The sequence below is a fragment of the Paramisgurnus dabryanus genome, chromosome 10, assembly GCF_030506205.2.
Source record: "Paramisgurnus dabryanus chromosome 10, PD_genome_1.1, whole genome shotgun sequence".
In the NCBI taxonomy this organism is placed as follows: Eukaryota; Metazoa; Chordata; class Actinopteri; order Cypriniformes; family Cobitidae; genus Paramisgurnus; species Paramisgurnus dabryanus.
In genome coordinates, this window is record NC_133346.1 from 12,153,025 (window position 1) to 12,208,196 (window position 55,172).

The following is a 55,172-nucleotide window of genomic DNA, read 5'->3' on the forward strand; positions in this document are numbered from 1 at the left end:
AGAAACAAAGATAGAGATGGTTGAAGACCATATTAATTATGAACAGCCGTAAAGACTTCCTGTCTAGAGCATCGGAAAATATTTGGCCACCAATGCATTTGATAAGGCACCTGCAGCCTTTTCAAGGAAATGTGTCACAAAAAATAGGCTTTAATTGATAATGCATTTATGAATTATGGAAAACAGAATTATAGACAGTAGATCGCAGGAATGGTACTCTTTAAAAATTATGCCCTATGTCCTACCATGTAGGCACAGATGTGCACCTTTAAGGGACCAATATATGACATTGAGGTATTAATATGCATCCTGCAGGTACAAAGGTTAAATTATTTTAACATTTGACTGAGCTAAGGCTCTCTCATGTCATGTACTTTGTTAAGCACCTGTGCTGTGGCATTGCGAAGTGGTGTTTAACTGGGGTAATAAGATGCTATAGGTGGGGTTCAACACTGCTGTTTTTGGCTTGCGAACACCTGTCTTCAGGGGCAGCCCCATCTGACAATGCAGAAGGGTCCATCACCTCGGCTGTGACTGCAATACCACACTGAGATTGCATCAGCTCATGATGTGCCTTACTTTCAAAAAATGCTGATGATATAGGGAATTTCTTACGAATCTGTTTTTCAATGAATAAAAGCCTCTCATTTTGTCCACATGATGTTTTGACCAAAAATAAGGTAAAGGGAATATCAGCAGATTTGTGTTATTTATGGACTTGTTTTTCTCGAGTCGTAATACAGAGAAATTGAGATGTGTTCGAGGAACTGGTCCTGATTTTAGACGCGTGTTTACCATGTTATTACTGTTTATCTTCTGATGTCCTGTTGTGGTTCTACTAAGTACAGATGTAGATATGATGCAACTTAAATCTGTGTGCGTGTGCCTACTTAACAATCCTTAGGGGACTGTTTTGTTCCAAGACGTCTTTTGGGGACATTTGGGATATCTAGTGAAAACACTTTAAATAAACTAAATAATATTTTTCTGTTATTTTTAGGATGTGGGTTTAGGTTGAATAAGTGTGAAAAATTTATGTTTAGCTTTATTTAAAACAATAGTGTGTCCCCATTCTGTGTGTGTGTGTGTGTGTGTGTGTGTGTGTGTGTGTGTGTGTGTGTGTGTGTGTGTGTGTGTGTGTGTGTGTGTGTGTGTGTGTGTGTGTGTGTGTGTGTGTGTGTGTGTGTGTGTATAGAGATAAAATAGTTAAATCTCTATTTTAGTCTTCTGAATGTTGTGAAATCCTTTTGGGACCTTGAAAAAAGGAAATGCATAAAATTAAGAGAAATCTTCATCACAAGGTTTATACTCTGTTCAAATTTTCCTACTTTCTTTTTTAATATAATTTTTCCCAGAATTCTTTATTCGTCAAAGGGCCTTTACTCATAAACTCCTAATATTTTACAAGTCATTGTTTGGTCCCTCAACCAAGGAAATTTTGTTTCTCATGATCGTTCGTATCTTAGATTTTGGCAGAGGATCCCAAACTCTACATTTGGTCAATCGTACATGTTTACATTTTCTAGCATTTACATCCAGTGCACGAATAATCCACATAGAACCCCCTTATTTATACAAAATTATCTAAACATCATGTCATCACAGAGAAATAAAACACTGTTATTTCTGGAATATTCGTGTCGTAAAGTTTCTAAGGCTGTAAATTTAAAAAATTTCGTCTTAGCCTAAAGAAAGGCATGTATAGGTTTCCTGTTGCCGGCCTGGATTGTGTTACAGTATTCTGTATTTTATGACACAAATGTTAATGTTTACCCCTTTTACTACCTTCTAGCAATGAACTTTATTGCCCCGCTTTGCTCCTGGTATCATCTCTATGATTTAATAGGCGTGTGGTCCTATTACTGTGGCGTGAAAAGAACCATTAATAATTAATGCACTTTATTCAGGTGCTCTTTGCACACCTTAATAGTGTTAGTCTTTAATACATTTATTTCATTAATTTATTAAATAAGACAATAAACGTGTTGGGTGTATTTCAGTGTATCTTTTGATGTATTTGAGAGAAAACTGCAAAAATCGATGTATCTGTTATAGTACAAAATATGCAGTTTAGAAAAATTCAGGATAGATGTTGTGCGTGTGTGTGCAGTACATGGGTGTTTTTTTAAATATAATTTTGGTGTTATATGCTTTTGATTATTTATTCTTAATGCCATTCCAGCATCCCTGGCTATATTCATGGTGAGACCGGGTTTTAATCCGTATGATTGATGTAATAGGCGTGTTATAAATGTTACTTTGGATATACTACTAAGCCATTTCACCATAACTCTAAATGAACTACTTGTGTTTGTTTGCTTTTTTTAAACAAAGTTATTACCCAAATGAATTCATAATTTATCTGGCCTGTGAGTCGATGGACGGACAGATGGAGAAATATGACAATTTTAAAGGATTATTATGGCCAAATTTTAATTGAAACATTTATTTAAGTTGGTACAATAACCATGCCATATTTTAAAAAATGTTGCATGATTGGAAAGTTCAAATGAAGACGTTAGTTGGAATGATGCAAATATGGAGAACACTTTCAGTTCTCTTTCCCTAAACTGTATAAATTCTTCATTTCTTTTATATGAGGTTACAGTTTTCACAGGGAAACTGTGGCTTCATTCACACATGTGACACATGGCTAAACATTACATGAAGTCTGAATTTGTAACAAACTGGATGTTGACCCTAAAAATGGAGAAAAACAGTTGGGCTTCACAGCATATGGAAAACAACACTCTGTTCTTAGATTCACAATCTAATATATAAAATAAAATAAAAATATAACAGATATTTTATTATAACCTACTTAAGGTTAATTATGTATTTAAATCCAAGTATAGTGCTTTCCATAAATATCTTTTTTTTAAATGACATCACATGCTTGTGTGTATTCTAGTGTTACTCTGAGCATATGCATTTAATCTGAAGAAAGGTATTAACAATGTATTATTATATTTTAAATATATTTTTGTATTTATTTACTTAGGGTTAATTTTCTGAATTTGAAGCTCATATTAAAATCAACGTTTTGATGAACGCACAATAAATTCATAAAGACAAAACATTATACACTTGTACAGCTTTCAGACAATGGTAAAGTAAAAATATGTATAGCTATTTGTTCTGTGGTTAAAATGACTATACTAAACTTTAATTTCAACACATAAAGTCAGGGTCTCATGAGAAAACAAAAATAAAGAAAAATTAAATATATTGTAACGGTCAAAAGAAAAATGGCTGTATTTGATACATCCCATCTGTGACATTGGGCAGAGACAGACACTTTAAAATGTGTTTTTGTTTCCTCTGCCAAGAATTTAATGCAGCCTATGGTTTCTTTACATATTGCATTTCATGACCAGGTCAGTGGTTATGAATGGAGTAAAGAGCTGTTAAATTAAGAATAAACATACGATTACATGATGGATGCATATTTTTAGGATGGTCAGTGTGTGTGGCATTTAGATTTACAGATATCACTGTAAAAAATAAGATTTTTTGTCAAATTAACATATGAAGAGTTTGATTTCATAGCGCGATAAACATAATTTCAAAAAAATTAGTAACCGCCAAAATCAGTTTTGTAATCAGGTGAATATTAAAAAGTAAATTCTTAATTTTACGCTAAATCCGATATCCGCCGTGTTATTCTGTCATCTTTTCTCTCTTTTTTCCAAACCGCTACAAACAGCAGTCCTCCTTCTTTGCAGAATGCAATAAATCCGCTTAACCAATCACAGCGCACCATTCCACGCATTGTAAACAATAATGGCGGCGCGTTGAATACACACAGAATCCTAGTTTTCCTCATCTACTTAGTTCTTCATGATCAACAAACAAAAAAAAACAAAATAATACTTTTAAAGGCATTGATAAGATACTGGGAAGAAACGTAAGCCATAAAAATCGAATAATTTACATTGGAGGCACTCGGGCGAAGGAAAAATGCCGGCTATTGCTTGTTCTCACACGATAGCTTCAAGCTTCTGTCATGCTAACACATTGACCCCAGAGGATCTTATGAAAAACTTTCCATTATTTTACTCAAAGTCAAAGAAAATCGAGCAGGACCAAAACATTTTACAGCTGATCACTGTCAAAAAAGTTTAGCGACGACGTCCCAAGTATGACAGCAGCAATGACAGTGTTCTTAATATGACAAAGTAAGTGTTTTGGTTAATGCCATTAGTGTTAATAATAATCAGTAAATCAGTGTATACCACTAGTCTAATCACTAACTACTGTTAATAATAATCATAATCAGTGTATACCACTAGTCAACTAAATGAATATAACATGGCAAAGATGAATGCACATTTATATATTGATTTAATAGATTTAGAGCATTTGAAAAAAAAACTTCATGGATCATTGAAGATCTTAAGTGGATCATTGGATCATGGATCATTCATGGATCAAAACTTCAAATAAGTCATGGATTTATTGCATTTTGTGGAAAAAATTATCAGTTTTTATGATAAATCTTTGAAAATCAAATTATGGATTTGAATGTTTAATGTTATTATAACCTAAAGATGCTATGTGAACGAAAAAAGTGGTTTTCATCTCGTCACTTTCTTGGTATAGGAAACACATTTTACCCTAATTAGTTCAAATTGATTTATTGCGTTTAGGAACCAAACTCTTCATTTTTATGTTACTTTAACGTAAAAAAATAAGTTAAACAATTTCAACTTGAATTTATAAGTTATGTCAACTTTGTTAAGCCAAAACTTAAAATAGTAGGTTGAATTGACTTGCAAAACCAAGTTGTTTTAACTTCATACTGCATTTTTTTTATTTTACAGTGTGTCTTGTCCTCAAACTGATAACTACACATTAGCATGCTAGATTTTACAATATTTCCTGATTTTTCTGAAACAATCCAGTGCAAAAAAATCTTAAATACATCAGTGGGAAAAACCAAGGACTTGACATTGCAAGAAGTGCATCTTTGGAGAATTAAATCTATAATGTGCTCTATCTATGATGTATATCCATTGCGTTTTCCCTATGTGAAGTAAATAAACACATAAGTTTTCTAATATATAGTAACCATGTCATTTTAAAGATATGTCCTCTCATGTTTTTTTTGTAGGTAAGTGAGTGTAATGCATCTGCGTACACCCAACTTTATGATAAAACCTTGTTTTCTTGTTAAAGTGCAAATGTGACTTATATTGGGAGGGTGTAAACATTGTGCTAACTGTCCTTTAAAATGGGATTGTTGATGACACAAGTTTAATTGTAACATTTTAATAAAAACATACATGTTAACGTTATTTACTGTAATTTTGGTGAAGTGTCATTTATGAGGGCATTGACTGTGTTTGATGTTATAGATCTTTAAAGAGTTAATCTTTATTTATTTACTCATAACCAGATTATCTATAGTGTATCTATAACATTTCACAGTATGTCAATGTAAAACACAATGCAGAAAACAAGGCATTACTGGAAGAAAATCTTATCATCTTATCAACATGTGCATTATTTGACCCGGCTATTGTCCTAATACCCAAAAGCCTTTGATTTCCTGCTAAAGCTGTTTCTTTGTCTCACACGGAGTGTGGCTTATTGTTCTGTCTTATATTAAAGCAATTTATTGTTGTTATTTCCTGATTTGCGTGCTAATCTTGAGCGAGATCTCAGAGCTAATGCCTCGCCACATGCGGGCATGGGTTTTGCACAGCTTCATCTATACAGGCCAGCTTTCATGTGGCGTTTTGTTGAAAAGTAACTTCAGCGCATTGTGTGTCGTTGCAGATAAATCATACCGAAACAGTCTGTGGTCACACTTCAGTTAACCCCTCCCATCGATGATGTTACATCAATACTGTCGATTGGTTGACACAGAGCAGTTGTTTTCATTCAAAAACTCCTTTCGTGTGTGGCTCATTTTGCATTTATTCAAATACAGTTTACTGTAAGAGATTTTAATGTGTGTTCTCTCAGTGAAAGATTTGTATTGATAGTCATTGGGCTTAGTATATAAGGGCTGTTTTAAGTGAATGGCAGCTAGATAAGGAAAAGTACATGTGCCTTTTGTACTCCAAACACCAGCATGCATTTCCATCAGAGAGCATCTCCCACTCTCTTTAGTGAATGGTCACATTATCAATACAATACATATGCAGATGACCTGTTTTTTAAGACACAATAAGACACAAAAGTGTGACTGATGCTGACAGGCTAAGTTAAAATGGTGTGCTTTAGAAAAGGGGGATAAAGGAGAAGTCAAATCAGAATTGAAGTAATCGGATTGGCCATTTCTTTGCCCATGTTAATAGGTTACATTGCTAACTGACAATTCCTGACATTTCTGGCACGCTCATTCACTGCCTGCTGTTGTTCTGTGTAATCCGGCTGAAAATGGTTGGTAAATGATGAATTATTTTGCTGTCGATTTCCTGGCATGGAAGACAAAGTCACCTGTTTATTGGGAATGATTAGACAAAGACTTTATTGAGTTAATGGTGTCATTTCCAGCTCTGAAGCTCAGGGTTAAGTCTCCATGGACGGTGACTGTGTGTTGATAAAGCTTGTCACTGGAATGCTTGTAAGAGTTGTCTTACTAATACTGACTGTAATAATGTAATCAGGCTTTTTTTTCTTGGTATCGTATTTGTGGGAAGACAGATACTGGATCAGTCACAAGGTGATGAATACGCTGTTAGTGCGCTAATCTGCATGTTACACAGAACGGCATGGTATTAGATGAGGAATTGCAAAACATTTTGGTAACAATTTACAATAAGGTTGCATTTGTTTACTCTAATTATCTACATTAGAACTATAAACAATACTTTTAAATAATTCAGTTTGTTAATTAACAACATTTACTAATACAAAGTTGCATAGTTAAAGGATTACTCCACTTTCATAAAACCTTTCAAAATCACCCCCTGTCTTCCAATTCGTTTGTCTTTCATTGTTTAGTCTAGAAGAAATTAAGTATTTTTTGAGGAAAACATTACAGGAGTTTTCTCAATTTAATAGACTTTATTGGACTTCAAAAGTCTATCGTTTCAATTCAGGTTAAAATTGCAGTTTTAACACAGCTTCAAAGGTATCTAAACTAGGGATGCACCGATAGGATTTTTTGGGCCGATACTGATTTAACCAGACAACTTCTGGACGATGCCGATACCGATATTAAACACTTGTGTACAATACTATACAGTTGGTCTATTAGCTAGTTTATTTCTGCATCAAATTATTTTTACTGAACATGGATTTGATCTAATTAACATTCAACTGACCAACATAATAAAAGAGGCACAAATTAAGCTAAAACAAATATAATAAGACAGCATGACAACCTTCAAAGGTGGTTTTTGCTATTCAGCATTTATTTTATTAACAAGATTAACTTATTTTTTTTTTACATATAATGGATTTTTTTATGCAGTTAATTAATAAACAATCGGTATCAGCCTTTCTCGTGCTATTGCCGATATGCCAAAGGTTTCAAATTCAGCAAAAATCGGCCGATAAATATCAGCAGCCGATAGATCGGTGCATCACTATTCTAAACTAATGAGGCATGAGGCGTAAGTCTTATCTAGCGAAGCGATAGTCATTTTTTGACAAGGAAAAAATAAGCACTTTTAAATAGTGCTGTGGTGGGTCGCAATGAATGTAGAGCAATGAAAAACAACATAACCTTTTTATGCTGCGCCGTTTGGAATTCGCCATCCGTCTGTGTGTGTGTGCGCGTGTTTAAGTGCACTCAAAAGTGCACAGACCAAGAGACGCATTTCAAAAAGCTAGTGAACATAAAATCTTTCTGTTCTTGTCAAGAGCACATACAAACAAAATGATCTCCACAGTATTCTTTTTCTAATAAAAACATTTGTTTATGTCTTAAGTGTATGTATAGATTACAGTCAGAAACCAGTCTGTGCTTATTTGGTCTTAAAGAGACAGTAACCTCAATTAACCTACTTAAAGAGTAACTAAACCCCTGGTCAGAGCCTGACTCCACCCACTGGCAATATTTGAAAAATGCAAGAAAAGTGGGCAGATCCCAACGAAGATAGAGGGGACGAACTAAGCTCGTATCAAGTGTGTGGTGAGATCGTAACAAGGGCGTGGTGATCTTGAACCTGCTTACGTCACGAGTCATTTTTTGGACCCAACATCCAATGGGAAAATTCAACTGCAGTAGCCACCGTTCAACCTGAAGAGGGCAGCAATCAGACGTTTTTACACCATATATTGTAGTATTGAAACACTTTATATCCAAATGTCAAAAAAGTTACTAAAATCAATGAACAGCACTAATAAAACCCCATTCTTACAGATCATTAACTAAAAAAAGTTGGTTTAGGGTTTAGTTACTCTTTAAGTCTGTGTCATTAATGTTAATCAAACAACCAAAGACAAAGAGAAAAATCACATCTGTAGCTCTAAAAAATAATTATATTTAATTCATAGAGTAAAGACAGTGTATTTATTCATTTGATTCAATTTCTGTACCTAATGCTAAATTTAAACCTTACGTAATGTGCAACTTTGTTCATTTTTATAAATGTTTGTAATTTCTTTTTGTTATTAGATTTTTTCCACACCTTTTTTAGCTGATCCGAAAAATTAACCGATCCATCCCCCAATAAACGTATTGTGACCCGAACCGTGACTTCCGTCACACCCCTACTTTTAAACCACAATTTCTCGTCTTGTACTAGCCGTGTGACGCGCCAGCACGACCTTGCGTATTGCCTAAGCACGTCGAATGGTCACACGTCACATATTTGAAACGCACATTTTGCAGACCATTTTAAACAAAAAACTGTCACAAAGATATTAATCAGTATCAATCCACATACAACAACATCTGAATGGTCCTCTTTTTTCATACTTTCCAAACACTGGGGCGGTATTTTCGCATATTTCATGCGTGACCTTTTGACGTGCTTACGCAATACGTAAGGTCGCGCTGACGCATCACACATCTAGTGCACGACGAGAAATTGTGGTTTAAAAGTCCATGACAATCGTTTTGCTAGATAAGACCCTTATGCCTCTTTAGGGATCATTTAGACCCCTATTAAGCTGTGTTGAAACTAATTTTAAACTGTAAACTGTTGAGGTCCAATAAAGTCTATTAAATTAAGAAAAATCCTGTAATGTTTTCCTCAAAAAACGTAATTTATTCTCGACTGAACAAAGAAAGACATCAAAATTTGGATGACATGGGGGTGAGTAAATTATCTGGATTTTTTTTTACGAAAGTGGAATATTCCTTTAATGCACAATGAATTAACACGAACAACCAATTCATGTTATGTCTGGTTGTATTGCTAACTACATTAACAAACATTAATAAATACTGTAAACATATCATTCTTATTATTGGTTAATGTTAGATAATTCATTCACAAATATTAAACAAAACCGTGTCGTAAAGTTTTTCAGTTTTACAAATCAAAATCCTGTAGGTTGCAATTAAAGTTTTTAGACATTATGTGCACATTCACTTAAGTAAATAAGAATTCGGGGTTGCCAAAAAATGACAAATTAAACACCACACTAAACCCAGCGTTGGGACAAAAAGGGACAAACCCAGTCATTGGGTTAACTTGGCCTAAAAATGTTTTATATTCGACCCAACAATCGGTTGAAACCAATCAAGCGTTAAATTATAACCCAAAGGGTTGGATTCATCCCTTTTTGACCCAACGCTGGCTTGAAAATAACAGCATATTTTTTTAAGTGCATAAATGTGTCTGTATCCGATATATTCTAAATGTACCGCCTGAGGTCATTTCATCACTTGAATATTTGCAAACGTGAAGTTCTCACACAAACAATTATGTAAATGGATTCCTCTCAGGGGTTTGACTGTCGCCTGTTAACATTCACAACATTCATTATACGAATAATAACAGTGTTAACATTCTGCTAAACAGTCCTTTTGTGCTCTATGAAAGAAATGAAATGATACAGGTGTAGAGCAACATACGGTTCAGTAAATGAACATCCAATTAAAATTTTTGGTGAACAGTCCGTTTAAATATCGGGCAAAGGTCTTTAATTGTCTTCTTTGACCCATTACAGTTCTCAACAGAGAGAAAAAAATAGTAGGATCGATCAATGACTTGTTTCATTTGAAATGAGGTGAATGCTTTATCTGTTCTCACGATTTCCATGACTTGCTCAAGGTCTCTTGACGTGCTGCTTGTTTAACAGTGCGAGTCATCACAGACCCAGCCAGCCACGTATCTGAGTCACGGGCCTGTATTACCGGCCTGTTGCAGGTAGACGTGTTTAAACTGAACAGGGTCCCATTGCAAGGAATTTGGTCAAAAGGGGGATTTTTGGCTCTTGTGTGACCATGATAAGTTTTTACACAGAACTTATGAGAAATAAGTTTGGCACGTAACCCCACACAAGTGTAGAGAGAAATGATGAGATTTGCATGTTTTTTAACAATACAAGCTGGAGTTCACATTACATTGTCACCTGAATAGAGAGACAACAGAATACAACTCAATCCACTCCATTTTGTATATCAAGGGGAAGGTCAAGATGCTCTTGACGTGTAAATCTGTATGTTAATTTTTCCTATTAGCTAAGTTTTGTAATTAATAGACTAAGTTGCATGATGATGTTGGTGTGACAGGAATGTTGTTTTTTTTGTTAAGCTTTTTACATTAAAAACAGTTTCATCTTATTTCTAGGGTTCATCTAGTTTATTTTTTACCTAAAAACTTTAAATCATTTATTTCTGTAATGAATGTGACTTGCTGTGACTCTTGTGTATTTTAAACTTGAAGGCAACTCATAAGTGATAAATAAGCAGTTCATTTGTTATCAATAAATCTATCAAACAGTCTCCCCGATTGGTTTGAATGAGTCAATAGTGAAAGTTTTTTTTTATACTAATTAATATTTACTAGCAATTGGAAAGGTCATGGAATAGTCATTCATGTGAAAGTGCGTGTTGCATTGCTAGTTAAATTGAATGATTACTTTATGTGTGACTTTTTGATCATTTGCGTTAAATCAATAAAAAATAAAAAACAATTGGCATTGCTTCCCAAATATATGAGAATGAATTATAATGTATAAATGTAATGTAAACTACACCTCTGCACAATTTAAAATGAACTGTTTATAGTACGAAATCTTGCATGATATCAGCTTTCATTGCTGCGTGTCTGTTGGGTATTAATGTCATTTCGGGTCAGGTTAGTTGGTTAAACAGCATCCTGCTAAAGGTAAGCACGGTTTACCCGCAGACCTGCAGTTCGCCGAATAACTCACCTTAAACTGCTTCACTGTATGACTGTACACACTACACCGTTCCTGTGCGGTTTACAACTTTGTAGGTGTGTGAAAGTATTAGTCGTGCATAACTTGTCTGTATTAGTTAGTTTATGTGTGAGCTAGTAAAATTTATATTGACAGCTAAAAAATTGGCATTTTACAAGCACTTTGCATGTTTTTTTATTGTCTAAATTATGAATGATGCAAGAAGGCTTATCTTTATTCTTGTTTTGATATATGCACTGCGTGTGAGCATTTCCGGCATTAAAACTCTTCTTGTTATTAATCATCAATGTCTTTTCAAATACAAGGTAGTTTGTGCAGAAATATATCTCGCTTTTGAAGTTTGCTACATCGGCCGCGTGGCCGCAAATGCGTCAATATTGGATGCCTATGTGTGGCTTTGACGTTTAAATATCCTGTTTATTTGTTTGCACGCTTGCCCCTATCAGAAAATCTATTTTGATGATGATCAGTCAGCTTGTGGGTTATTCATTGGTCAGAAGGCTTAAATAAGACATTTGTGGCCTCTTGCCTCGCTGTGGCTGATATTAAAATATCTTCAACTGTGTTTATAGTTATATAAACCTACTCCGGTGTAGGTTATGGCCATATTGCGGATTCACAAGTCAGCGCATCTAGGGGTCGTGTTGAAAGTGTCACCCTTTGATGGTTAAGGGCATTAAACGGCTGTCCCTTTCAACCAGATACCCAGCTTTCTTTCTTAACGCTATATCCCAGCCAAAAGCAGCCCTGCCTGGCCTTGCCCACACAGTCATCCTGGGCATGCTTGGTCCTCCAGTGAGTCAGTATACGCTGTCCACCCATAGTGAGGGATGTGATGTGTGTTCCCATGAAATCAATGCTTTTAGGATGCCTCTCGTGCCTAAGCTTGTCGCATGAGCACCCAAAAATCGTTGTTTACGCCATTCATTTTTTTTATCACTAACGCTCTTAATAGATGATTATTAGGAAGTTGTTGATTGTTTTTCTTACTAGCATTGCATTACCAGCACAAAGGTTGTGGGTTTCCCAGAAATAAACACACATACTGATAAAAATGTATAGCTGCACTGTATGTACACAGATTTTGAAATGCAGGCCGGGACATCTGTTCCTGTTTTCCGGGCCTTTTCTTTTTACAACCTGAGAATGTGTAAGGATTTGAATAGGAGGGCGCATAAGTGAACACCTCAATGTTTTATCTTTTATCTAGTCTGCGACGTGTGCAGCTGGGAAGTCTGCTATAATTAGTTAGGTTTTTCTCCCTTTGAGCCAACATGGAAACCCAAAGGGGCAGAGATCACAATTCCCTGTCTCCAAGTCTCGTGCTGATAAGTCTTTCCGTAATAGGAGTGATCTCACCCATTTCTGCCTTCCTGTTTAACTATCCTTTGTTTAATTTTCTCACTGTTTAAATGTTGGACTGGCACAGCTGGTACATATGCAGCAGTGAGTGTGAGCACGTAAGTGTAAAGTGTGTGTGTGTGCGTGTCTCTGTCTGTGTGTGTGTGTGTGTGTGTGTGTGTGTGTGTGTGTGTGTGTGTGAGTAATACCCGGAGTTCGGGGATCTCCATTCAGGATGAGTTCTCATGGTTTGCTCATGAGGTCATTGGATAAGATCCTCATATAAACTAGAGCGAATTTTGACACTAGGACACAGACTAGAGGTGCGCTGCGGTGTAGTTAGCAATTCCTCCACAGACGGTTACCTTTATTTGTACTCACTTGAGTTAAAATAACCGCTGTAAGTGATTAGGGCGTAACTATTTAATTGCCCTATACTAAACAGAAAAGTGCTCAGTGTGCAGTAAAACAAGAATGAGATGAGCAGGGCTGATCAAGGCCTTTTCTATCATTAGAGTATATATTTGTGCATTTGTGTGTGTAATGTGTGAAGCTTTAAATATCTATTTAATGTCCGCTTATATGTGGTTTTACACTCTTTATTTAAAGACGGCTATTGTTATCACCGGTAATTATTTAACTCTTTTATAAATGTATTATTAAAACCACAAAACCTTACTTCTTAACTAGCATAGGTATATTTGTAGCAATAGCCAACAATGGGTCAAGATTTTTGATTGTTTTATGCCAAAAATCATAAGGATAGTATTAAGTGAAGATATTTTGTAAATTTCCTACCATAAATATATTTAAAAAATGCATTTATCATTAATAATATGTGTTGCTAAGGACTTTATTTTTGTACCCTCCGATACCATAAGCATATTTAGCTTAATTCTTAAAAAAAGACCCTTTTGACTGGTTTTGTGTTTAAGGGTCACATTATATCATGTGGCTTTGTGCATTGAGCATTTTGTTATTCATGAAAGTGTCATGGGTATGATTCCCAGGTAACACACATACTGTTTTAAAAACCATGTATAGATTAAAGGCAAGTTGCCTTGGATAAAAGCATCTGCCAAATGCATAAAATTGTAAATTTAGCTGTAGCTCAATTGCGGTAACAGCGTACAAGTTTGTGTGTTTGATTCTCAGGGAACACAAATACTGATATACAGTAGTGATAAAAAATGCTATATATTACAGCATCTGCCGAATTTATATTTTTTTTTATCCGTGACCCTGCTTTGAAAACCAGGCTGCAATCAAATATCAAATATTCCCAGTGTTCAAACTGCGTGTGATTCACATCTCTACCTTAATTCAAATCCGCAGCAATCTCGCAATTGTTTTTGCCTTCCAAGTTGGAATTTTTTCTGTCTGAACAGGGGGTGACATCAGAAGTGTGCTGCTATGCATGTGCACAACATAGAGAGAAACAACGTCTGGCGGCTTTAGATGGGACCTGGGGTCAGGGGTCACATGTGACTCAAGGCTTATGGAATTCAGTCTCAAGGAAATGAATAGCACAGAAGAAAAAAAAATAAGAGACAGAAATCGTAACTGCTACAGGAAATGATAGCTCATTAGAATCTTGTAAGATGGTGACTGCAAATTATTAACTGTTTTATAGAGGGACAAAAAGCAAAAAGGAAGTTGGAACCGGTTTACCTCTAAGTCACCATGTTTTGTGTTGGGAGAAACAGAAGCTTCCTGTATGCCGATCCCTTGGTTATGCTAGCGTGATTTTTATATTTTTTTATTCTGCATAAGGTTTAGTCACCTTTCCAGAGATTGCAGTTTGTAAAACACAAGCGTTGACAGGTAATTCGGTTAATGGTGAAACAAGACCTCATTTTATTAAACCGATTCGTGTAACCTACTTTCATAAATGGGATTTTTGCTGCTTACTCAGTTTACATGTTTTAAATGAGACAATACAACGCAGTTGTTGATTTATTCTTAGTTTTTATATTTCATTTATTTATATGCCACCAAATTATATTTCTAAAATAAAATAAAAGCATGATTAAATAAGCATTTTTTTATTATTTCCTGCTCCCAGGATTTTTGCATTGGAATTATGTCAGAAATTAGGTCTTCCTTTATATTTTATATTAAGATTATGCTAAAATGAAGATTGTCCAGTATGCTACCTTATTTAAAAACAGCTTAATTTTGCATCTCAAAATTAGCAAACTTTGCTAATGCTAATATTGTAGGGTTAGCTTGCTAATACCTGTTGGGGTTTGATTTCACCAAATTTATTGAGTTTACACAACGATTGTGTTGTTTTCACTTAGGAGTGGTACGTTTGCAATTTAGTTTAATGTTAAGAAAACACATAAATGTGTTTTGAATTAATTGCAGCCAATAAAGTATTGTTTTGGGTGTACCTTGTTTTTCTAATCATACAATCTCCTGCATCATTTTTAATACAGTATAATGTCAGCCTGTCATCCGTCCTTTCCCGGAGAGCTTCTTTTTGCTGTTTCTTCCACCGGCTTTTGTTGATGTTAGCATAGACATAGCGCTCGCTGAGTCAGAAGCGTATGTGGTCAAACAGGCCAGGAGGAGACGTGACCCATGGCATCATGATCTTGACCAGCATTTAACATTAGTGATGACCGGCATGGATCATCATCATCCTTCCCTGCATGAGTTTGAATCATCTTTTGTTGTTTCCTGACACACACTGAAGGGTGAAGTAAGCACTCCGATAGCAGGAATCTAATGAAAGGACCTGTACTGTTACCTGTGAGTGATGGATGTAACGTATATTCACGTCATGCTGTCCACCACCACTTAAATGTGACTAATCACCACTAATCAATAATAATGCAAACTCTTAACATTGTTAGCTAGCTGCACGCACCCTAGATGTTAGCTATACAGGAATTGTGGGAAGTTTGACCTCTCGCACATTTAATTTGCCAATGTTGTGACTGCTCATTTGTAGGTGTTACTGTCCTTGTGAATTGGTACTCTTAAATATATTGCAGTGGGATTTTAAGTGTTGACTTTTTTTATATTAAAATGTATGAATTTAATTTTTGTCAATGTGAGATTATATTATTTGAAATAAATGCTACTTGATTTTAAACACTCTGTACACCACAAACATCCACGCTAATAGTATTTAGTGCTGTAACATCTATATAATTATATATAAATAATGCTTTCCTGTACAATATAATTATTATAGCACAAATAATATATTTTATTGATTTATTGAGACAGTAGTAAGTTTTCACTTAATTGTTTATTTAATAACATGCAACATTTCCTCCTTTAAATATTTATTATCACACACATCATCACATAATTATACGACACATGTACTTGTATGCATGTTGAATGATTTTATTTGGGTAGCTCAGAGGTCATGTGGGGGAATTATGTTACAGTAAATGAAAGTAAATCAAACTTGGTTTTACAGTTTGTAAAACTGTTAGATTTATTAACACACATTTTAGTTTCTAAAAAAATAACTTTTATATTATCATATTTTTTTTTCTTTTCATAAATTTACACACAGTTGCAGCCACACCAAATATTTTACATTTTGCTTATAGATGCAGGGTAGGAAAATCACTGTGGTGCAAATTTATGCACATGTTGATATGATATGAAAATATAATTTATTAAATGGTCATTTTTATGTAATTTATTACATTTACGTGTGTTTGTCGTTTTGTAATATTTATTAGTTTTTACATTTTAGTTTCCTTTTTTATTTTAAAATTAAGCACACACTAGAAAAAATGAAAACTTACAAACACATTCCTTCTCTTCGCAACGTTTGTTACATGTTCAAACAACTCTTAAATGGATTTACCTTACCTCTCGAATAAATGCAAGGATTTGTTTTGAGTCTGACTTTATGCTGTTTTTGTTCTGATTTTATTATGATTTACGCTTTTAGAGTTATCTGTTCTGCTGAAATAATACTTTCCCAGCATGAAAGATTGTGCTTTTTCTCTAAGACCATGCCAGATATTTTTGGAAATATTTCAAGTACTCACTTATTTTGCCCCTCATTGAACAAATCGCATAGCTTCCACCGTGAACAAAATACAGCATTTTCCAAGACATATCAAAACACATTTGTTCGTTTTAAAATGATCTGTATGAGCAGATCATGGAGTGCTAACAGTGAATATATATCATTTAGTCCAGAAAGTTTTCCAAGAAAAAAATCCCTGGCCCAGAATGTTCCAGAACTGAGGTGAAAATCCTTGTTTTATGGATCTGGTTTAGAAATGGTCTCATGTTTTAGTAGCATGCTTCTGATGGTTGGTAGGAGGTTAAGGTCTGACTCGCACAGGCACTGACTCACCATGGCTCATCGTAAGGGCTCGATCCGAGCCCGCCATTTCTCAAACACAAAGACACAAGTTTTTGATCTGACTCTTTGTTCTTAGAAAAGGGTTTTTCGCAGTACCTGTTACTCCAAATTCCCAATGACAAAAACCAACCAAACGTTGAGATTTTGAGATTAAGCTTCAAATGTGCTAATGTTAGCTTCTCTTTGTTTACAGGTGGTTGGATTCTGGTATGTTCTTCAATGAGGTGTGTGGGTGTTACTTTTGCTGGTGGATCCTACCGTAGTTACGATCCACTATGAGTCTGCATCTTTTTGTTTTGTTGTTTAGACTCTTTTTACATTCAGGTAACCCACACCACGGGTGGATGTGATAATGCGTTTGGTTAATGATTTAGCAAAATGAGCTCATCTATTGTTTATCCCTAAAGTTGCACTTTTAGAAACTTGAGGGGGTAGAGGGAATTGTTTGCCCGCTTGTCTGTGAAATGCACAAATAAAGGTTCAAAGAAACTGTTATCGGACGATCACTCAAAGGCATGACTTTGCGTAAAGTGATAAAACAAAGGTTCAAATGTGTCAGGCCACATACAGCAGATGTTTATGGCACTTCACAAAGAACCTAACTTTAAATGTAAAAGTTATTTTATTAATTTGCTTGACTTGCTTGGGAGGGGCATTTGCAATGACAGGGCAATCTCTTCTTTTCCTTGCCATGTGATTGTGTGTGTGTGCGTGTGTGTCAGTGGGGGGGGTAGCTAGTGGCTAAATCTCATAAAAGGGTTTCCTAATATGGGCTGTCTCTTAAATGGTCCCTCCTCCTCACCTCAAGTGGGCGGAGTTTTCACTCTCTCTCGACCAGTAATGACACGGCATCGAGTCACTTCCTCCATTAATTGGTTGAAACCAGTTCTTACAGGAACCGCCGGTGATAAATGTGAGAGTTCTGAGAAATCATTCATTTCTTCCTTCAGCCTGGCTGAGGGACGTTACAGGGGAGTGTGGATGGCTCTGTGCGAGCATGCCTTCAGGACAAGCTTTTCTCTTTTCGTGATCTCTGCATTTTTTTCACCCTCCATCATTTTTAAGTGCTTAGGAAATGTCTCAGAACAAGCTGTACTTTTATATTGTTTGTCTTTTATTTTAGTTTTGGTCTTTTGGGATAAACTCCTTAACAGAGCTCAGCCTCTGTCTCTCTCTCGTGCGCTTGCTCGGTGAGAGCGGCGAGGAGAGGCAGTGCTAACACGGGGTAAAGGAAACTCACTGACCTTTTGAGTTGGTAAGTGAAATTTATGTGACCTCTCTCTCTTTCTCCCTCCCTCCCTTTCTTTCTCTCTCTTTCTCTGCCCCCCCTTTCTTTTCTGTCACACAGAGCTCTTCCCCTGTTTGGCGCCTCTCTACAGAAGCCTTTCAGGAGTACCTTGAGGCCCAGAGGGCAGAATTACAGCACCGGGCGGGAGCGGCCACCCTAACCGTAAGTGCTCCATCTCAACACACCCTTTACATCATCTATCTGTCTGCCTTTCAGTCATATACAGTAATTCCTTCCCTCCTGCCTTTAAATTTACTCCGTTTATATACTATACTTTTGTATTTTTTTGTATATTCATCTCCCTCGCCCCTTTAATTTATTACCCTCATCCCATCTTTTTGTTCCACGTCCTAATTATCTCCTTCGCCTAATTATCGCTTCAAGACTGGTTTTATTCTAGTGTGTGATTCCGTGTTATTGTTTGCATGTGGCAGACTATAATAAAGCAGTTTTAGCGCCAGCGTCAGTGAGGTGGGGGCTTCGCACGGACCGCGCGGCCGATGTTCACGGGGGCCTGTTCGGGGTCTGGCCGAGGAGGGATGCTGAGTCATACTCAGCAGTTGGAGCTCTTTGAGTGAACCGGACACTCCCCCGCGTCACACTTACCTCCCCCCCACCTCGGCAGCCGAACCCTGTTGAACCCATTGCGGGTTGCCGGGGACAGGAGGGGCCCCTGGGAGGAGGTGGTTGGAGGGAAGGGGGGGGGGTTGTGGCTGCACTCTAGAATCTTACCGCTGACAATTCTTCAGAAGGGCGCGTGGAAACAAAGAGCTGCACCTTTATATCTCACATCTGCCCGTGTGTGAAGAATCAGCGAATCGTTCGTCTCCGCCAAACGCTTTTCCAACTCGCGTGTACGTGGGGGAGGAGGGACAAAAAGAGAGGGAGATGAAGTTGCACAATGAGAGATTACGGATGTTTCTGGAACAATGTTCCTTTTTCTTGTAACTTGAACCTCTCGTAGTTACTTGAGGAAGGCAGTGGGGTTGTTTAACTGGCAGAAAGACATGATGCCAGAGCATGTGTCACAAATATATATTTTTTAAAGTAAGAGGGATTACTTAACATTTGATTACATTATATTTCTCATTAGTTGATGCACTGATGTTTATGTATAATTGACAATTTTTTCTTTTTTCCTTTTCTTTTATTTACAGAATGAAGACTCCGGCTCCGGTTTCAGAAAGAGAGGATCATCATGGTTTGATTTGCTATTCCACTCCAGTCAAGATCAATTCTTATATATTTTTTTTGTTTTCTCGATCCCATTCTTTTCTGATTCGCCTATCAGTTAACATTTTTACTTTTTAATGCGCTTGGTTAGATGGCGGTTTGCGCCAAGATGCTCATGTTATCAGCTCTGCGTCTTACACAAGTCATTTGATCCCATTGGAAGGGGTGGCACCATGACTGATGTGGTGTGTGTAGTGCGTTACCCTTAAGTAGACATAAGGGACTGAGTGTATCAATTTTATTTTAAAACCAGCGCCCGAACCGTTCTCCTGCCAGGCCGTATTTCACAACAAAGTCTTTGTGTATTATAGGCATATATTTAGATATTGTAATTATTGTTACTATATTTAATGTAGAGTTAGTTTCTTTTTGTCTTAGAGAGAGAGAGAGAGAGAGAGAGAGAGAGAGAGAGAGAGAGAGAGAGAGAGAGAGAGCGTTTGTATAACCACATGACTCACTACAGGGCTGCTCCACCAGATGCAATAACGCATTCAATCAGATTAAAACGCGCGTGTGTTCCTGCACATATGCGCGTGGGCGGCCGCCACGTTTCCCGCGTAGCTCCTTGTCGCTCATATTCTTTACACGTGAAGAACTTCCGGTCAAGCTGCGTGACGCTCGCATCTGCGAGATCTGGTGACGTCGTCGCTGCCTGTGATCGTTTGACTGCGGACAGCCTGTCATTTTTAAATTTCTTCACTCTTTTGCATAGCTTTATGTAAGTTACAACGCAAGTATCCATCTTAAAACTCGTCACAATGCATTTCATGGTTAGCATCATTATTCACGAAAGGTGTCAGCCATCGCCCATTCTGCGTCTTTTAACTCCGTTTCATTTTTTATGAAATGTTTATTTTTTTGTGCCTTTTTGTAACGTTGCCCTGGTATGTGAGTCTGGAAGCTGCGAGCGTATAAAAAATCGAACAGTGTGGAGTTTCTTTGCCGTTACCTCAAATGAACCCTCGGTTGAACTCAATGCACTGCGCGCTGCTGCTGTAGCGGATGAGAGAAGAGAGAGAGAGAGGGAGGCTGCGTTTAAAAATCCATCGTACCTCCTACATAGAAAGCCTGTAGATGGTTCAAACACCAGTGCTGACTAGACTGCGCGAGATTAACTAGAATAAAAAAAATACTCTAGCGGGATTTATATCGTTAGATTGTTACGATTGATGACCACGCCCCTCTCCCAGCCCCTCCACTCATTTCGTTATTGGTAAGTGTGTTAATTCTTTATTGTGTGTGTTTAGTAGTGTGGATAAGGCATTTCCACGCGTCTCTCCCAGTGTGTCAAATAGCTTATCAGACTGGTGTTGGCTGTTACATTCGTCCGGCGACAACAGTCTGTAGGCTGTCTGACATTTTGGGCTTTATCACCCAGACAAATTTCATCTATAGTCCTTTTCATTTTTTTCATACTCGTGGTGTTATAAGTGAATTGTATTTTATATGTAATATGTTTATATTATAATCGTTGTAAAATATATCGTGTTGTGTTATTATTATTATTACTACAGCCTTGGATGCGTTATTACAGCTCTGCAAAGGCATACATTCCTCCCTTCTCGTTAAAAGGGCGTATGTGTCCGTGCGCGCGTGTGTGTGAATGAAAGCACGCGCGTGTCTGTGTGTGTGTTTCCGGCACTTGAATTTGTCCACTTGAATTTCTTGTGAATCCAGAAAACACACCTTATTGCATCACACACTTTTATGACAGCATTTTTGTCGATCCTGATTCAAGTGTGTTGTTTCCTGTAACCTGTTAAATTGTTTATTTTACATTCAACTTGTTATTTCATTTGATGTTGCTCCCCCTTCTTTTTCTTTGTGTGTGAAAAACAGAGTGATCTGCTTGGCTTTCACATATAAGTCGTGTCATTTCCTCGTTTCTGTTCAGAACATCCTGTACTTTAGGGAACCCCCTCTGTCATTTATGTACGTCTGTGGATCTGTATTTGTGTGTGTTTTCTATTAAAAAAGATGAATCAATAAAGTTGAATGAAGAAAGTCACTCTGTCTCTTCTGATTTTTATTATTTGAGCTATAATTCACAGTTTTGTGTTACAAGGTCACCACAATAATATATTTGTATTTTAGCATAATCATAGTTTCAAATTTTGGATTCTTGCATTTACATTTAAATGAGGTAATAATTAAATAAACTAATAAGAAATGTGTATGCATAGTATAATACATGCATTTTGTCAAGTCTTTGTTTGAACACACCTTCTTAATGATGCGTAATGACGTGATTCACAGTTTGAAACTGACCTAAGGACAGTCACACCCTCTACAGTTACAGGCTTTGCCTTATGGCTTGTTATTATGCAAATCAGTCTTGTTCAAACTGTTTTTTATATTCAAAGAAGGCTTTACGTGTTCTTTCCGAGTTTATAACACCTCCCCCCACGCACTCTTTTGTGTAGGTTTCGACATTATAAGTGCAGGTCAGGTGTTCTTGCTTGGCACGTGACCAACACGACTCTTTTTAGGATTTAGTTTAGTGTGCATCAGGTTTCTAAACACACGCAAGTCTAGTGTGCACTGCTTCAGGACACCAGTAGGGGGGATATGTTTACCTCTTACAAATACTTGGCATTAATAATGTTTATAATAATAATAATAATATATGTATCAAATAAAGGATACATTGTTATACAATTGTATTAATATACATTTTTATTTTAATAAATTGGTGTGTTTTCCTTTATTCACGCCCAAGAATGCTAACAGGCAGCAGTTTAATTTTGTCATCCCAAGTAGCTACAGAATTATGATTGCATATATGATCATTTGAGATATTCTAAAGGGACATTCTTACCATTTTAAAGTCAATGTGAAACATGAACTGCAACAGTTAGGGAATTTTGACTATCACAGCTGTCAGAAGCAGGTGCATTAATAATTAAAAAGATGGCTGAAGTCCAGGTGAGTCAGGGGCTTTACCTGTCACATGAATCAATGATGTCTCTCACAGAACAGAAGAACACTGTCACACCCAGATTGAGTCAGAGCCAGGTGTAAGTGTTACTCTGACGCAGTTTGGGTATGTAAGATTAGTTTTTTTTATCCAGCAGAACATTAATATAAGCATAAGGGTTGCCATATATGCACCTGCCACAGCTGTCCTCAGGTACAATTATTAAAATTAGAAGAGAAGAACGTCAAGCTTGTTCAACTGTCAGCTTCCTTTTTTGCTCTTATTTTAAATTGCCACTTCTCATTATAGGAACAAGAAACCATGCAATGTTATCTAGTGTATAGTTAAGAAGGGAAAATTTTCAAACAAACAAATCAAGCTTATAAATGTGAATATAAGTAACATCAACAGACATATACATTGTGTTGTAGATTGTTTTAGAGTCAATTATGCATAGTTTTTAATGGACTGTTATGCCCTTTAAAAAAAACACAACTTTGGAAAGTCCCTATAACTGTTTTTTGCATAATGATTTTTTTTTTGTTCTGCTTGGAGCATATGTTACACACAAAGTACCCATTGTGGTCCATTCATGTGGTTTTATAAAGTGGAGAACAGAAAACATCTAGCAATTGTTACAATGTAAAATGTGTGAGCTTGCATCTTTCTTAAAGTTGTCTATTTTGGCACATTCACGGACTGTTGTATGTTTTAAGTAGACTAAATAGGATCAAAGGTTTGTATAGAATTACATTCATCGAATAGGATTTCCCTCCATGACACCACAACTATAATCCATCACAATCCAATGCTGTTGAAAATATGTCTTTATTATATACATATATATTTATTATATACATTCGAAACATCTTATTGAGCTTTGATTTGCTCACTGGTAATTAAGCTGATTTTCATGTGCACATTTAATATGATTATGAATCTATACCATAGTAAGCTACTACTACACTACACTACACAAATTTTCTTATATCTCCAACCTAGATGATATCACTTTCATTTATTTCCTTTATTAAATCGATTATGATACAATTATGAGGTATTTTGTCTGGCTTTGACATGAACACCGTCATGATATAATCATAGGGCTACATATAAAACAAGGTCTTTATACGACATCTACTGGTTGTAGGGGGTTAATGCTATGGAAAGCAGTTTTTATTAATTCATAAAACATTCATAAAACAACAGCCATCTACAATCTTCAGACTTATACATAATTTTAATAAAAATGGCCATGTTGCTACATATATCACAACAGAGTTTTTTTTTTACTACACATTGTTGTACAGTTTGGAGCATGCGCACAAGGAAATTCTTCACACACTGCCGTTCTATACCGGCCGGCAGCTCATCCGCGTGAGGGATGCGTACCGGAGCCGGTTATGGCGACGGTGAAGCATACAGGCTCATGAGGCTTTCAGCTAAATTTTTATAATAGACCTGGAGTGCATAAAGAGACTGTGGCCATGGCCGGTGTGTTTGATATCGATCTGGATCAGCCTGAGGAGAATGTAACGGACGATGAGCTCGCTGACGGGGTATGTTACCGGTAACCGGCTCCGTTTCACACCTACTGCATCGCCTGGACTTGGCAACCGGCCTGCTGATCGCTGCGCTATAACGATACGATAGACAACTGCGTTTATTTATATTGGGAGTAATTCAGTTTGTGTCTTCTTGTCACTTGTAGTGTAGTGAAGTGACGACGTTATAGGTTGTCACGCGCATTAAAAAAATTGTAGTGTATTTTAGCATTTAGTTAACTGTAATAGCCTAAATTGTAGTATACTGTAAAATGGTACAGTAATTAGTACACTTTTTAATCTAGGCTTGTGTGGTTATGTAGTATTAACTGTAATGATTGATCAACTGTATAAATATTGAACTTTAATATCTCAATTTGTACTAACTTATATCTAGATATTTTAGTACAGTTTACTATAGTAAGTACTAAATTAGGCCTAGTTTTTTTTTACGTGGCCAGGCACATCAAATTACTATAATGATAGGTACCGTGGCAAAACCATGGTACAGTAATGGTAAGATTACCATGTATACTGACCATAATTAAAACACCTTTTTGTTGGTGGCCATGTGTTTTTATTACCAAAAAATATCAATACTTTATTATAAATTAGCCTACTAAAATAATTGTTAGTGACAGTCTTAGATTAGTTAAAACATTTCAAAATTATGTGATTTTAGTTTTATTAAAGACTACAGTATTTTCCATTTATATATTTTATCATTGAGGATTTCTTAAAAAGTTTAAAATCTCATCTAGTTCTCCTGAACCCAATCTTGTGACTGGTCTTGTCTTGTAAAGTAAGTGTCTCGTCACACCCCTAATAAATACTCAATTTGTATTTACTATAATTCCACTTATTTTGTATGAAACAAAATTAAATGAATAACTATTAATAACTATTAACTATTAAACAAACAAAAAAATGAATAAAGGATGTTCAGGGTTCAGCATTTTGACACAATATCTTTTGTCAAATGCTTTAATACTGTACTGCTGAAATGTCTCTAAAACCAGAAAACTGTATGTGCAACTTGAAATGGTCTGATATTCACCCTACTGGGACCTGTAATGTGATAACAGCGAATAGTGACCTTGGGAGGAGAGCCAGTCCGCATCAGTCATTGCTATAGATTGAGCTTTAATGGGAATGTCAGATCTGCATACTGTGCATTTGGTGGAAAAGCTGCAGATATACGAGAAACTGCTGGTATAGACTGGTGTAAGCAGTTCAACACTTAACCTACCCACAACACAGTGTTTATCATACAGTATGTATAGCATTCCACAGTGAGTGTTGTTTTCATTTTTTGTTCACAGGCCCAGCTGAACGAATGTGTGGACAATGGCAGTGGAATTGAATTGTAAGTTTGTACAAGTTTGCATGCATGTCTAAAAATACTGCATTTTACATGAAACCCACTTTATAAAATGTCACCCTGTCTGTGAAATTCAGGCTAAAGTCTCATAATCGTGATTAGAAGCATCAAAGTTTGATTTCACTTATTGATTTCAATCTTTGATATGATCTTACACACTCAATATTAAAGATATCAAAGTTATATTTTCACAGAATGTAGGATGATTTTATGTAGAAAACAGTAAATCACAAAACAATGAGACTAGGTTACAAATTTTAACTTGCGCACTTAAGCGTTAAAGTGATTTCGGAAACAGTTTTTCATATTTGGCTCAATTTATCTGAATGTGGTAATATTTGAAAACAGGATGGAAGATTGTCAAAAGTTTGAAATCTCAGAAAACAACGTGAATCAAGGAACAGAGCAGATTCGTCCTGAGTGCTTCGAGTTGCTCCGTGTTTTGGGCAAAGGAGGCTATGGAAAGGTAAATGTGATGATAACATGTATGTTGTGGACACATGTTAAATTAATATGTATTATACCATGGGCCTGTTGAATTCTTTATTCTGATTGAGAAATGTTCAATGGGTGTTGATTACTTTTTAATAACCGCACATCTAACCTTTAAAATGTCTTAAAAATAGGCACCAGAGCAATATTTTTGGTAAATGTGGTATAAGAGGTCCTCTGAATTTTTTTTAAATAATGCACACCCGCGGTGTAACGGCACTCCGCTTCACGCCGTACGTTATTACCACCTTGGGTGTGCATTATTTTCTTATAATTCAATGGCCCGTTGTCAATTATTCCTTACATAAAGTCTAAACAACATTACATTTATTTTTACTTTTTAAATGTCCTGTTAACATTTTCAATGCACCCACAGAGAAAAAGTTTATATGTGCTAAAAAGTTTTAAAAACATTTTTCATTAAATTTTATGTTTTATTCAGATAAGTTGCATGTTTTTTTTTAAAGCCTAGTGACTTTTAACACTGTTTTGGTGTCTTTTTTAAACAAGATAGGCTACCACCACATATTATTTCATTATCACATTTAGCTATTTTTATCCAGATTTCAACTTTATTAAAGAGGACATTTCAGAAGAATATTTTAAGATCTAAAATAAATCTTTGGTGTCCCCAGAGTACATATGTGAACTTTTAGCTCAAAACAATTTATTATAACATGTTAAAGTTGCCTCTTTGTTTTTGGGTGTGTCCTTTTAAATGCAAATGAGCTGATGAAATGCAAACACTGATCGCCATGAATGTGTTTAGTTGAAATTGAAACGCAATTATTTTCTCTTTCTCTCTCTTTCTCTCTCTCTCTCTCTCTCTCTGGCAGTGCCGTATTATTATAATTATTATAAAGATCCTCATTTGAAATCTAAAGGAAGCCAAATTTCAGTGACCTATTTTTTCACATGCTTGCTGAAAATTTTCTAAGTTGATTGAAGCACTGGGGACCCAATTATAGCACTTAAACATAGAAAAAGTCTGATACGCCCCCTTTAACAGTTTTCTCGGTTTAAAAACAGGTTTTTCAAGTACGCAAGGTTACTGGGATAACTTCTGGAAAGATATTTGCTATGAAGGTCTTGAAAAAGGTATGACCTCACACAATTTTTCAAATCTCTTATCCAAAAAGGTTCTAATATGTAACATATAGGTACAAATATGTTTACATTTGGTACCAACATGTATCTTTAAGATACTAATAAGTAGCCCTGATGTAGTAATATGCACTCTTTAGGTGCAAATGTGTATATATTTGTTAAAAGGATACTGCCCCAACGATACTTGGTAATACTTTTTCATTGTGCACCAAAGCTTGCTGTTTATTCTTACACAACTATAAAAGCATTAACAACATCAGCCTCTAGCTTCCAGGAGCAACACGAGGCTCTTCACAGTTGTGGTTGTGGGTTTTATGACTCTCCATGAGCTTGTTATGTTATGTATACAGTAAGAAATCACAAAGTCATAGTCGAGTTTGCAACTTTATGAGTTTACATAACACGATCTTGCTGTGTTTGCCATCAGGCCATGATCATACGAAATGCGAAGGACACGGCTCACACTAAAGCAGAGAGGAGCATCCTGGAGGAAGTTAAGCATCCCTTTATTGTGGACCTTATATATCCCTTTCAGACAGGAGGCAAACTTTACCTCATACTCGAGTATCTTAGCGGTAGGTTAACTGGTTAACATATGCCTTTCTAATTACATTAATCCTATATAACTACACAATCACTAAAGTCTAGTTTTATAGTCTGTTAGTAATCTATATATTTAGGCCTTTCTGGGGCATTTGTAATATACAAGTGTGACAGTGTCTGGGTTTGCATTGCACTTTTTGATTGTAAACAGGCTTTAAATGATCAAGCATATCCGTTTAAGGTTGTATATTTGTGTAAAACAGTGGTCTGTAACATTGTTTTGATGTTTCTCTAACAGGTGGTGAGCTTTTCATGCAGCTGGAGAGGGAGGGCATCTTCATGGAGGACACGGCCTGGTGAGAATATTACACTAATCGGGAAAAGGGTTCTTTTGGTATCCGGATGACCCATCTGTGATCATCTTACACCTCTTTGTGTAAACATTGATTTAATGAGGGGGTGCTATTGATCCTATATGTTAGAGAGCTTATTGTCTTAACAAATATAGATTGTATAGTTGTCCTAAAAGCTGGTCTGGATTCTAGGAAACATTATATAAATTGAATGCAACAGATACTGGTGCAACAGTCCTTACTGGCAATTAGATTTTTAAGGGGTTAGGAGCCCAAAATCGTTCTGCACTCACACAATCAGGCCAATAGCCCCAGAGCATTGCCCTAAACCATCCCTTTATACTTCCCTTACCATATTGAGCTTTGCATTGTCCCCTATTTATAGTAATTTGTTTACACAGTCTTGTTATATCCAGTAGAACCAATAGTTATTTAATAACGCTGCTATTAAACACAAATAGCCATGATTTTGGGGATTTTTTGTTGCATTTCTAATTCTAAGTTTTCTGTCTTTTTCTGTTATTTTCAAACAAACTCCTCCACTAGCTTTTACCTAGCAGAAATTTCCATGGCTTTGGGTCACCTCCACCAGAAAGGCATCATCTACAGAGATCTGAAACCAGAAAACATCATGCTTAGTAACAATGGTAATCAAAAAACAAAGGCGCACACACCCATCTCTTTACTTTTTGCTCCAATGGTCCTCAAGCTGACCCATAACTGTATCAACTGTTCAATACAGACTGTTCCTCTATACAGTATTTGTTTTTTTATCTCAGGTCACGTGAAGTTAACAGACTTTGGACTCTGTAAGGAGTCGATCCACGATGGCACAGTTACACACACCTTCTGTGGAACCATAGAGTACATGTATGTATAAATAATTGACTTTAGAAATGTTTGTATTTTTTTTCTTTATTCGTGGTACCGTCTGAACTTCAGGCTAAAGTCTCACGAGTTTAATTTTGAAATTAGGTGCATCAAAGTTTGATTTTTAATTATTGGTGTCCCATTGGTTTTAATTGTTGGGGTGGTCTTTCTCAGTCCATATTAAAGATATCAAAGATATATTTTCACAGAATGTTCTTTATATATAATGATATTTGGTAGAAAGCAGTATTTCACAAAAAATTTGTTTTCACAGACTGTTATTCAATCACTTTTGTACTATAGAGTGAGTTTATGTTTTAGTTTAACATGGCTGTTTTTTCTCCTTTATTGTCACTATACATTTAAGATCTCTATATATGAATGACTTTTGTTTTAATTGGTTAACCTCTGAGTACTGGAGGTCACACGTTTGTGCATGTTAAAGTTGAATTGTTAAATTCCAAATGGAGTTAAGGTTGTAAATATGAGCAGTCATGTTTACTATATGACCCTGGACCCCAAAACCAGTCATAAGGGTCAACATTTTCGAAATACATCATCTGAAAGATGAATAAATAAGCTTTTCATTTATGTATTGTGGTTGTTAGAATAGGACAATATTTGACCGAGATACTATTTGATAATCTGAAATCTAAGGGGGCAAAAAATCTAAATATTGAGAAAATTGCCTTTAAAGGAAAACACCACAGTTTTACAATATTTTACTATGTTCTTACCTCAACTTAGACGAATGAATACATACCTATCTTTTTTCAATGCATGCACTTAATCTTTTTACAGCGGGTTGTGAATGTGTCAGCATTTAGCCTAGCCCCATTCATTCTTTAGGATCCAAACAGGGATGAATTTAAAAGCCACCAAACACTTCCATGTTTTCCCTATTTAAAGACTGTTACATGAGTAAGTATGGTGGTTCAAAATAAAATGTGGCGATTTTTTTAAGCGGATAAAAAATGAGAACGTATGGCGGAAGAGCACTTAGTTTGCAGCACTTCGACCTTGGGCGCAGTAATATTGACGGAAGTTTGAGTGAAAGGGGGAGTAGTCAGGAGTGATGAGGAAAAATTGGCACGTTTTATTTTGTGCCCCCATATGTACTCGTGTAACTACTCATATAACAGTCTTTAAATAGGGAAAACATGGAAGTGTTTGGTGGTTTCTAAATTCATCCCTGTTTGGATCCCAAGGAATGAATGGGGCTAGGCTAAATGCTAACCCAGTTTTGTTACATAGTTTAAATAAATGCTGTGGATAGACTGGGGGTGAGTTTTGCATATGAGGGTTCAAATATATTGGTTTAATGATATGGTTCCTTTAAAATTCCATTCAATGCATTTCAAAGAGGTCAATCCTATCTGTCATGTCCACCGAGGCCTCTCGTGTCAGTTAGGTAAAAGCAAAATAGACAGCACCAGAAACAAATGGATTGTGTGGAGGCCTTTTACTTTTACAAACTCATTCATTTTCCTCGTCTTTGTCTCTCTTGTTCTCTAGGGCACCAGAAATCCTAATGAGAAGTGGCCATAACCGAGCCGTGGACTGGTGGAGTCTGGGGGCTCTGATGTATGATATGCTAACAGGAGCTGTGAGTGCTTATCATCACACCTGAATTATTCCCAATCTGAAGTCAGTCTGTAAATTCAATGTTTAAATATTTATATATTTGTGCCATCGCTGGTTATATTATGGTTTTGTTATTTTCAGAAAGCCTATATTATCATCATGTATGATTATTCTGTATTGTTTTTAATAGAGATTTAATGTTTACCTTTGGTGAGGTGATCTATTGACCATGAAGTTGCCAACATGACCTCAGACTGACACCACTGTTTGCAAAAATACCATTAATGGAACATATAATTGAACATATTTATGCAAATACTTCCTGTTTTTATTGGGATACTTCTGGCCCATTGTTGAAATGGTTCATGTAAATCAGTGTCAATGCGGATTTAGTGCTTTTTAAAAGAAAGATTTCCTCAGGTTTATGCAAAAAATGAAAGAAAAAAATTGTAAAAATGTCTGGGTTATTTTTGACCCATGTTGGATAAATATTGGACATAACACACCGCTGGGTTAAAAAAAATGACCCAATGCTGGGTTTTAACCCAACCGCTGGGTTATTATAACCCATGATTGCATAACAACAACCCAACATAGGGTCATTTTTAACCCACCATGTGTAAATATTTACCAAACATGGGTCAAAAATAACACAGTAATATTTAGCTAACTTTTACACAGACTGCGCAATAAACTCTCAACCTCATCTCCCTCCAGCCTCCTTTCACGGCCGAGAATCGCAAAAAGACCATTGATAAAATCCTGAAATGCAAACTAAACCTTCCTCCGTACCTTACTCAAGAAGCACGGGACCTTTTAAAAAAGGTAATGGTTATCATAGATCAGTCACTCAAACCTTCTTTGTAAAATCTGCTTGGTTTATTGCTGAACTTGTGATTGTGTTTTCATTCAGCTGCTTAAGAGAAATGCATCACAGAGATTGGGAGGAGGTCGAGGAGATGTATTAGAAGTTCAGGTATCTAATGCTAACGCTGTCATATACAATAATATTTTCTGTACAAGTGTCTTATATAGCTGAAAACTATGATTTCCTGTTGTCTGAATTAGTTAGTGTCAAACTCTGTTAAGGTAAAGGAACAGTTTTAGGTGAAGACCAACCATCATTAGGTCCATCATAAGGTAGCTACCACAGAACAAACACCCCAACGTAGGGATAAAACGGGCTCTGTAAAATAGTTTGTCCGTTTAGGGCTTGTGTAGAAACCTGTTTTTGTGTATGTAGATAATAAAAGCAATACAGTTCGTTATGTAAGGTGTTTATACACCCCTGATAATAATTATGTACTGTGCAGTTGTATGCAAACGTTTGGCCAACCTTGACTATTTTCATTTATAAATATTTGGGTGTTTGAATAAGCAATTTCAATTTGATCTATTAAATAACTTAAGGGCACAGTAATATTTCAGTAGTGAAATAAGGTTTATTAGAGTAACAGAAAATGTGCAATATGCATCAAAATGAAATTAGACAGGTGCATCATTTTGGATTACACACAACACTCTTAACAATAAAGGTGCAATGCCATAAAAGAATCCTTTTAGACTGTTTGCTATCACAAATATACTTTTTTTGTTTTTCAGGTTCACTCCTTTTTCAGACATACAAACTGGGATGATTTACTGGCATGTAAAGTTGACCCACCTTTTAAGCCTTTTTTGGTACGAGCGAGTGTTTCCTTTCTTATTAATCTGCTTACATTTACCTTATTGCATCTTATATGTCTGTATGCAATAATAACTTCTCACAGATCTCTGTTTCTACAGCAATCAGCAGATGATGTAAGCCAGTTTGATTCAAAATTTACCAGTCAGACTCCTGTAGACAGTCCAGATGATTCAACACTCAGCGAAAGTGCCAACCAAGTCTTCCTGGTCAGTTTGTTTCTTTTTAGGCTATATTTGTTTATTGAAATGTCGACACCAGTGGCGGCTCGTGATTGCTCATCCGAGGGGCGCTAATTCAAAATAAGTGTCATTTGTGTTGCTTGCGTTTTCAAAATATGTGTTTGTTGCACACGCGTCAAAACCGTTTATGATAAAAGAGACGCTCAAGTTCACAAAATACACTTAAGACACTCCCTTAACAGTAAACTCTGATGACGCATGAGATTATGTGAGTATCTGGCAAACGCGAGCGTCTCTTTTATCATAAACCCTTTAGACTCATCTGCAGCAGGCACTTATTTTGACAAGACACGTGATGCACACACAATCTCTCGAAGCGCAGGACACATATTTTGAAATTACGAACCACACACGACGGGCTACATACATGTTGTGACAAACTTTGCATCGTGCGCCCCCGAAAAAAAAGTCACTGGCCGACACTGGCTGACACTAATATTATAGTACTGCATTCAATTACAACTATGCATTTGACAAATATTTTTTATTAAATAAACTTGGCCTTCAAGTTTGTATAATGCTGTAATCAGTTTGCATGGAATTGAACCAGTGACCTTAGCGTTGCTAGCATAAGATACATCAACTATATGACTAGCTGTAATATATAAAACACAAAACACAGATTATTATGAACATAATGATGCATTGTTCTGCATGAAGTTCACAAACCCTAATGCTGTCAAAATTTAATACACAGTCTGATCTCCCATACAGAAAAATATATATATTTAAATATTTTATTTATTTATTTGTTTATTTGTCAGGGACAATGCAGAGAGACACATTGTAACAGGTTACAGTAACTTGAACGGGGACATTTGCTAAATACATTTTGTAGAAAGTAATTCTGAATTGAATATATATATATATATATATATATATATATATATATATATATATATATATATATATATATATATATATATATTAGGGCCGGGACTTTAACGCGTTAATTAAGATTAATTAATTACACAAAAAATAACGCGTTAAACATTTTAACGCATTTTAATCGCACTTATTAATAGAGTCATTCGTAAATGCTGCAGACCCTGTTTTAGTTCGAGAACTCCGGGGTTGTGATGCAGTGTAAATTAAAGTAGACGGAACCTAAACGAACAGCTGATTTTAACGTGACAACGCATCAATTTCAAAGTAAAAATGATTTATTCTGGTAAATGGAGGTTTGCAACGGAGGTTTTGCCCAATAAACATCTACCAACAAACTACAGATTATTTTAACATGTATCCTAATGTCTGTTATATGTTAATGTTTGAGTATTGTTGGGTTTAAATATTGTTGTAATGTTGTTTTGTTTCAATTTAATTAGTTTATTACGAGTTTAATTTAAGTTTTGTTTGCTACTTTAAAACGAATTTCGTTTCAAATAATTTGTCTCGTAATTATAAACAATGTTTTGTTGTTAGGTTTTGTGAATATAAATTAAAAAGAACATTAAAAGCAACACCGTGCATCTCATTGATGCATATGCTACCGAATGCCAAAACATGCAGTGAGTAGCCTATATCACTTACTTTTCAAAAAATCAGCCTGGCAGTGCCCAGAAGTTAAATTTACACGCGCAAGAGCATAATGTAGCAGCACGTTTGATTTGCGGTGTGCTTAAGACTTTTAAAAATCAACTTCATATTAATTTTAATAGGCTACTTTGACGGAGGACACGCACAGAGAACAGCGACAGCAGGTAAAGGAAAAAAGTTAAACGAATAGAGTCAGTTTGTAAGAACATTTTTAAATTGACTATAAGATCATCAATATGAACTCTGAACAATGAACTATTATAAACATAACAGCAAGAAAAGCTGAAGAGTAACTCGCAACATTAAAGCAATAAGCATTTATGTAGGCTAAAGCTATATATCACCTCTTATTTTTTTTATTTAGTTAAGTTTCAATGGTAACACTAAAGGCGCGTACATTATGCAGCGCTTTTCACATCCGAATCCCACTTAAGAAACTTATAAACGATGTGCAACCAACTTAAAAAATATATTATGCACATTTTTATATATTTTAATTTTAATATAGGCTATATAGTATATTATGTTTTGTTGTTTTTATACGCGAGGTGGGGCATCCGCGCACATAGGTACCAGAACACAGTCAGTCAAAACCTGAGAAGTCCCGAACCCTGCAATTATTAAACAAATGACTACTTTAAGAAATGCGGGCCAGGAAGCGGGTCGGGTATAATATATATATTTTTTTTCTTTTCGGTCCGAGTTGCGGGCGGGTTGTTTATACATTGACCCGCGCATCACTGGTAAGCGTCGATAAGAGCATGGTTGTGTGTAAGATATGCAACAAGGAATTCACATATCACCGCAGCACATCGAGCCTCAAGTATCATCTCAATGCAAAACATACAGCAGCTAGCGTGGACATTAGCCCCACTCCGGGTACAACGACTTGGTTGAACAAAAATAAACAATATTTTGTTAAGCTTATGTATTCAGTCATTATTCATAAAAATCCATGTAAAAATACTTCTTAATGTTCTCAGGTCAAATATTTATATGAGATTAAAATGCGATTAATTTAGATTAATTAATTACAAAGCCTCTAATTAATTAGATTAATTTTTTTAATCGAGTCCCGGCCCTAATATATATATATATATATATATATATATATATATTCAATTCATATATTCAATATATTCAATATATATATATATATATATATATATATATATATATATATATAATTTTTTTTAACCTTCATATACAGTATCAACGTATAAATAAAAACATTTATTTCAAGCGAATACATTTCTAATTCTACATCCCATATTGCAAAAATGTATTTTTTGCCAAAATTTTTTTTTGAAAAATATGCTAAATAAGTTAATTTTATAAAGTATATGTTAATTTTAACCTATTTTTCTTCCATTGCGACACAAATATATTACCTGCTTGGATTAAAATATATGCATGGCTAAATATATTTTTAAAGCTTTAAAATGTATTTATTTTAAATATATATATTTTAAAATATACAAAAAAGCCAAAAATATATTAATGAAAAATATATTTTTGTAAACATATTCCAAAATATATTTTTAGCGAATATATTGTTTGACCATTTTTTAAAATATATTTAAAAAAATATATTTTTTGCCGTATGGGCTTGCTTATCATCAGCAGATTATGTAGAGCAGTGGGTCACTGGGAATCTGCATTGATATTTCTGACCTCTTTCCTAAAAGTGTTTGTACATTGTGAATGCTTTTTAGCATTGTGGTTTAAATCAGGCCATTTTTCGTAGACAAACTTACGAGAAAAGGATAATGTTCCTCATCTGGTCCTTATTATTACTGTTTAGCCGGTTTTTCCAGCTCGTAGCGTGACATGTTTTCTTTTTTGCTTCATCATAATTACACATCCTCCGCACTCATCTATTTTGTTCTCTCTTTTTCCTTTATTTTGTCTCACTGATCTGTTTTTTTATTAAATCTCTTCCCGGATATCGCTCACCCCAGGGCTTTACGTACATAGCTCCATCTGTGCTCGAAAACATGAAGGAAAAGTTCACATACGAGCCAAAATCCCGTTCACCTCGCCAGCTTCTGGGAAGCCCTAGAACACCAATGAGGTAACATGTTTTTCTCATTCCTTCGAGGTTCGCTCTTCGAATGTCCAGAACGTTTTATAGTCTTGTAAGGAAGAACGTTAATCGGATTTATAGGCATCATTCACTGACCTAGATTATGCATGTGCATGCTATAACATCATCCCCACTATATATTATTATCGCTTTGACTCTATGAAGGTCTATACTTCCATACTTGTTCTTCCCAGTCCTGTAAAGGTTACAGGGGATGATGGTTGGTCTCAAGGTCCACCCTTCCCAGAAGTCCCCACAACCACATTGCCCTCCTCGCACCCCCTCACTGATTCAAGAATGGAGGTGTCCAGTGTGGAGCAGATGGACATTAACAGCGGCACAGAGGTTTCCGCCCCGCTTCCCATCAAAAGGCCTTTGGGATCCACCATGGGACCATTCATGCCTTACCCTGTGCTTTCCAAGAGGCCTGAACATTTGAGAATCAATCTATGATGTCTCTTTTTGAGTTTTGCACTTTAGGAATTTATCAAAACACCCAGAAGGCCTTCTCGTACCTACTTTCTGCCACATGAACACTTGTCGCCCACCTATACTGTATACAAGCATGGAGAGCTTCTCCGTAGCAACTTGCGCCATAGAGAGTTGGTCTAATGCTTCTCGCTGTGAATGAGATCATTTTAGATGACTTTGAGCATGAATTCTTTATTTATGTAATTCTCATGCAAAAAGTAAGGAAGGATACATAGTACAGAGTAGTTTCTTGCAAATAAAGGGTTAAGTGTGCAATGAAACACATTTAAAGGTACAATGTGTAAAAATTAGGACGATCTATTGACAGAAATGGAATATAATATACATAACTATGTTTTCAGTGGTGTGTAAAGACCATACATAATAAACATGTATGTTTTATTACCTTAGAATGAAAGGTTTTTATCTACATACACTGTGGGTCCCCATGCATGGAAGTCGCTGTCATGTTTATAAAGTAGGCCTAAACGAACAAACTGCTCTACAGGGCACGTTTTGTCACTACGTTGTCTCAGACGATGACGTGTTTGTCCTGTGGTGGCTATCGTAGCTTCACTACGCGTTTTGAAAAGGACAGGTGACATTTGGACTGTGCCGTTGGTTGCAATTGACAGTCTCAGTGCTAGATGCCGCTAAAACTCCCTGTTTGCACCTTTAAAGAGATGCTGGTTTACATTCTTGTTACTGATTTTTTTACATTCCTGTATGTTGTTGGGAATGACTCCAACTGTAATCGTTGGGTAGAAAAGACTAGTGGAAGCTGTCTGTTTTGCATGGTGTCGATGTGGTTCCTAAACATTGACATTTGTTTGTACCCCAAAACTGAGAGATATAATGCACTTCTCAAGATTTAAAGGACCTATGAGGAAAGCTTGAAAATATAAGTTGTTCATATTTTATTAATGTACTTTTAGAGAGGTTCTCGTACTTGAATCTGATCAATGTTCTCTTGGTCTGTGATAATTCTTCCATTTTAAATGGCAAGATGTTTGATTTTTTACAGTGTAGTGGGGTCCAAAGAATCCAAGAGTATATTTAAAGGGATAGTTCACCCAAAAATAAAGATTCTACTCAAATTTACTTATAAATTTCTTTGTTCTGATGAACACAAAAGAAGATATTTTGATGGAATATTTGTAACCAAAACGATTTGAGGCCCTATAGTATTCTTTATTCCTACTATGGAAGTCAATGGGCCTCTGATTGGTTTGGTTACAAACATTTCTCAAAATATCTTCCTTCGTGTTCATCAGAACAAAGAAATTTATGAGTAAATAATGAGAGAATTTTGAGGTAAACTATCTCTTTAAATACAAGTTGACACTAAATTTGATCCTAGCTGATAAACAATCCTAAATAAAAAATATATTTAGAATCAGGAAATTTATAAAACAAAAAATGTTGACTTTGAACATGCACAGTTTTCTTTTTGAATCTCTCAAATAATGCTGGGATAAAATGGATGATCCGGTGAGCAGAACCATATATAATAAAAAAATCATTTTTCAAAATGATCATCAATCGCGTCATTGTTTTACTTTTGGGTTTATACCTTTTGCATATCGTTAACATGTACTAACACACACTTACACACCAAAGGAAATGTAAAAACGTGAATCGGACCATTGGTACTCTTTAATTTGATTCAATTATTTAAATAAAATGAATTCATTTGAACCCCATTACACTATAAATAGTGAAAGTTAGATCTACTTAAACAAATTACTTAAAGGATTAGTCCATTTTCTTAAAAAAATCCAGATAATTTACTCACCACCTTGTCATCCAAAATGTTGATGTCTTTCTTTGTTCAGTCGAGAAGAAATTATGTTTTTTGAGGAAAACATTCCAAGATTTTTCTCATTTTAATGGACTTTAATGGACCCCAACACGTAAAAGTTTTCATGCAGTATACAATTGCAGTTTCAACGGAGTTTTAAAGGACTCTAAACGATCCCAAACGAGGCATAAGGGTCTTATCTAGTTGTGGTTTAAAAGTGCATATCCTTTAAAACCCCGTTGAAACTGCAATTTTATACTGCATTAAAACTGTTATGTGTTGGGGTCCATTAAAGTCCATTAAAATGAAAAAAAAAAAACCTGGAATGTTTTCCTCAAAAAACATAATTTCTTCTCGACTGAACAAAGAAAGACATCAACATTTTGGATGACATGGTGGTGAGTAAATTATCTGGATTTTTTTTAAGAAAATTGACTAATCCTTTAAATCGGCGACACTTCAAAAAATTAAGTGTTTTCAACTTAAATGTTTCAGTTAATGTGAGCCATTTTTGTTGTTGTTTACAGGTGTCACTAAGGAATTTAAAGTTAATCCAACTTTCACTTTTTACAGTGTAAATGTCAAAATTTCTGAAAGTTTAGTATTTAACTTAAAATCTGTATTAATTCCATTGCTGTACATAGACACAATTCATGACTGTTTTTTGCCCTTGTATAGACCGTTTCAGCAGTAACAATATAAACAAGCGGCTGTCACGGTCCGCACGTAACTTCCGGTAAACTCCGCTAAGAATAAATAACAACAAAGTTCTTTAAACATAGTTTATTTATATAACAAGCAAAAAAACAACACATATATTACCTAGGAAACCAAAACATTTGTTATTTTTGACGAGGCATTCGTTCAAGAGATCAGTTTAGTAACTAGTCAGACCATTAAAAAAACGAAACCGGAAGTAAGGTTCGGATCCAGACGTGTATCACGTGCGTCCAATGAAACCGTCTATTGCAGTTCTTACAGTAAGTACGTCTTATTAACAATTGTAATTCTCGACAACCATATCTGGCCAACATTACATCTGGCTTTTAAAAAGTACTGTATAACAATTAATTTAGACCAAAAGTGTGGAAGAATTTCGTTCACAAGCTTTCGCTTAAACAATGAACTGTCTGCGGATGAGATAAAACCGTATCATTGTAACAACTTTCTTCTGGATGTTACATAATTTCGTAAGACCGCACTTTATTTCCCGTCAGGCTTTTTTTGCTGTGACATTGTAATTCGCTGATTGAATGTGATGTTAACCTTGCTTCCTCTCATCTCTGTTGTAATTGTGGTTGGACATTAGGAGGCTGTTGCTGTGATTGAACTGTCTGGAGTTTGAAACAGTTTTCATCAGTCTCAAAATTGGCTGTGTGACTCGCTATGTGTTGACCTGATCGAATATCAAGCTCTTTGCTCATATAGTACTGTCAACTGCAGTGCCTATTGATGAACAACAGCCTGCTGTGCAGTGCCGGTTAAGAGCGCTTTAATGGCTTCATATCTGAAAGCTCTTGATTTTAAAATCTGTGCATGATTAAATTATGATGCCTCTATTTTGACTTTGGAAGCATCGTGTTTTGCCTTTGCATACATTAATACTGACAGTTTAAACCTATGCAACACTCGCTAAGTAGCTAATGTCCATAATTTGGCATTAATGGCTTTACCAATGAGATGAAACTGTTTTCATGTATCACTTTTGACAACATGATGAGCTAAAAAAAGTTAGCCCCTATAATCACAGTATATTTACAGCCTGGGTTTAAAACAACTATTTAACAATAATCTTCTATTAGTGGTTTATCAATCATGTGAGAATATTAAAGGGGACATTTCACACGACTTTTTTAAGATGTCAAATAAATCTTTGGTGTCCCCAGAGTGCACATGTGAAGTTTAAGCTCAAAATACCTCATTGATCATTTATTATAGCATGTTAAAATTGATCTTTGTAGGTGTGAGCAAAAATGAGCCGTTTTGTGGTGTGTCATTTTAAATGCAAATGAGCTGATCTCTGCACTAAATGGCAGTGTCGTGGTTGGATAGTGCAGATTAGGGGCGGTATTATCCCCTACTGACATCACAAGGGGAGCCAAATTTCAATGACCTGTATTTTTTCACATGCTTGCAGAGAATTAAGTTACTTGGTTGATCTTTTTCACGTTTTCTATGTTGACAGAAGCACTGGGGACCCAATTATAGCACTTAAACGTGGAAAAAGTCAGATTTTCATGATATGTCCCCTTTAAGACTCATACTCATATATATCCTCATAACTTGGTGCTAAGTGTTAATGGTCTTTTTAACACTCTAGTTATGACGTTTCTTTACAAATGCAATATGGTGTGCCTCAGAAAGTATCTAATGTGTGTCAGAAACTCATGGTTAATCCAGATTTGTTTAGACGTGTTCGGAAACATCTCCATCAGGGATAAAAGTGTTGTATAAATTGAAATGCTCATACACATAACATTTGAAATGCTTGAATTGCTGTGATGTTGTGTGGCGCCTTTCATTAAAAAAAGAAAGAAATGAAGAATAAAATATTGATTTATTATGAATGAAACTGATGTTTGCTTATATCAAATTTCTGCACTGCAAAAAATTATGCAACAACTTGGTTAAGTCAATTCAACCTACTTTTGTTGACTTGTGATAAGTTAACATTATAAACTTTTAAAAACAAGTTGAAATTGATTAACTTTATCTGTTAAGTTAAAGTAACATAAAATATATGTTGAATTGATCTAATTTTTACAATGTGGTGAATGAAACTGGATTAATGACAGGACACGTTTTAACAGTTTTAACAGAAACTATTTATTTGGCCTGTCCTCTTGCTTGATATGAAATTGATGTGCAATAAAAATATATTGTACTGTACATACCGTATCAATATTTTCAAACTCTTTGGTTTATTACAAATATGTAAATGTAACATAAATAGAAAAATACCATCTGCATAGATTGAATAATGCATTTAGCATGTACAGTAATGTTTTGTTGATGCATTGGTATTAAATTCTATTTCTACATTTTAATGTTATATCCTCTAACAAATCAGTAGTAGAAATAATATCCTGAAATGTTAAACACGTTTACACCCCCTACAGATTATTAATGAACAAATCAGAATACTTCAAATGAGATAAATAGTTTATAAATGCTATCAACATTTTCCAGACTCCTTCAATGTAGACAAAGATAAAAATAACACTATGTGAGAAAAAAGATTTCTCATATAAAAGAGAAAAGACCCAGTATTTATGAAAAAAAGAAATATATTCAAAAATACATTTAAGGAGCAAAAACTTTGATTTTTCACAAATACAATATCTATTTCTCCCATATTAGAAAAAAGTTTGTCTTTCTGCTTGTGCCCAGAAAGACAAAAATTTGTAAAACCAGAAATGGCTAGAAATACCATTTTCTATATATATTACATATAACAACTAAAAATGAGGAAATTCCACATGCAAAAATAATAATAATAATAATACGAAGAGCTGGTGAATACGCTTGTCTTTCTGACAAGATTAATGCATACAAATATCCCTTGGAGATACCAAAAAATTAACCCCACAACTACTACCCTTTACCAAGTGCTGCAGTCAACACAGTAGTCTCATAAACTAGAGACTTTGAATTGAACCACCCCCATATCATTCGGATTCATCCTTTGTTGTCATTTCGTAGGTCAGCAGCGTGGTCAGTAAATCTGTAAATAAGACGATGTCGCGCCATCTTTCCACTTATGCACCTTGTCTGTGATAACCGTGCGACAGAGCGGGCAGGTTTTCTCCTGGTTGAACCAATGAGAGATGCATTCCTCACAGAAGATATGCTGGTGGGCAAAATAACACTTTACATAAACACTTGTAACTATGCGAGGTATGTGATATTGTCGCCAGAGGCGTTTGCAAGTTGGGCGTAAAACATACATGCTAAAGAGTTGAGAATGTATAAAAAAGGGGCACAGGAATGATCTGACAAGTGGGCGGGGCACACTATAATTCTTATTTGCTGGGTTCATGAATAATAATTAGCTACCCAAAGCTTTAAAACATAATGGATGTATTTGCAGAAAAAATGCCATTGGATATGCATTTTATTAGCTCTGAACTTGTATTATAAAAAAATAGCTCTTTTTATTTGTAAACTGAAGGCTTGGTGTTTAACTCCAAGTGTATATAATTCATAGTGTTGTGTGGGCTAAGCATTGCTTTACGACAGTAATAGTATACCTGGGAGGTTATGGGGTTGGCGCTGTAACTAAAAGCAGATTTGGTGCTCACCTGACACAAGAGAACCCGAGGCTGTTTAAAGTCAGCTTGACAGATTGGACAAATGTCGCCAGCCTCCATGCATTGAGTTGAAGTGGCAGGGGCTCCATTTACCTATAAAGAGAGAAATTTGTAAACTATATTTCTGTATAATGTGATTATTAGGCTCAAGTCAAATATTATACAGAGTTTCTACACCTTGGTTAACTTCAAATTCAAGGACCTTTCAAGGACTTTCCAGGTCCAAAACCACCAAATTAATTAAATAAATGTCGGGACACATTTCAAGTGAGAGCAAGGTTACATCGTGTTACCTTTTAAGATACATTGTTACAGTTCCCTTCCGAGGGAACTCGTGCTGCGTCACTGCGGTGACACTTCGGGGACGCCTCCAGGGGTAAGTGTGTCTGAATGTGTATATTAAATTCAACCAATGGTGAGGCTTAACGACAAAGACAGGGTGACGCAGGAGCCAGGAAGTGTATCGCTATCTGAAATTTTGCCAAAGATGGCGTTATAGGGACGCAGGAAGTATGGCAAGGGAGACGCAGCGTCTCATTCCCTTATCAGGGAACAACAGTTACATACGTAACCCGAGACGTTTTCATGTGTCAAACACAACTATGCAATAAAGCATTTTGGTATGAATCAACATTCGCATACAGAAGATATAAGCATTTAAAGCGAACAGTTTAGCACGCGTGCTTAAAAGGCTAGAATTTTTATATTATTATCTTACAATACACAGGGAATAATATGGATTTTTTTTCCCAGAAAACTTCTTGCATAAAATAGATTTAAGCACTTTCAATGACCTGTATCTATGCATGTATATTTTCATAAACTTCCCAGGGCCTTGAATTTTCCCCCCAGATTCACTAACTTTCAAGGATTTCAAGGACCTGTGGGAACGCTGATTATAGGATAACCTCTGGGTTGAAAAAAGTGACGTAATGACCAATGCTTGGAATGTGACCTCTGCATTTAACCCATTCACGCACACCCTGAGCAGTGGCAGCTATCACTGCAGTGCCCAGGAAGCAATGGAGGACAGGTGTCTTGCTTGTTACAAGCCCAACTCTCTAACCAGTAGGCCACGACTGCCCATTATTGCGAAAAATGTGATGATAGCCACATCAGGTTATGTAAAGTTTAATGTAATTTTCCGTGACCTCATACCTCATAACTGAAAAAAGCCTGTAGTGTTTTGTGCAACGATCCCCACTGTCCGTACAATCCTAAAAGCTGGAGACATAAGACAGGAAAGAATTAAAGCAGATCAGTATCTGTGAAAACCAAGCTGAAGTCATTTTTTTGTGATTTAATGTTTCTACAAAATCATCCTACATAATATAACCTTGACATCTTTTTGCGATATATATGGGAGTTGGGGTGTTTCGATTGGCCCAATTTTATATATTTTTTATCCAAAGCGGCTTACAGTGCATTACATTTTTTAATCAGTATTTGTATTCCCTGGGTTCGAACCCATGACCTTTCACTGCAAAAAAAATATTTTCAAGAAAAAAATTTATTATAATTTTTGTCTTGTTTTCAGTAAAAATATCTAAAAATTCTTAAATTAAGATGCTTTTTCTTGATGAGAAAAAAGACCCAAGAAAATAAGTCTAGTTTTTAGACCAAAAATATCAAAATTAAGTGATTTTGTGCATAAAACAAGCAAATAAAAAAATTGGGGTAAGCTAAATTTTTCTTAAACACTAAATTTAAGAAAAATGAAAGAAAAATTAGCTTACCCCAGTGGCAGATTTTTTTTGCTTGTTTTATGCACAAAATCACTTCAATTTGGTCTTTTTGGTCTAAAAACTAGACTTATTTTGTTGGGTCGTTTTGCTCATCAAGAAAAAGCATCTTCATTTAAGAATTTTTAGATATTTTTACTGAAAACAAGCCAAAAATACTAATACAATTTTTTCTTGAAAATAATTTTTTGCAGTGTTTGCACTTAAAACTAGGGATGGACCGAATCCAGGATTCGGATTCGGCCGAATACTGGGCTTTTGATGGGGTTCGGGTTCGGCCGAATCCTAGATTTTTTTTCCACCGAACCGAATCCTAGGCTTGCGCTACGCTGGTCGACGTCACGCGGCCGTTGATTACACACATCGGGTGCTGACGTGGAGATGAGCTTTTTCTTTCGGTGAGCCTTAGGGGCTGGACACACCAAAACTTTTAAACACGGCTGAAAACGTCTTGAGGACGTCAAATGCCAGCTGTTTTTCAGCCGAGCGCTTGGTAGCTGTGATGCTTCAGCTGTGAGCCGGTTGGTTGCTGTGGTAATGTCCCGCCCCTCCTCCACTGTAATTGGACGGCCGTGTGAAAACTGACATTGACGAGCGGAGCTTCTCACTCAAAGTTGAATATTTCTGAGCGCCGGTTTTCAGCACGGAGCTGCTTGCTTATTGGAAAAACGAGCGTGTCGCAACGCATCGCTTTCATTATGCATAGGCTTATGGTAATTGTCAAAATAGTTTTTCCAACTTGTCATCCTGGCATAATGTACAGTTAAAATTAAATAAAATGAAAAATACACTGCTGTGGACATTGTTTACTTCATTAATGTGTTTTACGGTGTTAATGGAATAAGGATGCGAGTAGGATTCGGTATTCGGTTTTGGATGAATCTTAAACAGTGGATTCGGTATTCGGCCGAACCCAAAAAATCTGGATTCGGTTTTAATGGGTAAAAATGGGTAATGAAAACACAGCTAGTGTCTAAAATGGGTAATGGGTAATGAAAACACAGCTAGTGTCTAAAAACACGTTCTTATTCCCACCTTCATTATGAGGTAGAGCAAGGCCAGCAGGACTCCCAGAGTCAAACCCACTGAGTTTTCCATCTCGTCATAGCTGACCAAATAGCGGAACCATAGCGGCACAGGAGCAATGGCCTGATAAACCTGACTGACCTCCTCCAGAAACATATACCACTGACCCTGCGAACAACACGACACATACGGTTAAGCTCCAATGAAATCAGTGCAAACCAATTGATTTGACAAAAAGCACCATGCTTACCCTTCGCCGATACGCCATGAGGGGAGCGGGGACCAAAAGAATAAAACACTTGAGCCCCATGAAGGCAAACTTCACAGTAAAGTTAGTCACACCGACGCACCACAAAACCTCCCAGAAATTTAGGAAATCTATTGTTGGGTTGGCAAAGATGAGGCTGAAAGAGAAAAAAAAATTCACATTAGACTACTGTAGTAATACAGTAATACTGTATAGTATTAGAGTAACAGTCAAAGTTTGAGCTAAAAAAAAACATCTGGCAAGAGGTCAAGATGTCAACCCGCTAGTCTACATCACATGTTTTCCTGTGGTGTAAATAGCCTCAAGCTGACTGTGCCATAACACGTTACAGTGGAGTTTGAGCTCAAGCATTATATAGTCAAAAATACCAACCAGCGGTAAAGTGACTGAGTGTAAAAAGTGAAGAACAGTAGAAGACTGGAGGTTATGAGGAACAACAAGAGCCAGAGACACTGCCGCTTCGTCCTTCGCTCCTTTACAAAGTAAACACAATTAAGCATTAGATGCTTTACAATACAGTATTAAAACCTATTTACATATTCATGTAGATTATGCATTGAGCAGATGCTTTATCCAAAGTGACTTAGGGTGTTCAATAGGGTTCGAACCCATGACATTTTACACAATATGCAGTTGAACGCGGTGCAACTTACATGAAGAAAGACCTGGGTTTGAATGCCTTTGTTGACATACATAAAAGTAGTAAACAGGCCAACTGCAACAGCCAGACCTAAGGGAAAAGAAACCAACAAGGGGTCAAGGGTCATGAACTTCACCCAGATCAAACACCTGTTCTCACAAACAACTCACCCAGGGCGTGTTGAAGGATCAGTTTCGCACCCAGGATGACTATGAAGGGAAGACTCTTCTTGACCCACCGCAAAAGGTAACGGAGCTCCGATACTGAGCTACTGGATTCTCCAGACTCCAGGTCCGACTCTCCGCTCTCGGACTCGTGATCATGTTCGTGCATGTGCGTGTGCCCGTGAGAGTGACTATGGCTGTGGCTGGCTGCTCTCGGCCTCCGCGATGTCGCGCCTCGTCCATTCGTCGAGTTGGCGACTGGAACTCGGACGGTCTCGGCGGTTTCCGGTCCGCCGGAAGCTCCAGCACCCGGCATCCGGGCGAGCAGCTCCGGCTGCAGGGTTAATGACAGCCCGTGCCCGTTGTGTGGGCTCGATTCGGGTTGCATCGGGTCAGGTGAATCCCTCGGTTTATGCGTTCTTCTGGATTCGATATATGCTGCTCTGCTTTGGAAAAAATGAACATATTAATAACAACGTAACGTACGGTATGTGTTTACAGTAGGCCTATGTTTGTAAAGTACACAAAAGCTATACGTGGGATTATTTAAAGAGCAAACTTTACTACAAATAAAGAAGAAGAAAAAAAATTGTTACCACAAATTAACCATGAAGGTTTACAAATGGTAATCATTCGCCAAAATCCGTAGTCACTTCACTTTACAAACATGGATAACGTTAGCTGTCGTTAGGGATAAACTCTGATAAGTAATAGATTTGCGCTCTGGTTTGTATCTCAAACATTACATTTTTGATTTTTAAATAAAGAAAACATAAAATGAGTCTAAAGGTAAATGTCTTTGTGCTCCCACCGCACAGAAATAGCTACCTGTCATACTGCGCGCGGAGTTTCATGGCAAAACACCGGTCTCCATACTACAAACTATGGATGTGCTTCGACAATCCAAAAAAAATAAGTAAATTAAAAATGTAATGATTAAAACAGCTCATCAGAAATACGAGTTTGGTTTCAGCAATACATTGTTCCGGGAACCATCTGACCTACTAAAAAGGAACCTTTGGGCTCAACAACATGACGCGCAGTAACAAAAGAAAAGTCCTCATCATTGATTTTTCAAAATAAAAGACTTCTGTAAAACCTGCTATTTCATTGCATAAAAGACTTCAGAAAGTCAACAAGAGATCGTAACCGTATATATTTACATATGTTTAAACAATTTAGTAAGCATACGAAGAGTTTGGTTCCTAAAACGAGATAACTTCGTCTTATTTTTTTGGTCAAACATGTTTATTATTAATGTTTTTTATTGTGCTACTTAAAATAAGTCTAGTTTTTTGACTAAAAAAATAAAATCTGACAATGGAATAAGAAAAAAATCTTAAATTAGGTGTTTATGAAAAAAGTTAACTTATTTTAATCTCTTATTCTATTGGCAGATTTTTTGCTTGTTTTAAAGCAACACTATGTAGTTTTTTTTACCTTTAAATAATGTCTCTAAAATTATTTCAGTGATAGAACAACTTTTAACTGGACAAATTGTACAGTTGCTGCAACCTGAGCAGCCTCCTAGCTGCTACAAGCACACTCTGAAAGTGGCGGTGGAGGGTAGGAAACACAGCTCTGCCCCTCCCCCTGCCTGCAGAAGAGTGTCTGATACCAGGCACTGTTGCCCTTTTCAACCACATGGGGGAGCTGTAAGTCATTTTTACATGGAAACTACATAGTGTTGCTTTAAGCACTAATTTACTTAAAGTTTATATTTTTTTGCCTAAATAATAGACTTATTTTCTTAGGTCATTTTGCTCATCTAGAAAATACATCTTAATGATATTTTTACTGAAAACAAGACAAAAACACTAAGTAAGAAAGTCATTAAGACATAAATCAAAACCAACACTGCAAAAAAATATTTTCAAGAAAAAAAATTCTTAGTACTTTTGTCTTGTTTTCAGTAAAAATATCTAAAAATTCTTAAATTAACAAGTTTTTTTCTTGATGAGTAAAACGACCCAAGAAAATAAGTCTAGTTTTTAGACCAAAAATATCAAATTTTAGTGATTTTGTGCATAAAACAAGCTAAAAACTCTGCCAATGGGGTAAGCAATTTTTTCTTGAATTTTTCTTGAATTTAGTGTTTAAGAAAATTTTCAAGATTTTTTTTGCGCACCCCAATGGCAGATTTTTTTGCTTGTTTTATTCACAAAATCACTTTAATTTGACTTATTTTCTTGGGTCGTTTTGCTCATCAAGAAAAAGCATCTTAATTTAAGATATTTAATATATTTTTTTACTGAAAACAAGACAAAAATACTACGATTTTTTTTCTTGAAAATAATTTTTTGCAGTGTGCAGTTTGATTGATATTAATTGGAATGCACAAAAAACGAGAGTTTTGAAAAATGTAAAAAACGGAGTAAACTTGTTTTGGAACCAAACTCTTCATATATAGTTACTTTAATTAACGACTGCAAAAATATCATCCATTTATATGCTGACAATACACTCACCTGCTTTTAGGTTAGCTGGCAGTGTTGTGAATGATTGATAGTAACCTCATGGCATCAATCTTTTTATTTTTCTTGGCCACTATAAATTGGTCAGCTGGAGCTCTCATGGTTAACTTAGTGCATTAGTTCTGATTCATAATATATATCACTTAGCCACAAGGTACCTGCCCCTAAAAAACATATCTATATAACAATTCAAAGTCCAGCTCATCTTAACATCCCCACTTGTATTTTTCTCACATGACCCTTGCAACTGAATATTAACCTTACTGTCTGTCTTTCTGCATTGGACATGTACATAATAACATGCTTTTCAATCACTCAAAATGGACTATGCCCTCATTTCTTAACTTTTATTCAGGTTTACTTGGAACTGTTGTCTTGCACTTACATTGATGTTTTAGGCCTAAAACTAAAGCTTGTGATAATGACAACTGTTGGAAGTACTGTACAAATGAATCTGTTTTAGCAAAATTAGTGTTTAATCTGACAGCAGTTAGATTTATGTGCTGAGACTAAGCAAGATGATAAACAAATTGTTTTCGTAAAGAAACACATTGCGTAGAAAAAAATTATGTAACCCAATGTAATCATTTGAGAATGGAGAGTTTGCATAGTCCTCAATATATATGATGGTTATTTCCTTTTGTTGTTTAGACATCATCAATTACCGTATTCAAGCATGATGCTTTAAAAACATGCGGTACACTTGAAGGATGATCATTTAAAGGGATAGTTCACCCAAAAATGAAAATTTTGTCATCATTTACAACTTTCATGTTGTTACAAACCTATATACATTTCATTGTTTTGATGAACCAAACCGTTCATGGACCCCATTTACTTCCATTCTTTTTTCCTACTATGAAAGTGAATGGGGCCCACGGACAGTTTGGTTACAAACATTTCTCAAAATATCTTCCTTTGTGTTCATCAGAACAAAGAAATGTATACAGGTTTGTAACAACATGAGGGTGAGTAAATGATGACAGAATTTACATTTTTGGGTAAACTATCCCTTTAAAGGAGTATGTTTTCTGGCACTGCCCTGTACTAAAGCCACCAAAAGGAAAGTTTATCTGCACGATATTCTGCATGAATTAAAAAATGGGGGGATTTCTTTTACTAAGCTTGACAGCAAGACAGTGTACACATTATTTCATGGAACTTGTTCTATGTTTTTTTTTATTGTAAAATGTTTGCTAATTCCAACTTGCAAAAAAAGCCTTTTAGTTTGATATTGTGTGCGAATAACAATACACTACTTTTTAAAGGGACATTTCACAAGACTTTTTTAAAATGTTAAATAAATCTTTGTTGTCCCAGAGTACGCATGTGAAGTTCTAGCTCAAAATACCATATAGATCATTTATTATAACATGTTAAAATAGCCACTTTGTAGGTGTGAGCAATGCTGTTTTTGTGTGTGTCCTTTTAAATGAAAATAAGTAGATCTCTGCACTAAATGGCAGGGCTGTGGTTGGATAGTGCAGATTAAGGGGCGGCATTATCCCCTTCTGACATCACAAGGGGAGCCAAATCTCAATGATCTCTTTTTTTCACATGCTTGCAGAGAATGGTTTAACAAAACTAAGTTACTGTGTTGATCTTTTTCACATTTTCTAGGTTGATTGAAGCACTGGAAACCAAATTATAGCACTTAAACAGGGAAAAAGTCACATTTTCGTGATATGTCCCCTTTAAGTTAAATTTTAGTTTGTTAATTTTATGAATCATACTTTTAGAGCACACTGTAAAAAGAAAAAAATCACAGTTTGGCAAAGCTTTAAGATTAAATTAATACAGTAAAGATTATCTTCAAGCACTGTTTATGGGGTGATTGTAAGATCAGTTCTCCTTTGCTGCACCGCCATGTAATCATTTGGCTCAACAAGAAGGTTGGAAGTAAAGTTGTCGGTCAAGTTAAGGCAGTAAGTGTAGCATATATTAAGGTTTACTTGACACATAAATTGCTACCTATCAGCCAAGAATGGATATATATATATATATATATATATATATATATATATATATATATATATACAAAACAAAATGGTAAGCTATACCATTATTTAATTTTATATTGTGATGTAGGCTATTGCATACAAATACAAATCATCTTGTCAGATATATACAGAACTTAAATCTAATAAAGAGGGTACCTGTTTGTAATGTACTTAATATAAAAAAAACAAGAATTTCCTGCCATTGTGTATATTCCACTTACTAACAGCAGATGGCGCCTCATATCAAGGGAAGAGGGAAAACAAAAGACCCACAATGAATTACCAAATCACTGCATTGTTTATTAAAGGGCAGTCCAGTGTTATTTATAGAGGTGTGTACGCTTTGTGTGTGTGTTTATAAAGTTTCCGCCAGATCTGGTTTCAAAGGGTTTTACTATAAAAGTTAATGCCACAACACATTAAAATTCCAATAGTTTTTCAATAAATGCTCTATTTGATCAGTTTAAAATTACAATAATTAGTTAATTTTGTTTATTTTTATATGGCATAAAAGCAATATATTTATACAAAATCAATTAAATTCATTCATACCTGCTCTATTTATAATATAATGTGCATACAAATTACTAATTGCATACTAAGTGACACAAAGCAGAACATATCCATATCCATTAAGATCAAATTCCCATGACCTTCATTTTGATATAAGATTATATTTCCTTAAACATCTTGCTGCCTTAGCTGTTCAAGATGTGAACTGATGATCTGTGATTGAAATTCTGCTCCAATTTTCGGCCGTTTAAAAAGAAGACGCGTTTGATGTGGTTCTTTGTCTGAGCCTAATGTCTCATTTTACCATCATACGCTCACACTCTCTCTATCAGAGCTTCCTTAATCAGCTTGTAGGTCAGTTACCATGACAACCTGATCTCTCGTGGATGTGGTGCTTCGTAGAGAGGGAGATGATCACCTGCCCTCAGGTGTGTATCTGTGTGTATGTGTGCGGTTAAATACACCAGACCCTAACTGACAATCTTTATACATTTATAAATTTTGCTATCTGTAATGGAGATTATGTGCATGCGCCCTTCAATGAGGTCAATAAATGGCTTTTAGCGGTGTGACAACAAGCTTACATAAATGTCAATCTTATACAGCTCATTCCTATCCATGTGATTGACAATCATTATCACTTAACTGATTTACAAGCATAAAATGGCATTTGTTTATAAAATAGTTCTAGGCTTTTATCATGGATCCAATATACAGTATAATAATACAATAATCTATTGCAATAAATTATATAACACGCAAACTCATTGCAAATAATGTTGGTATAGATTACAAGTGTGTAAGTTATATGGAGAGATGTCTTCATGCTTTGCTGTTGTTTGTCTTTTTTATCATCTGTGATAAAATTGACCCCTCCATTGCTCTCGAGTGCTTGATCAATGATTCCACCCTCACACTGCAGTTATAAAGCCAGAGACTCTTAATTATTTTACAGTGTGTTGTCAACACATCCCTCAGATATACACAGCACGCCAGAACACCTTTGTGTGCACATCATTATGCGTTAATTAATGTCAGCTTCCTGTACTTTAAATGTACATACATTAGCATATATCACACATGCCGGGCGCACTGCGCAAGGTCGACTTGTATAGCCTTCTGTTGACTGACTTCCATCCAGAAGATTCTTTGATGAGAAGGAAGTGGGCAGCATGTCACAGCTGCACATTGATCTTTGGATAGTGCGACACAGATCCAACATTCCATCACAAACTACAAACATTCCCATGTCTGGATTTACCCATCGGATATCAGAATAAAAACAAACAAATCTGGTGCTATATTGTTTTTAAAATGCTTGAGTTTGTAAATGAAACATATGAAGACCATTCTTAGACCAAAAAGCATAATAAAAGTAGTGTGGAGATCTTTTGTGGTACTTTTTGTAAAGTATGCCGTAACTATGGACTTTTTTAAATGAACTGAATTAATGAACAAAACCAACTTTTGTATATGTTTGTAAATGAATCTGATAATATTTTAAATGGATCGGTCTTGCCAGTGTTTTTCTTCAGTGGTTCTCAAACATCTTGGTGGTGCATAAGATGGTGAAAGTGGGCCCCAGTTTTATTTGATTTAATAAAATACAAACATTTTCATAAATTCTGAATAAACCTCATAAGGATACTAACCAATAGCAATACCTTGTATCATTTAATATGTTTTGTTTAATATAATATTATGATTTTTTTGGGATGTGGAGAGGGGTGTGGGTGAAAAGTAATGCACCGTACATGGGGTGGGGGGGGGGGGTCTTGGACTAACCCTTTATTTTCCTCTCAACAGGTATTGTTTCAGAATAGTGAAAACTTGTATCTTGTACTATTGCCTCCATGACACATGGCTTTTATTTTTTCAGAATCTTTGTAAGTCGCTTTGGATAAAAGCGTCTGCTAAATGCCTAAATGTTGCTGCACAAAATTTTTGACAACCACTAGTTTAAGGTTATGTGTATGAAAGATCAACAGCATAGCAGATTTCCTGCCATTTGGTCTTACTGCAATTCACACCAGGCTTCAAGGGGGTTTGCTTTTTTAATTTAATTTTTTTTCCTTTTTTTTTTAACTTTTTTTAAATGTCTGGTCATGAAAATTGCCCTGTCCCTTTGATCATACATGGAAGTTGAACTGTGAACTTATTATTTAAAACCATGTTTTTATAAAACAAATCTAATTTACATTTACCTTTAACCCTGTATGAATCTACTACAACACTGAAATGGTAAAAATACACTATTAATATGAATAATATCAAATAAATATTTGTCCCCCAAATTTATGTCATTGGTGTTACCCTACCCAAAGCACTTTTATTTTGAAACAAACAATGCATCAGCTCTTTGAAGTTTTTCATGGGTCAAGAGGTCAGTGAAAGAAGTGCAGTGGAGGAAGGCAAAAGGTTTTTGAGATGTCTTTCCTTATTTGTCTAAAATATCATGATATATCTAAGAATTTTCGCATACGATTTTTTGGATGTCATTACTGTTACTCTTTTTTTTATAGCTGGGAGTGTTAAGATCTTTACATTGAAATACATTATACTGAATAAGTATGTGATTGTTACATCTCTGATGGCAGCCATTTTGTTAAAATATAATTTTTTTCTGTAAATTGTCATTGGTGTTACCATCATTGGTGCTACCGTCATTACTTCTCTAATGAGTACTTCCTAAGCACTATTCTTAACTGACCAACATAAAAGCATAAAAACAAAACAAGATGGAAAATTTTATGAAAGTTTATTAGTTTTATCATATTCATTATATTTTGTAATTGGTGTTACATTGTGTCATTGGTGTTAAACCAAGTTTTGGTGTTATGTATTTTCTTGTACTTTCTAGTAATATTTTGTTGTTGATATGGGATGCAAGACATTGTTGATATTTCAGTCTTTGCATCAAAGCCTTTTTGGTTGAATATTTTAGTTTTTGTTGGTTTTAAAGAAAAAAAGTCAACTGAGAATCAAATAATTTCAGACGATGCTGGGTAAAGATGAAGAATTTAATTAAACAAATATTAATAATCAATTATTTTTCTTGCTGTTATCATTCCTCTACTCAACCTTTAACTAAACACACAAGCTGTAATGAGAAAAAATATTTAGTATCAACATTAATGTTGTTTAAATCACAGGTAACACCAATGACAAATAAATGACTCATGGATTCTTTATTAAAATGTATTAAAAAGTTAAAAATAGATTAAGCTCCTCGTTTTGCAGATTCATAGATTTGACAAGTTAATTAATGCTATTAAAGAAGTTTTGGGTATGTTGAAAGAAGTTCATTTAAGCAAATTTCCATCACCCGAATTCCACCTTTTCTGTAGAATGACCCATTAGTACCAAAAGTAAATAAATAGTAAATATTAGGAAAACAACCCCTACCCATTTTGTACAATTTTTTTTAGCACATTTTACTTCATAGTAAATAAATTTAGTATATAAATTACAAAATGAGTACACAAAAATAGAGCACTTAAAGTGCACTATAGAAGTGTACTTCTTTTTAACCTGGGATAGAGGTTACTTCCAAGTGACAGCTAGTGACAATTTTTTTTATTTGTTTTTCTGACAGGCATCTCATGTGTGTAATGTTCATTGAATAGAGCACACATCAAAGCCTGTTTCAGTTATTTATCAAGCATCCTATTATCTTAATATAAAAGCCTAACAGCTTTAAAGTGTCAAACAAGATCTCACGCAACATCAGACAATAAACTACCCAGTACGGGTTATTTATTTATTTTGAACTGTAGTTCTTTCTCCATCTCTCTCTTTAATGAGCAATAACTCACTGTGATACGATATTTGTCACTGGTTAATTACGCATGAATAATTCAAATATACTGATGACAATATTGCCGGCTTCCCTCATTTTTATAGCACCTGCTGATAA

At 35.6% G+C, this 55,172-nt stretch overlaps 2 protein-coding genes and 1 long non-coding RNA gene across 6 annotated transcripts; 2 read left to right on the forward strand and 1 right to left on the reverse strand.

Annotated features, from left to right (window-relative positions):
• Positions 1–17,649: 17,649 nt before the first annotated feature.
• LOC135740332 (uncharacterized) lies at positions 17,650–21,513 on the forward strand. Its single transcript, XR_010529176.1, has 2 exons — positions 17,650–18,434; positions 19,430–21,513. It is a non-coding gene; the product is annotated as an uncharacterized lncRNA (long non-coding RNA).
• Positions 21,514–22,213: 700 nt separating this feature from the next.
• Positions 22,214–37,455, forward strand: rps6kb1a (ribosomal protein S6 kinase b, polypeptide 1a). 3 transcript variants are annotated; one of them, XM_065258571.2, is made up of 15 exons: positions 22,214–23,981; positions 25,289–25,332; positions 25,696–25,813; positions 26,869–26,937; positions 27,374–27,521; positions 27,788–27,845; positions 28,389–28,489; positions 28,622–28,712; positions 30,228–30,318; positions 31,014–31,121; positions 31,210–31,272; positions 31,899–31,976; positions 32,082–32,189; positions 35,723–35,835; positions 36,042–37,448. In XM_065258571.2, the coding sequence occupies exons 1-15, from the start codon at positions 23,910–23,912 to the stop codon at positions 36,298–36,300; spliced, it is 1,521 nt and encodes a 506-aa protein (XP_065114643.1). In that variant the 5' UTR covers positions 22,214–23,909; the 3' UTR covers positions 36,301–37,448. The 3 variants fall into 3 exon arrangements, 2 of the variants coding, with proteins under 2 accessions (XP_065114643.1, XP_065114633.1); XR_010529174.2 differs by lacking the exon at positions 36,042–37,448 and having other exon boundaries at positions 32,066–32,189; positions 35,723–35,763; XM_065258561.2 differs by having other exon boundaries at positions 31,899–32,189; positions 36,042–37,455.
• A 3,366-nt stretch (positions 37,456–40,821) lies between these two features.
• rnft1 (ring finger protein, transmembrane 1) lies at positions 40,822–47,314 on the reverse strand. 2 transcript variants are annotated; one of them, XM_065258549.2, is made up of 9 exons: positions 47,098–47,314; positions 46,276–46,712; positions 46,119–46,195; positions 45,838–45,938; positions 45,448–45,601; positions 45,207–45,365; positions 43,588–43,653; positions 42,421–42,522; positions 40,822–41,969 (listed from the first exon to the last, which is right to left on the reverse strand). In XM_065258549.2, the coding sequence occupies exons 1-9, from the start codon at positions 47,121–47,123 to the stop codon at positions 41,835–41,837; spliced, it is 1,257 nt and encodes a 418-aa protein (XP_065114621.1). In that variant the 5' UTR covers positions 47,124–47,314; the 3' UTR covers positions 40,822–41,834. The 2 variants fall into 2 exon arrangements, with proteins under 2 accessions (XP_065114621.1, XP_065114612.1); XM_065258540.2 differs by having other exon boundaries at positions 40,825–41,969; positions 46,276–46,715.
• Positions 47,315–55,172: the final 7,858 nt, after the last annotated feature.

What these genes read in the sequence shown, in the direction of transcription:
- rps6kb1a (XM_065258561.2), top strand. Translation starts at nt 23,910, where the DNA reads ATGGCCGGTGTGTTTGATATCGATCTGGATCAGCCTGAGGAGAATGTA. An exon ending in ACGATGAGCTCGCTGACGGG is followed by an intron (nt 23,982 to 25,288) that starts GTATGTTACCGG and finishes TTTTGTTCACAG; the next exon opens with GCCCAGCTGAACGAATGTGT. An exon ending in GCAAAGGAGGCTATGGAAAG is followed by an intron (nt 25,814 to 26,868) that starts GTAAATGTGATG and finishes GTTTAAAAACAG; the next exon opens with GTTTTTCAAGTACGCAAGGT.
- rnft1 (XM_065258540.2), bottom strand. Translation starts at nt 47,123, where the DNA reads ATGAAACTCCGCGCGCAGTATGACAG. An exon ending in CTCCGCGCGCAGTATGACAG is followed by an intron (nt 46,716 to 47,097) that starts GTAGCTATTTCT and finishes TTTTTTCCAAAG; the next exon opens with CAGAGCAGCATATATCGAAT. An exon ending in AGGCTTTTTTCAGTTATGAG is followed by an intron (nt 42,523 to 43,587) that starts GTATGAGGTCAC and finishes CTCTCTTTATAG; the next exon opens with GTAAATGGAGCCCCTGCCAC.